Source organism: Mirounga angustirostris, unplaced genomic scaffold (assembly GCF_029215605.1).
Source record: "Mirounga angustirostris isolate CCGP_5_RB_7025 unplaced genomic scaffold, mMirAng1.0.hap1 SCAF_1, whole genome shotgun sequence".
In the NCBI taxonomy this organism is placed as follows: Eukaryota; Metazoa; Chordata; class Mammalia; order Carnivora; family Phocidae; genus Mirounga; species Mirounga angustirostris.
The window spans coordinates 114504080-114576168 of record NW_026991709.1 but is presented as its reverse complement, the minus strand read 5'-3'; the positions used below and the strand labels follow the sequence as shown (position 1 = coordinate 114576168).

The 72089-nt window shown below is 36.7% G+C and overlaps 1 protein-coding gene and 1 non-coding gene across 4 annotated transcripts; both read right to left on the bottom strand.

Moving 5' to 3' along the window:
• Window positions 1-25599: 25599 nt before the first annotated feature.
• On the bottom strand, window positions 25600-55279 carry PLSCR1 (phospholipid scramblase 1). 3 transcript variants are annotated; one of them, XM_045903613.3, is made up of 9 exons: window positions 54988-55276; window positions 51284-51309; window positions 48339-48419; window positions 43134-43420; window positions 41679-41721; window positions 38557-38777; window positions 36962-37123; window positions 28686-28847; window positions 25600-26163 (listed from the first exon to the last, which is right to left on the bottom strand). In XM_045903613.3, exons 2-9 carry the CDS (start codon window positions 51294-51296, stop codon window positions 26125-26127), a joined length of 1008 nt encoding a protein of 335 aa, XP_045759569.1. In that variant the 5' UTR covers window positions 51297-51309; window positions 54988-55276; the 3' UTR covers window positions 25600-26124. The 3 variants fall into 3 exon arrangements, with proteins under 3 accessions (XP_045759569.1, XP_064442746.1, XP_045759570.1); XM_064586676.1 differs by lacking the exon at window positions 51284-51309 and having other exon boundaries at window positions 54988-55279; XM_045903614.3 differs by lacking the exon at window positions 36962-37123.
• A 1695-nt stretch (window positions 55280-56974) lies between these two features.
• On the bottom strand, window positions 56975-57081 carry LOC123834956 (U6 spliceosomal RNA). Its single transcript, XR_006788531.1, has one exon. It is a non-coding gene; the product is annotated as a U6 spliceosomal RNA (small nuclear RNA).
• Between the last annotated feature and the right edge of the window lie 15008 nt (window positions 57082-72089).

Below are 72089 nucleotides of genomic sequence, written 5' to 3'. Positions count from 1 at the left end.
ATTGCTGGATCATATGGTAGTCCTATTTTTAATTTCTTGAGGAACTTCCATAATGTTTTTCATACTTTTTGCACAAATTTACCTTCCCATCAAGAGTACACAAATGTTCTTTTCTCCACATCCTCTCCAGCACTTGTTATCTTTTGTTTATTTCAAAATAGCTATTTTAACAGGTGTGAGGTGGTATCTCATTTTGGTTTTGATTTGCATTTCCCTGATGATTAATAATGTTGAGCACCTTTTCATGTACCTGTTGGCCATTTGTATTTCTTCTTTGGAAAAAAAAAAATCTATTCAATTCCTCTGCCCTTTTTAAAATGGGATTTTCTTTCCTGATAAAGAGTTGTATGAGTTTGTTATATATTTTTGTTATTAACCTTTATCAGATGTGTGATTTTCAAATATTGTCTATTTTCTATCATTCAGTAGGTTGCCTTTTCATTTTGTTGATGATTTCCTGTGCTGAGCAGAAGCTTTTTAGTTTCATGTAGTCTCACTTGTTGATTTTTTTCTTTTATTGCCTTTGCTTTTGTTGTCAAATCCAAAAAATCATTTCCAAGACCAATGTCAAGAAGCTTAACCCTTTGTTTTCTTTTAGGATTTTATGGTTTCTGGTTTTACATTCAAGTCTTTCATCCATTTTGAGTTGATTTTGTGTATGGTGTAAGATAATGGTCCAGTTTCATTCCTTTGCAGGTGGATACCAGTTTTTTCTGGCACCATTTATTAAAAAGACTGTCATTTCCCATTATATATTCTTGACTTCTTCCTTGAAAATTAATTGACCAAATATGCATATGTGGGTTTATTTCTGGGCTCTCTATTCTGTTCCATCTATGTGTCTGTTTTTATTCAATATCATACTGTTTTGGTTATGTAGCTTTGTATATAGTTTGAAATCAGAATGCCTCCATTTTTTGTTTCTCTCTTAGGATTGCTTTGACTATTGGGGGTCTTTTGTGGTTCAGTTTGAATTTTAGGATTTTGAAAAATTTGTGAAAAGTTTTTTTGAAGTTTGATAGGTGTTGCATTGAATCTATAGATGGCTTTTGGTATTATGGACATTTAAGAATGTTAATTCGTCTGATCCAAGAACATGGGAGGTATTTCCATTTATTTTGTCTTCAATCTCTTTTGTCAATGTCTTACAGTGTTCAGTGTAAAGGTTTTTCACCTCCTCAGTTAAATTTATTCCTAAGTATTTTGTTGTTCTTGATGTCATTATAAGTGAGATTGCTCTCTTAATTTCTCTTTCAGATAGTTCCTTATTAGTGTATAGAAACAGCACTGATTTCTGTATGTTGATTTTATATTCTGCAACTTTACTGAATTTGTCGATTAGTTCTAACAGTTTTTTATAGGAGTCTGTAAAATCTTCTATATATAGGATTATGTCATCTACAGAGACAGTTTTACTTGTACCCCCCCCCAGTATGAATGCCTTTTATATCTTTTTCTTGCTTAACTACTGTAGTTATTAGTTCAAATATTATGCTGAATAGGACTAGTGAAACTGGGCTCTCCTGTCTTATTCCTGATCTTAGAGGAAAAGCTTTCAACTGTTCACTGTTGAGTGTGATGTTAGCTATGGGCTTGTCATATATGGCTTTTAAAATGTTGAGATGCATTCCTTCTATACCTAATTAGTTGAGAGTTTTTATCATGAAAGTATGTCAGATTTTGTCAAATGCTTTTTCTGCATCTATTGAATGATCATATGATTTTTCATTTTTATTTTACTAATGTGGTATATCACATATATTGATTTGCACATGTTGAAACACCCTTGCATCTCTGAGATGAATTCTATTTGATTATTTTAATATGTTGTTTTATTTGGTTTGCTAATATCTTGTTGAAGATTTTTGCATCTATATTCATTAGAGATGTTGACCCATAATTTTCTTTGTTTGTAGTGTCCTTGGCCTGGTTTTGGTATCAGGATAATGCTGGCCTTATGAAATGAGTTTGGGAGTGTTTCCTGCTCTTCAAATTTTTGAAAGTTTGAGGAGGATTGTCATTAAATTTTTAAACGTTTGGCAGAATTTACCATGAAACCGTCTGATTCTGAGCTTTTCTTTGTTGGAATTTGTTTGATTACTGATTCAATCTCCTTACTAGAAATTGTTTAATTCAAACTTTCTATTTCATCATGATTCAGTCTTGGTAGGGGTTGCATGTTTCTAGGAATTTATCCATTTTAGGTTATCTAACTGATAGCATATCATCATTCCTAGTAGTCTCTTATGATTCTCTGAATTTCTGTGGTATCAATTATAATGTTTCCTTCATTTCTGATTTGATGTATTTGTCTTCACTCTTTTTTTCTTAGTCTAGCTAAAGGTTTGTTGATTTTGTTTATCTATTGAAAAAGCCAGCCCAGTTTTATTGATATTTTCTATTGTTTTTCTGGTTTTATTTCACTTATTTCTTTCTGATCTTTGTTATTTCTTTCCTTCTTCTAATTTGGACTTCATTTTTTTTTTAAATTAATTTGTTTATGTGTATAGTGAGGATATTTATTTGAGAGTTTTCTTTTTTTCTAATGCAGCTGTTTATTGCTATAAACTAGAACTGCTTTTGCTGCATCTCATAAATTTTCATATGCTGTATTTACAATTTCATTTATTTTAAGATATTTTTTGAACTCTTATTTTTTTGGCCCTTTGGTTATATAAAGTGTTTTGCTTAATTTTCATGTATTTGTAAAATTTCCAGTTTTCCTCCTGTTATTGATTTCTATTTTCATACTTTTGTCATCAGAAAAGATATTTGGTATAGTTTCAATCTTCCTAAATTTGCTAAGAATTGTTTGTGACCTGACATATAATCCATCTTGGAGAATGTTCCATGTGTACTTGCAAAGAATATGTATTCAGCTGCTGTTGGATGGAATGCTCTGTATATGTTTGTTAGATCCATTTGATTATAGTTCAAGTTCACTGTTTCTTTTTTGATTTTATATGTGGATGACCTATTAAATGGTGAAAGTGGAGTATTGAAGTCTATTATTATTGTATTTGTCCCTTCAGATTTGTTTGTATTTGTTTGATATATTTAGCTGCTCTGATGTTGGGTTAATATATATTTATAATTGTTTTATCTTCTTCATTAACTGAACCCTTTATCATTATATAATTACCATCTGTCTCTTGTTTATGATCTTTGACTTAAAGTTTATTTTGTTAATATAAGTATTGCTATCTCTGCTCTCTTTTGATTTTCATGGATTTTCTATCCCTTCACTTTGAGTCTAGGTGTATCCTTAAAGTTGAAGTGAGTTATTTATAGGCAGCATATAGTTGAGTTTTGTTTTTGTCCTCTCAGCCACTTGATGCGTTTTGCTTGGACACTTTAATAATTTACATTTATACTAATTATTGATAGGTAAGGAATTTCTAATGCTATCTTATTGTTTTCTGGCTATTTTATACTTCTCCTCTTGCTATCTTCCTTTGTGAATTGATGATGTTTCATAGTGCTATGCTTCGATTCTCTTTTCTTTATCTTTTGTGTATCTACTGTAGGTTTTTGTTTTGTTGTTAGCAGGAAGCTTACATAAAATATCTTATCGCTATACCAGTCCATTTAGAACTGATAAAAACTTAACTTCAATTGCATATAAAAACTCCATACTTTTATTTCCCTCCCTCAAATTTTATGTTTATGAAGTCACAATTTATCTCTTTTTATATAGTTTAGCAAATTATAGTTATTTTTAATCCTTTTGTCTTAACTTTTATACTAAAGTGATTTATACACTATCATATTACAGTATGAAAATATTGTGAATTTGATTATGTACTTACCTTTACCAGTGTGTTTTATATTTTTATAAGTTTTCATGTTACTAATTAGTGTTCTTCCATTTCTTTCATTGAAGAACTCCTTTCAGCATTTCTTGTAAGGCAGACCTACTGGTGATGAACTCCCTTAGCTTTTTTGGGGGAGGACGTCCTTATTTCTCCTTCATTTTTGAAGGACAACTTTTCCAGGTGAAGTATTCCAGGTTGGCAGTTTTTTCTTTCTGTATTTTGAATATATCATCCCACTCTCTCCTGGCTTGCTAAGTTTCTGCTGAAAAAGTTGCTGGTAGCCTTATAGGGGGGTTACCTTGTATGTGAGTTTTATTCCTCCTGTTATTTTTATCATTATCTTAAAAAATTAGACAGTCTTATTGTAGTGTGTCTAGGAGAAAATATTTGGAATTGAAATTTTGGGGGAATCTATGAGCTTTATGAACCTGAAGTCCAAATCTATCCTCGGATTTGAGAAGTTCTTGGCCATTCTTTAAATAAGCACTATGCCCTCTTCTTCCTTTCTTATACTTCTGTCAACCCACTTAGGGATTCTGAGGCTTTCTCAGACCTTTTCTATGGATGTGCCTGCTTCACATTTCTTGTTCCTTCTTGGTGGTAATCCTTAAGGTTGTATGCTTTCTCTTGATGCTACAAAGTCAGGCCATGTGCTGATAGCTTCCTGTTTACTTTCCCTAGGTCAGTGCTGAATGTTCAAGTTTGTGTGATTTTTTTTCTAATTCCACATAGTTGTGCCTGTTTTCTTTGTGCTCGCTAGCTATCTGGAAAAGTTCGCTTTTGCCAGTTTTGGGAGTATGCACGGGGAGATGGTCACCAGGAGGGGATGTGTGTGTGAGACACACGGAGTGTTGGGGGTACCTGTGGGACAGTTGGGAGGCTCTATAGGGGAGGCATCCCCAGTGGGTTGTGAATGGGCTATAGATGGAGTTTGTGACAGAGTTGGTAGGATCCATGTCCTTTGATGCCCTCCTATAGCCCTAGAAGCAGTTCTCCAAGTTGCCTCCTCATTGTTCTACTCAGTATTCAGGATAAGTGAGAAAGAAGTGGGTCTCTTTGGCACATCTGGGGAAGCTGGAAACTCACCTGTTCAACTTTCCCCTGTGCAGAAATCATGAGCCAAAAAGTTCTCTCTTGGTAGTGAGCTCTGCTGCCTTGGGGGAAGGGTGATGTGGGTAAAGTGAAGCTATTTCTCTTACCCTCTTCAGTGTGTCTAATCTCTAATATGTTTTTGCTCCGGAGGTGTGCAGGAGTATGTCTGCTGGACTCCAGGACTTCACAAAGGCACTCACATGTATATGTGAATGTCAGAATCAGTCTTCTTTGGGGAATATGGTAGAAAACTCCAGTTTTGTCACTTAATGATGTTATTCTGCCTCATCCCAGTTTTACAGATAAAAAATATGAGTCTCAAAATGCTTTGTTGTCATTTAAATTTATAAATAGAGGAGCTAGAAAGAGAACCCAGGTATGCTGAAGAGGAGGAATAGCAGGAGTCATTGAGATGGATCAAGGAATGGAGTAGGTAGTATGGTGGGAGAAATTGTATCAGGGCAGAAAAGAAGAGGCTCATGGAGGGTCAGTTATATTTTATATATGTGGCTAATTATAAGTCAGAAATAAGAGATTTGTTTCTCATGAGCTATAATGCTTGTTTTTCCTATTCTCTAGATATAAATATAAATGTCTGCTTCCTACTTTGGATGCTGAAAGCTCAGTGGGATCTCAGAGATTTGTCCTAAACCCAGGAAAACCCAGGCATCCTCTCCAAAAAGGCAGCCAGCTTTTCACTTATATCAGAATAGCAGTAATAACACCTCTGCAAATTTTTAGATCATTTTGCCTAAAGATTATAGTTTTCTAATATAAGTTATAAAATCTCCATTTGATAGGCCACAAAGAGGACCATGGGCATTAAAAAGGGCAGAAGCCATTTATGGTGACTGAGAGTTGGAACACATCAGTCTCTGGAAGCTCCATGTGAAATGGCTACCTGGGAGATGAATTAGAAGAGGCTTGATCCTCTATCTGGCTCACATTCACAGCCTCTCAAAGTTGTTGTGAGGAAGAGATAGGATACCCAAGCAGCTATGGCAAAGAAACATTCCATTCAGAACTTTGAAGTTAATTAGTTCTATGAATACTTCCATGTGTATTAGGATATAAAGCTAATGATTCTCTGGCAGTCCTGGTCCCTCCACTCCCAATATTGGTTTACTTTTTTGCAGCTTGTGCAAGGCAATGTTCTTGAGAAGTCCCCCTTCATAAGCCTTCAACCAGATTAGGACATTGAAAACCTCCCCATTTTCTGGACCAGGAAGGTGCAAATGAGCGATCCCAGAACTGTACCCTGTTGGCCCTAGCAACCTTGCATCATGGGTTGCAGAAAACAGAAATAAATGATTAAAAGGAATATAGAGACATTATGTTTCACTTAAATTCTAGTATTTCCAGAATTTTGAAAGAGATGTTACCTCTTCACAAACCTCTTTATCCAAAGTTGCCCTCTTAATTTCCTTTTCTTTCAGTCATTGAAAACAATAAGCTATGTTTCCTACTTATCCAAAATTATAAGGTATATAGAAACCTCAAAAACCAGAATTGTTAAAGGGTTATATTCATACCATGAGCTATATTTTAACCATCTTAAAAACATTATAGAGTCTCAATTTTCTTACCTATATATACTTTCATGTTTCATCTAGTTATACAATTTTCCAGTTGTGCATATACTCTCAAGTACTCCTTTTTGAACACTAAAGGAAATTCAAGTATTCCTGTTTTGGTATGTAGAAATCAAGCTGAATTAAAATTATGAGTTCACAATTTAAGGTAAAACTTTAAGAAAACTAAAATTTGGAAAACTAAAATTGGAAAATGAAACTATTGAGTGTGTAAGTTGTTTAGTAAATAAATATACACACATATATAATTATTATTAGTTGAATCATAAGTCAAAACCTAAACTTATGTCACAACTATGCATTGTAGTCTAAGAGAGGACTTCTTTCCTCAGTGTGGAAAACACCAGCTATATCCAATGCTAGGAACAGATAAAATTATTCTTAAAAAAAAAAAAATCTCTCAGAGCATTTTCAGCAACGTCTGAAAGTCATAAAAAAATGCTTAGAGTGTAACATCATCTGAGTTGAGAATCGGTGCATTAACAATAAACATTATAGTAATGATAATAAACAATGTTTATTTAATCCTAACAAAAACCTTAAAAAAGGAATTATTAACTTACGGAAATAAGTCAAAGCTTAGAGAGGTTTCATTAAGATTTTTATCCAAAAATCACACAGCTAGAAAATTCAGGAGCTGAAATCAAATCCTGATCATATTTTGATTTGATAAGCAAAATGCTATAGTTTTACCTATTTCTTACCTGCTCATTTGATTGAATTTAATTATCTACCAGTTACTCTTAATTCCTTAAGGCTACATGAAGTTAATTATTTAAGAAACTTCTATTGATAGAGTGGTTCAACTAATTCGCTAAATATCAACTCCCATAAAACTGAAGAGGCATGGAGGTGAATCTGGCACGATTTCTTCAATTGAAAATTAGATCAGTTCCACCCTTCACAGATGGAGATTTGTGACAATCCAATAACACAGAAGAGTACAGAAAAGCAAGCATGAAAAAAAAAAAAAGAGAGAGAGAGAAATAGACTCCTTATTAAATTGGGTTTTACAGATCTTTGTTACTTTAAGACTGAGACTTGAGTCTTGAGTGGTATCACCTGAGCTGGGAGATTGATCTTTTGGCAAAATTCCAGAAGACTTTGTTCCATAATTTGACACCAAGGGAAGACCTAGGTCATTTTTTTTTTTTTTTTTGGTCTTTAGATACTATATACATTAACAAAGAGTGATAAGAATCAACTCTTTTAAGTATGTCGTTTCTGTAATTACGCAATAATCTTTTCAGCAAGATAAGAAAAGGTAATAAAATCAGTTATCAGTTTAAATCTGTTTCTATTGCTGGAAACATCCAGTTTTTCTTACTTCAAATCCTATTTCCCTCCTACATTCATAAAAAACATCATAAATACTGGCCACAAATACGCCAATTATGGTGAAACTACGAGTCAATACCCTGCATATGAGTACCGACTGCCACTTTTAAGCAGCGGGCGGAGCATTGTTTTTCATTGTTATCCTGTGAACATAAGCACAGATTTAAATAAGCAAAACTCATTTAACAAAATACAAGCTGACTATTGTTTCGATTGGCCTTTTTCTTCCTTAAATTATCTATCACTACGATGCAACTAATACTTATTTAAAATTCAACATTGCATAGTTTAAAACACTTCATAATTTTTTTTTTCAAAAGGAATACCACTTTTTGAAAGACAATCCTAGAAAGTCTCATACATACAAACACAAATCACATTTGGAAGCAAAAAAAAGTGTTTTTTATTTGTTGACTTTTTTTTTTTAATTGGAGATGTACCAAGGAAGGGAAAAATGGGCATAAAGGAGGATATTCAGTGTACTTTCTTGCCCTGAATGAACAGTGAAGACCTATCAGATAAGGACAAGTTGATTGGCTAGTCATTTTGAGAAAATAAAAATCCCACGTTTATGAAATAGTATACTTAAACCATTTTTTAAAGATTTTAATTTATTTATTTGACAGAGACAGAGACAGACAAGCAGGGGGAGCGGCAGGCAGAGGGAGAGGGAGAAGCAGGCTCCCCGCTGAGTAGGGAGCCCGATGTGGGGCTCGATCCCAGGATCCTGAGATCATGACCTGAACTGAAGGCAGACGCTTAAATGACAGAGCTACCCAGGTGCCCCGATTTTGATTCATTTTAAATGTTAAGTATGTGTTGTAAAATGGAGGATAACCAATGAAAGAACACCTTTGCTTCAGGTGCCCTGAAATAATATATTTAAAACACATTCTAACAATGGCAACCTAACAATGGTAGAAATGTTAAATAAATGTTGAACATCCTAAATATGTGTACTTGCATGATTCCCTTAAGTCTTACCTTCGGGGCACCTGGGTGGCTCAGTGAAGCGTCTGCCTTTGGCTCAGGTCATGATCCCAGGGTCCCGGGATCTAGCCCCGAATCAGGTTCTCTGCTCAGCATGGAGCCTGCTTCTCTTTCTCCCTCTGCCCCTCCCCCATTCATTCTCTCTCTCTCAAATAAATAAAATATTTTAAAAAATAAGCCTTACCTTTTAACAGCATAGTAAATGATGTTAACAAATTTATATGCCTGTTAATTATATGTGTGTGTGTGTAGTTATGTGTGTACACAGAGAGAAATACATTTGCTGTTTACATTTTCAAATTTCTTTCCCCAAGAAATATTACATTTCATTTGCTAAGGCAATGGTTCTTAAGTCTGGTGCCCAGATGAGGAGCACCAGTATCACCTTAGAAAGTGTTAGAATGCAAATTCTCAGGCAGTATCTGAGATCCACTAGTCAGAAATTCTGAGAATGGGCCCAGCAATTTGTATTTCATCAAACTTTCTCAGTAATTTTTATGCATGCTAATGTTTGACAATCACTGTGCCATAAGATCCTTAGCTGATGGGTTAGGTAGAATGGGTATGCTTGTTGCAAAGTGAAGTAGAAATTATATTTTTAAGCACTTTTTTAAAAAGTAAAGCAATTGAATAATTTCAGAAAAATTGAACAATGTGAGTGTGATAAATAATCTCAGATATCAAGCTAAAAATAGTATCTCACTTTAAAAGATAAATAATAATAGGTAACACCATTGTGGTGCTTACTGTCAATGTGCCAGGCATGGTTCTAGGAACTTTTCATATAATAGCTCATTGAATGTGTATTGGTGTGTATTGAGAGTATTTCAAGGTGTAGCCACAAGTGAATGAACCCGTCCCCCACATTACTATGCCCACTGAGACATGTGAGACACTGAGGCATAGAAAGGTTATATGATTTGTCCAAAATACAGAACTGATAGAAGGAAACAAGTCACAGAGCAAACAAGTAGCAGACATGGGGTACTAATCTAACTGGAAATTGCCATATTCTCACTTTTTTTTAAGTAGGCTCCATGCCCAGCATGGAGCCCAATGTGCGGCTTGAACTCAAAACCCTGAGATCAAGACCTGAGCTTTTTTGGTGATGGATATTTATTAATTAATATTTGTTTTCTTTGTTAGTTTCTTTTTTCTGCTTTACTGAGATATAATTGACAACATTGTGAAATTAAAGTTATGCAATGTGATCACTATATGTATATAAACGATTATAACAATATGGTTAGTTAACATATCCATCACCTCACAGTTACCATTTTGTGTGTGCGTGCGTGCATGTGTGTGTGTGTGTGAGTGATAACATTTAAGGTCTACTCTCAGCAAATTTCAGTTAACTAGAGTCACCGTGATGTACGTTGGATCTTCCCCTCCATTCTTTTTTTAAGTATTTACACTAACTGAGACTCCCTGTTCTCCACCCACCAAACCCACAGGTGGCTGGAACTTCTGGTAATTACAGAAGGACAAGGGCAGCAATCTAATTAAAGCCTGCTGTGACTGCTCTTATCACAGTCATCAGGAAATATACACCTATTTCTCCCAGGCCTGGGTTTCCCCCTTTGGTAGAACAGACTAGACAACATGTCCCCATTTATTGGAACAGGCCCAAACAGTCATGCCCTACATGATTTGTTAACTACACTGATTCTGACCTGAGTCAGCAGGGGAAACAAGAGGCTTGAGATGCTTAGAAACCTGTGAGCCTGCAAGCCAAGGCACTTTGCATACTTCAAATACTTTGTCTCTCCCTTAATTTCTGAAGCAATTTTCTCCTAAGACTTTCCCCTAGGAGGATACCAATAAGTCCACATGTGACTACACCTCTAAATGCTTGTGAACTAGTGCACACAGATTTCCCCTATTATAATGCCACTGTTACATGATGTGGTGGGTGCCCCATTGCCAGGGTCAGGGGAGTGAAGCTTATGTAGATTCAGCATGACTGAGACCTTACCCCAGCATGGCCAGATTCCCACTACCTTCTAACACTCCTGCGAGCATTCTTGGTTCTGCCTCCTTTCTCTCCTTGTTCTGCCTCACTCTCTGGCTAATGATTATCTATTCTCATGCATAATGAACTTAATATTAACTTAGTTTAATTAATTTAATCTAACAGTAAGTAAAATAGATAGCTGTCCCTATTTCTATACAATAACAGATTGTATAATCCATATAGTACCATTTGCATTAATAGTATCTCTAAAACATTACTTATTTTAAAAAAATAAAACATTACTTACTTATTTAGGTTCCACTTATATGAGGTGTGAATATAAAATAAAAACTATTCTACAAGTCATAAAAAGCCATCATACATTAGGTCCACACAACATATACTTCAGCCTCAAAACTTCTACTTTCCATCATTTTTTTCTAATAAGAAGCTTCAATATCCAATGATTTAAAAATTTGCACTGTGTATCCTAAAATATTTTACATAAAATTGATGTTGGAGTAGGTAACCTACTTAAATGACAAAATTTGACAAACTTCTGAAGTTTATTTTGACTACCATATTTCTTTCTTACCATGATTTAACTTGCTTGCTTCCAAAGTAAAACCAAGAAAAACTAAGATAAATAATAGATACCTGGTAAACTACTAGAGACTAATTCATTTTAACAAGACATTAAATATCCTGCTGTGGCATGCTCTTCCCCATTGTCTGCTCTATGGTCCATGGTTAAAAGGCAGATATTTAAAGGGACCAAATCAAAATAATATTCAAGAGAAAATACACTGTCAAGGAAATTTGAAGGGAATTACTGATATAAAAATATTGAGCATTTTTTCACACATATATGGATCAGGAGAGGAGGACAAGGAACAGAAAAAAATCTATGAAAGTTGATTCTGGTAAAGGAAAGTATCAGAAACCAGGGAAAAGATAACAATTTATTGATATTGGAGTACTTATTTATGTAAAATAAAATTAGGTATCCCTCACACTATACCCCCCCCCAAAAAAAAATCAGTTCCAAGTGGATTAATGTCCTATGAAATGCAAACCTGCAAAATAAAACAAACACCTCAAAAATGCAAACCATGAAAACAATAAACAAATATGTCTATTTAAATTTCTGCCCAGGGGTGCCTGGGTGCCCTCAGTTGGTTAAATGTCTGCCTTTAGCTCAGGTCATGATCTCAGGGTCCTGGGATCAAGCCCTGCTCCAGGTTCTCTGCTCAGCGGGGAGTCTGCTTCTCCCTCTCCCATTCCCCCCCTCCCCAGCTCTCTCTCTTTCTCTCAAACATATAAATAAAATCCTTAAAAAAATAAATTTCTGCACAAAAAAGACATCACAAATAATGTGAAAGAAAAGCCACAATCTGGGAGAAAATATTTGCAATGCATATAACTTATAAAAGATTAGTAATCTGAAAAAGAACTGCAAATCCATAGGAAAATAATTAGCAAACCAACAGAAAAAAAAGATCCAAGTATGTAAAAAGGTAATTCATATTAGAGGAAATACGAACATCCAACAAACAAATGAAAATATGTTCAAACTCCTAGAAATCTCAGAAATGCAAATTAAAACAATGAGATTTCTTTTAAAAATATCAGTTGACAAAAACCGAAAATATCAAGATGTGGTAGGTATGTAAAGCAATAGCAATGCTCATATGCTACTGTTGAAACAATAAATTAGCATAACTGATTTGGAGAGCAATGTTAACAATATCTCATAATAATGAAGATGCTCATACTTCTAGAACTACCAATTCCGATAATAGGAATAGCTCTAGAGAGCCTCTTCCATATGCATATAAGGAAACATGTATAGAAATATTCTGTAAGATTGATAATAGAGAAAAGTTAGTGTATTCGGATTCTCTAGAAAAACAGAATGAGGGAGAGGGATGGCAGAAGGGGAAGGTGAGAGGAGGGGAAGAGAGATTTTAAGGAAATTCATTCACATGATTGTAGAGGATGGCAAGTCCAAAATCTGTAGCATAGGCCAACAGATTGGAGACCCAGGGAAGAGATGATGCTGCAGTCTGAGTCCAAAAGGAGTATTTGGCAGAATTCTCTTTTCTTTGAGGGAGGTCAATCATTTTTAGTTAAGGTCTTCAACTGATAAGATGTGGCCCACCAATGTTATGGAGGGTAATGGCTTTAGTCAAAGTCTACTTTAAATGGTAATCTCGTCTTAAAACTTAAACTTAAAACTTTCACAGAATCACGTAGAATGTTTGACCAAATATCTGGATACCTAGGCCTACCCAAATTAACATAATATTAACTATCATAGTTAGCAACAACCAAAATGCCCATCCAGAACAGAATAGGTAAATACATGGTATTATAGTCATAAAACAGAATACTATATATAACCATAAAAGTGTACAAACCAGAGATACAAATATCAACATGGGCAAGGTACAAAAGAAAAAACAGTGAATGAAAAATTTCAATTGCAGAAGGTATGTATAGTAAGATGCCATTTATATCTTTTTAAAGCCCATGAAAAGTAATATTATATGTTATTTATGGATATTTCTATGGAAATATGTATATATAAATATATATATTTATATTTATAATATAATAATATATAATATTTATAATAATATAATTTATAATATATGAATACATATATTCACATGTATAATAAATATCCACATACACAATGGAAAGAATAATGGCCCCACAAAAATATCCATATTCTAAACCCTGCATTATGTTACATAGCAAGGGTGAATTAAGTTGCAGATAGAATTAAAGCTGCTAATCAAGTAACCTTAAAATAGGGACATTATCCCTGATTATCCAGCATGGCCCAATGTTATCCCCAGGGTCCTTTAAATGTGGGAGAGAATGCAGAATTGGAGTCAGAGATAGAAATGCTACAATGGAAGCATTTGCTAGTTTTAGAGATGGAAAGAAGCTATAAGCCAAGGAATATAGGTGGCCTATGAAGATGGAAAAGGCAAGGAAAAGGATTGTACCCTAGTGCCTCCAGGAAGAATGAAACTCTTTCAATATCTTGATTTTAATTTGGTATATTAGTCTGCTTAGGGTACCATAAGATGATATCACAGACTGTAAGGCTTAAAAACAGAAATTTGTTTTCTTACAGTCCTCAAGGTTGGAAGATCCAGGCCCCAGCATGATTGGTTTCAGATGAGAGCTCCCTTCCTGACTTGTAGATGTCCCTTTTGTATGTTCTCACAAGGCCTTGCTTGGTTTGTGTGCATGAAGAGAAGACACTAATCCTGTAAGATCAGGGCCACATCCTTTATGCTCATTTAAACTTAATTAGTTCCTTAGAGTGATTAAGTTACCATTGGTGTTAGGGATTCAACATATGAATTTTGTGGAAACACATTCAATTAATGATGTCTAGTAAGACTCGTTTCATACTTTTGGCCTCCAGAAGTTTAAGATAGTAAATTTGTATTGTTTAAAGCCACTAAGTTTGTAGTAGTTTGTTATAGCAGCAATAGTAGACTGATACAGATTTTGGGATCTGGAAGTGGGGTGCTACTGCAACAAATACCTAAAAATGTAGAAGTAGTTTTGGGATTTGGGAATGGGTGGAAGCTGGAAGAATTTTGAGAAGCATGATAGAAAAAGCCAAGATTGCCTTAAGCAGACTGTTCATAGAAATATGGATATAAGTGACTCTGCTCTCAGTACTCAGAAGGAACTGAGGAACATGGTAGAGAAAATACGTACTATTTTAGAGAACACATACCTCATCATGAATAGATTGATAGTAGAAATATGGATTTAAAGGCACCAAAGGCGCGGGCTCAGATGTAAATGAATTGGAAACTAGAGGAAAGGGGATATTTGTTAGATAATATCAGAAAGCTTAGCTGAACTGTATTCTGCAGTAACAGAATCTTACTATCTTACTCTTTTTAAATTAATAGGTTATCTTACAGGCAGCAACTTTGAGACAGTGTACTATAGTGTTATGAATATGGTAATATAGGAGTACCTCAAACTTTTATCACTGATTTTAGCAACCATTAGTGTTTTCTTGCTGGAATCAAATTATGATGATAATTGCAAGTGGTGATTTTCTAATTCCATCATTTCTTCTACATTTTTTTTTTTTAGTTGGCTTCCACTGCAAATAATAACTCTCCTTCCTTCCTTCTCACTTTCCTTCCTTTCTTTTCTTTTTTTGGAGGAGAAAAGTTCTTGGGGAGCCTTGAATCATACTTAAAAAGTGCCTTATTACTCTAGCTACTGGAGTAATGGTGATTATTGTTTTCATTGTCACAAAGTAATTAATTATCAAAGGGAATCAAGATAAACACACTAATTGAAATTGACTTACTAGGATGACATTCCTTATTCTCTCTGTTTCTAACTGGAATCATTAGTTTTGTCTACTCATTATCTTTTTTTTTTTTTAAGATTTTATTTATTTATTTGATAGAGAGAGATAGCGAGAGCAGGAACACAAGCAGGGGGAGTGGGAGAGGGAGAAGCAGGCCTCCTGCCGAGCAGGGAGCCCAATGTGGGACTCGATCCCGGGACCCTGGGATCATGACCTGAACCAAAAGCGGACGCTTAACGACTGAGCCACCCAGGCGCCCTCGTTGAGTATCTTTTGACTGAAAGATGTTATCAACCCTCCTCCCTGACACCCCATCACCCATCAACTCCCCTCCCATAAATACACCCAGACACAGCTCTGAGATTTCTAGCCAGTCCTAGGCCCTCTGTGAATGCCTGCTGCATGATGACATGATTAAAGAGATAAACTGGCCAAGTCCCTACAGTCTCGGACTTCAGACTACATTGAATTAGGGTATGGCCTCACAAGATTTACAGTGTTTGCTTAAGACTGCCACTTAAACTGAACATTAGAGAACACTCTGTCCCCCATTCCCCACTCCCAGGCTAACAAGCACTGAGTGAAAAGAACAGTGAATTACAGCTGGTAATGCTGCAAGTGACAGATTCTGAGGAGCAGACATTTAGTAAAACCCTCTGGTAAACTAATTCATATCTTGAATACTAAGAGAATTTGAAGCTTGAGGTGCACTGAGAATAACCGTAGCGACAGACTACAAACTAAGCGCATTTCATAACCAGATAAACACAAGTACTGAACAACAGGCATACCACAATGAAAGGTGAGCTCATTGAGCATTAAAAAAATTCCGTGAGCTCTCCCATAGGACAGGACATAGATTCTGTGATGCTGCCTCTTACTGCTTCTGATCAGGTGTTACTCAATTGCACTTTGTCCCATTACTGATGATCACTTCAATCACTTGATTATGGTGGGAGCTGCTAGGCTTTGCCGTAAAATTACTCTTCCCCCCTTAAAATTAAAAGGATTTCGTGGGGTAGTGATTTGATACTATAGGTCTCTTACTTCTCATCAAACTTTTGATTTGCACATTTATTTCTAAGTATATCTGTAGGGATGTGTGGTATCCTATTTGATTCAATAGGTAATAATGCCTCATTATTAATATTTTGATGCTCAAATTGTCTTTAATTTTGCTGGTGGTAGCCCTTTCATGATAGTTCTTTCATCCTTTAGACATGGCCCATCAAGCACCTCCTTGCTTTTCTGTAAGTTGTTTGAGGTTTGTCTTGTTCTTTTCCCTGACACAACTCTGGGATCAACCATTTCTTCAAGGGCCCAGTTCAAGTGGAGAGTGTACTTAGAAGCCAAAATTCAGAAAGTGATGGACAGAATGACAACCTGAGATGTGATGTTTTCCTTTGTTCTCTTCAGGGTAGAAGACAGGCAAAGAGGACTCCTGTTTTGAATGAGTCCATGACACTACATCTCTACAGGTCACATCATTCTGAGGGAAAGAATCTCTGAAATGGTATGGTCTCCACTTTAAAGCAGGCAAAGGAAAATGAGGGGACAAGGCCCCAAGTACCTTTATAGGATTTACTTTTTAGTCCCACATCCTTTTTCCTTTAAATATGCTTGTGATTAAAGAATACTGAATTGATTGAACCCTATTGGTGAAGTAAGAAAAAATGAACCAGACTGGGAATATCATAGAAGCTAAGCCACAGAAACCCTTCTACTACAGCTTAACAATATTTGCCATAGGACAGGTATGTGATAATTGTTTTATGAATAATCATAAATAGGTTATTTTGATTAATTTTGTCTGCTATGTAGTAAATCCATTCACCCAGAGACTACAGTCCATTTTGGTTGCAAATATATTTTCTTATATTTTTAAAGTATTCTCTTGGGCCCATCTGATTTCTGCTTCTGAAATTCCTGTTGTGTATCAATTAAAATTGATATATCTTTTCCTCAGGAATCACCTTTTCTCTCTACCCTTTGAGTTTATCTGACTTCCTGGAGAGTTTCTAAAATCCCTTTTACTTTATTGTGTTATCCTTCTACTTTATGCAATCTACTGTTCCAGTGTCTCCATCAAATTTTTCAACATTAAAATTTTGTCTCACCAGAATGTTCCTTTTTCTCTACTGCCTTTTCCAGAAATAAATATGCAGCATTCCTTCAAATCTCATTGAAATTATAAACTTGTGTACAAATGTCAGGACATTTGTTGCAATTCCTGGTAATTTTCTCATTTAAATTTCTAACTTTTCATATGTGATGATTTTTCTCTTTATAAATATTTCATGATAATATATTTTTCTAGTATTTGAACTTAAATGAGTTCTGCAGTGTATGGTTTCTGCTCAATGCTTCCTTGCACATCCTTGAAGAGGGAAAGAACTGTTTACATCAGTTGTAGTTTTTTTTTTTTCATGCAAAACGTGCCCTCTTTAATATCCATCACCATGCTAACCCATCCTCCAACCCCCCTCCCCTCTAGAACCCTCAGTTTGTTTTTCAGAGTCCATCGTCTCTCATAGTTCGTCTACCCCTCTGATTTCCCCCCCTTCATTCTTCCCCTCCTGCTATCTTCTTCTTTTTTTTCTTAACATATATTGCATTATTTGTTTCAGAGGTACAGATCTATGATTCAACAGTCTTGCACGATTCACAGCACTCACCATAGCACATACCCTCCCCAGTGTCTATCACCCAGTCACACCATCCCTCCCACCCCACCACCCACTCCAGCAACCCTCAGTTTGTTTCCTGAGATTAAGAATCAGTGAGGTCATATGATATGTGTCTTTTTCTGATTGACTTATTTCGCTCAGCATAACACCCTCCAGTTCCATCCACATCATTGAAAATGGCAAGATCTCATTCCTTTTGATGGGTACATAATATTCCATTGTATATATATACCACCTCTTCTTTATCCATTCATCTGTCAATGGACATCTTGGCTCTTTCCACAGTTTGGCTATTGTGGACATTGCTGCTATAAACATCGGGGTGCACGTACCCCTTTAGATCCCTACATTTGTATCTTTGGGGTAAATACCCAGTAGTGCAATTGCTGGATCATATGGTAGCTCTATTTTCAACTTTTTGAGGAACCTCCATACTGTTTTCCAGAGTGGTTGCACCAGCTTGCATTCCCACCAACAGTGTACGAGGGCTCCCCTTTCTCCGCGTCCCCGCCAACATCTGTCATTTCCTGACTTGTTAATTTTAGCCATTCTGACTGGTGTGAGGTGGTATCTCACTGAGGTTTTGATTTGGATTTCCCTGATGCCGAGAGATGTTGAGCACTTTTTCATGTGTCTGTTGGCCATTTGGATGTCTTCTTTGGAAAAATGTCTGTTCATGTCTTCTGCCCATTTCTTGATTGGATCATTTGTTCTTTGGGTGTTGAGTTTGATAAGTTCTTTATAGATTTGGATACTAGCCCTTTATCTGATATGTCATTTGCCAATATCTTCTCCCATTCTGTCAGTTGTCTTTTGGTTTTGTTGACTGTTTCTTTTGCTGTGCAAAAGCTTTTTATCTTGATGAAGTCCCAATAGTTCATTTTTGCCCTTGCTTCCCTTGCCTTTGGTGATGTTTCTAGGAAGAAGTTGCTGTGGCTGAGGTCGAAGAGATTGCTGACTGTGTTCTCCTTTAGGATTTTGATGGACTCCTGTCTCACATTGAGGTCTTTCAACCATTTGGAGTCTATTTTTTGTGTGTGGTGTAAGAAAATGGTTCAGTTTCATTCTTCTGCATGTGGCTGTCCAATTTTCCCAACACCATTTGTTGAAGAGATTGTCTTTTTTCCATTGGACATTCTTTCCTGCTTTGTCAAAGATGAGTTGACCATAGAGTTGAGGGTCCATTTCTCAGCTCTCTATTCTGTTCCATTGATCTATGTGCCTGTTTTTGTGCCAGTACCATATTGTCTTGATGATGACAGCTTTGTAATAGAGCTGGAAGTCCGGAATTGTGATGCTGCCAGCTTTGCTTTTCTTTTTCAACATTCCTCTGCCTATTTGAGGTCTTTTCTGGTTCCATACAAATTTTAGGATTATTTGTTCCATTTCTTTGAAAAAAGTGGATGGTATTTTGATGGGGATTGCATTGAATGTGTAGATTGCTCTAGGTAGCATTGACATCTTCGTAATATTTTTTCTTCCAATCCATGAGCATGGAACGTTTTTCCATTTTTTTGTGTGTCTTCCTCAATTTCTTTCATGAGTGTTCTTTAGTTTTCTGAGTACAGATCCTTTGCCTCTTTGGTTAGGTCTATTCCTAGAGATCTTATGGTTTTGGGTGCAATTGTAAATGGGATCAACTCCTTAATTTCTCTTTCTTCTGTCTTGTTGGTGTATAGGAATGCCACTGATTTCTGTGCATCGATTTTATATCCTGCCACTTTACTGAATTCCTGTATGAGTTCTAGCAGTTTTGGGGAGGAGTCTTTTGGGTTTTCCACATAAAGTATCATATCATCTGCAAACAGTGAGAGTTTGACTCCTTCTTTGCCGATTTGGATGCCTTTTATTTCTTTTTGTTGTCTGATTGCTGTGGCTAGGACTTCTAATACTATGTTGAACAGCAGTGGTGATAGTGAACATCCCTGCCGTGTTCCTGGCCTTAGGGGGAAAGCTCTCAGTTTTTCCCCATTGAGAATGGTATTTGCTGTAGGGTTTTCATAGATGGCTTTTATGATGCTGAGGAATATACCCTCTATCCTTATACTCTGAAGAGCTTTGATCAAGAAAGGATGCTGTACTTTGTCAAATGGTTTTTCTGCCTCTATTGAGAGGATCATATGATTCTTGTTCTTTCTTTTGTTAATGTATTGTATCACGTTGATTGATTTGCGGATGTTGAACCAACCTTGCAGCCCAGGGATAAATCCCACTTGGTCGTGATGAATAATCCTTTCAATGTATTGTTGGATCCTATTGGCTAGTATTTTGGTAAGAATTCTTGCATCCATGTTCATCAAGGATATTGGTCTGTAATTCTCCTTTTTGATGGGGTCTTTGTCTGGTTTTGGGATCAAGGTAATGCTGGCCTCATAAAACGAGTTTGGAAGTTTTCCTTCCATTTCTATTTTTTGGAACAGTTTCAGAAGAATAGGTATTAATTCTTCTTGAAATGTTTGGTAGAATTCCCCTGGGAAGCCATCTGGCCCTGGGTTTTTGTTGTTGGGAGATTTTTGATGACTGCTTCAATTTCCTTAGTGGTTATAGGTCTGTGCAGGTTTTATATTTCTTCCTGGTTCAGTTTTGGTAGTTGGTACATCTCTAGGAATGCATCCATTTCTTCCAGATTATCGAATTTGCTGGCATAGAGTTGCTCATAATATGTTCTTATAATTGTTTGTATTTCTTTGGTGTTGGTTGTGATCTCTCCTCTTTCATTCATGATTTTGTTGATTTGGGTCATTTCTCTTTTCTTTTTGATAAATCTGGCCAGGGGTTTATCAATCTTGTTAATTCTTTCAAAGAACCAGCTCCTAGTTTCGTTTGATCTGTTCTACTGTTCTTTTGGTTTCTATTTCATTGATTTCTGTTCTGATCTTTATTATTTCTCTTCTCCTGCTGGGTTTAGGCTTTATTTGCTGTTCTTTCTCCAGCTCCTTTAGGGGTAGGGTTAGGTTGTGTACTTGAGACCTTTCTTGTTTCTTGAGAAAGGCTTGTATTGCTATATACATTCCTCTTAGGACCGCCTTTGCTGCATCCCAAAGATTTTGAACAGTTGTGTTTTCATTTTCATTTGTTTCCATGAATTTTTTTAATTCTTCTTTAATTTCCTGGTTGACCCATTCATTCTTTAGTAGGATGCTCTTTAGCCTCCATGTATTTGAGTTCTTTCCGACTTTCCTTTTGTGATTGAGTTCTAGTTTCAAAGCACTGTGGTCTGAAAATAGGCAGGGAATGGTCCCAATCTTTTGGTACCAGTTGAGATCGGATTTATGACCTGGGATGTGATCGATTCTGGAGAATTTTCCATGGGCACTAGAGAAGAATGTTTATTCCGTTTCTTTGGGATGGAATGTTCTGAATATGTCTGTGAAGTCCATTTGGTCCAGTGTGTCATTTAAAGTCTTTATTTCCTTGTAGATCTTTTGCTTAGGTGATCTGTCCATTTCACTGAGGGGGATGTGATGTTAAAGTCCCCCACTATTATTGTATTGTTGTCAATGTGTTTCTTTGCTTTTGTTATTAATTGCCTTATATAATTGGCTGCTCCCATGTTAGGGGCATAGATATTTACAATTGTTAGATCTTCTTGTTGGATAGACCCTTTAAGTAGGATATAGTGTCCTTCCTCATCTCTTATTACAGTCTTTGGTTTAAAATCTAATTTGTCTGATATAAGGATTGCCACCCCAGCTTTCTTTTGGTGTCCATTAGCATGGTAAATGGTTTTCCACCCCCTCACTTTCAATCTGGGGGTGTCTTTGCATCTAAAATGAGTCTTTTGCAGACAGCATATCGATGGGTCTTGTTTTTTTATCCAATCTGATAGCCTGTGTCTTTTGATTGGGGCATTTAGCCCATTTACATTCAGAGTAACTATTGAAAGATAGGAATTTAGGGCCATTGTACTGCCTGTAAGGTGACTGTTACTGTATATGGTCTGTGTTCCTTTCTGGTCTATGTTGCTTTTAGGCTCTCTCTTTGCTTAGAGGACCCCTTTCAAGATTTCTTGTAGGGCTGGTTTCATGTTTGCAAATTCCTTTAGTTTTTGTTTGTCCTGGAAGCTTTTTATCTCTCCTTCTATTTTCAATGACAGCCTAGCTGGATAGAGTATTCTTGGCTGCATATTTTTCTCATTTAGTGCTCTGAATATATCATGCCAGTCCTTTCTGGCCTGCCAGGTCTCTGTGGATAGGTCTGTTGCCAATCTAATGTTTCTACCATTGTAGTTTACATATCTCTTCTCCCGAGCTGCTTTCAGGATTTTCTCTTTGTCTCTGAGACTCATAAGTTTTACTATTAGATGTCGGGGTGTTGACCTATTTTTATTGATTTTGAGAGGGGTTCTCTGTGCCTCCTGGATTGTGATGCCTGTTTCCTTCCCCAAATTAGGGAAGTTCTCTGTTATAATTTGCTCCAATATACCTTCTGACCCTCTCTTTCTTCTTCTTCTCTGATCCCAATTATTCTAATGTTGTTTCGTCTTATGGTATTGCTTATCTCTCGAATTCTGCCCTTGTGATCCAGTAGTTGTTTATCTTTTTCTCAGCTTCTTTATTTTCCATCATTTGGTCTTCTATATCACTGATTCTCTCCTCTGCCTCATTTATCCTAGGAGTTAGTGCCCCCATTTTTTATTACACCTCATTAATAGCCTTTTTGATTTCGACTTGGTTAGATTTTAGTTCTTTTATTTCTCCAGAAAGGGTTTCTCTAATAACTTCCATGCTTTTTTCAAGCCCAGCTAGTATCTTTAAAGTGATGATTCTGAACTCTAGATCCAACATTGTACTAATGTCCATATTGAGTAGGTCCCTGGCAGTCGGTACTACCTCTTGTTCTTTTTTGTTGAGGTGATTTTTTCTGTCTTGTCATTTTGTCCAGAGGAGAATAGATTAATGAGAGAAAGAATGCTAACAGGGTAACAACATCCCCAGAAAATATACTCTAAACAAATCAGAAAAGACTTGAAGCGGGGGAAAAGAAAGGGAAAGAAAGAAAAAAGAAAATGGAAAAAAAAAAAAAGAAAAGAAAAAGAAAAAGATAGAAACAAACAAAAACAGAACAAAACAAAACAAAACAAACAGAATATGATCAAATATGCTCAGGCTGGTGCATAGATCAGTGCCACACACTAGATTTTGTGTGTATTTTGGTCTGTTAGAAGAAAGTGCCTCCCAAAATTTTAAAGAAAAACTTACATATGTGCAAAAATAAGGGTTGATATGATGAAGGGATGGAATATGACTGTAAAGATGAAAATTATAAAAAATTTTATAAAAGGAATTGATAAGAAGTTGTTTGAAAAAAGAAAGAAGAGGATTTAAGAAAAAAAAAAGAAACAAAAAAAAAAGGCAGAGAATGTGATCAGACAAGAGAGTAGAACAAAACCATACACTAGAAATTTAGGGCATATTTTGATCTGTTAGAAGAAACTATCTCAAAATTTTAAAGAGAGAACAACTTATATATATACATGTATATATATATATATATATATGCCAAAAATAAGGGTAACTACTATGAAGGGATAGAATATGACTCTAAAAATGAAAAATAAAAATGTTTTTAAAAAAAGGGATTGATAAGATGTTGGTTGACAAAGGGAAAAAGAAAAATTCAAAAAAAAAAAAGTTAAAAAAATTAACTTTGAAAGACTAAAGAATCATGGTAAAAAAGCCATGAGATTCTATGTGCATTATTGCCCTAGTGCTGGAGTTCTGCCATTCTCATTGATCGGTAAACTTGGTCTTGGCTGGCTGTTCTCCCTTATCTTCTGTGGGAGGGGCCTGTTGCCATGGTTCCCAAATGTCTTTGCCAGAGGCGGAATTGCCCAGCCCTAGCCAGATTGGGGCTAAGTAATCTGCTTGGGTTTGCTCTCAGGAGCTTTTGTTCCCTGCAAGCTTTCCATACAGCTTTGGACACCGAGAGTGAAAATGGTGGCCTCCCAATCTCCGCCCCAGAGGAGCCAAGAACTTGGGGCCCTGCTCCTCAGTGAGCCCCCAGAGAAAAGCAGTCAGTCACTCCCGTCTCCCCAGTCTCTTGCTGCACTCTGTGTTCACCTGGCCTGTGACCAAGCATTTCTATCTCTGGCACCCGACTCAGTGTGGAGTCTCCAAACCCAGCAGAGCCCTGTGGTGTGCTCCCATGCCGCTCCTTGCGGGGGAGGATGGGGAGTCTCCCCGGATCTGCCGCTTGTTCAGTCCCTGCTGGAGGAGCAGTGGCCCGATTGTGCCACGGATCATGGTTTATGGCAACCCCGAGCTGAGAGTCTACTCCTCGGCTCCGTCTCTGCAGCCGGCTTCCCTGCTCCGATCCCTGGGAGCTCTGCCGCACTCAGGCATCCCCAGTCTTTCTGTGACCCCAAGGGTCCTGAGACCACACTGTCCCACGAGGGTTCCACTCCCTGCTTAGCCACTGGAGCAACGTCCCTCAGCGGAGCAGACTTCTACAAGTTCCGATTTTGTGCTCCACGGCTCTATCACTTGCCAGAAGCGGCTGACTGAGGCCCCGTCCCCCGCTATCCTCCCGAATAACGCCTCGGATTCACTTCTCCGCACATCCTACCTTCCAGAAAGTGGTTGCTTTTCTGTTCAGAGAGTTGTTGCTATTCTTTTCTTTGATCTCCTTTTGAGTTTGTAGGTGTTCAGAATGGTTTGATCCCTATCCAGCTGAATTCCTGAGACCAGACGAAATCCAAGTCTCCTACTCCTCCACCATCTTGCTCCACCCCCCTAGATCAGTTGTAGTTTTATTTTGCTTAACTAGAGTTCCTGAATCTTATGCAAAGAACGGGGAGGAGGAGTAGGAGAGCAGAGGGAAAATGAAAGTAAGATGTAGCCACTAAGAAACAGCAATGAATATACCTTCATTTTATCTGGCATGCTGTCTGTACCAACTGTAAACTCAACACGAGTGTCTCAGTTACACCTCATTATTGGAATCTGGCATGGGGGGCCGGCTGTCTGGGCTAATGAAAGGTTGTCACTTTCCCTGTAGCTCCCCTGCCATCCCAATGTTCTCAACACTAGGAGCTAGTGGTGTTGCTGGAGTTCTGCTAAAGATGAACGGGAGTCTCTCCCCCCAAGTCCTTATTTCCTAAACACACTTTTTCTTTGCATTAGTTAAATTGTGAGTTAGACGTATACTCTTTCCTACAAAATAGAGTATAAAAATTCCTTTAAATTTCTGACAGAAATATTACTTTACAGCACTGGTATGGATTTTAATAAAGATCATCATATGCGTTTGCTACTTTTAAAGGAGATCTGAAAGGGAACAGGTGGTAAATGTGTAATGTTCAGAATACCATCTAAATTGACTATTCACAGTTTATTTAAAAATAAAAATCAAATATGCAAAGAAATGTATGAATAATTTTTAAATCAGTTATTTGATTGTTGGTGTAAATAATCCAGCAGACCATTACTGAAGTTTCTACTCAGATGAATATATATGTTCTATTTAATACCTGAGTGACCTCATAACTATTATGCTCTATGAATGATAAAATGAATACAGGAGCTAACCATTCATTCCATGTGTAAATAATTCCTTCAAAAATTACAACAATGTTCCAGTTTCATAGTGAGTCTTTAAATGTGTTCTTCTTTAGGACATATCTTTTTCATTGGAAATCATTAAAACATCAATAATATTGTCTTGTCAATACAAAAATCTTTTTATAGTAGCAGATTAGCTTATAAAAGAAATTAAATATACTGTAATTTGCTGAACAAAAAAATACACATTTTATGTTCCTTGGTAATATGAATATTAAGTATTATTTTGACATTGTAAAGGAAACTGAAATTATATTGATTTTTAACTTATGTGAATATATGGTATTTGCAAAGTAACAGTTGTTACACATGTGAAGTAAATTGGAACTATATTTAATAAAATGTAACTTTTTATATTAAAATTACTTTGATAAGGCTTTAAATAATTTTCTCTAAAAATTGAAAATAAAAGAGATTACAGTTCAAAACAATTTACCATGGGAAGTTTCATGATTGAATGTAAAAATTCCCATGTCCTTTCTCCAAAATACATAAAGAAAAAGAAGATGTATGACATAAAAGAAATGCATAAAAACGTTTTTTAAGTAAGTGATATAGAAAATAAACTCATAATTTGAAAAGTCATTTTCACATATAATTCACATATGCTATAAGTCATTTCAATAAAGAAAAAAAAAACAGTGAGCTTTTCTTTTACATAGTCCTAATCAATACACAGACTTCAAACTTTCTGAGGAGACTTTCATTAATCCACTACCACACTCCTTTTATTTTCCGTCTCCACCCTTTTCAAAAAACATGAAGTCCTAGATAAAAACAAAAATACAGAAATGAGTTTTCAGCAACAAAGCAGGGAACATCTGGGAAAAGTTGATAGCTTTCAAATATAATAACATGTAAATCCTGTAATTCTATTCACTTACTGATAACCTGCATGAATTTAATTTATTCTCTGGTAATTTTTCTAAATTTCACTTTTTCTCATGCCACTCAGAATATTCCTATTTTTGATCTTTCTTCCTTAACTTTTTGTACTCCTTCTCTAGTAATACAACTTTTCTTAAGACTGGAATTCAATGTACAACTTTCAGATTTTCTCAGGAGAATGACAGCCATCTTAGAGGTAGCATGCATCTTAGATTTTTTTGGCCCAGTTTTATGATTTCTCTCGCAAACTTGTCCACTGTGTTCCCCAACTTGTCTCACTACATCAGTGTCTAATCAGACCCCCTTCCCTATGACTTTCATCAAATCCTATGGATTTTCTCTCACATCTATCATTTTCCTTTATCTTTTCACACAGAAATAATTTAATCCTTATCATCATTCACTTGCAAGTGCACTGTTGTTAATTTTACCTCTCATCAATCCATTTCTTACATAGTCACCAGGATTTATCTTTCTGAGATTTGGATTTATAGCTTTTTATTTATACCTAGTTTAAAACCAACCAATTAACTAAACAATTTTCACTATCTTCCCCACATCTACAAGAAGTTGTCCAATCTTTAAAAGTCCTTTAGAAGAGGCCCAATGTACACCACAGTCATTTCCTAATAACCCCACCACAACTCCCAACCCCATTTCTCATCTATCCAAACACCCCAGACTGTCCTCTCTTCCCTTTATACACCATATCTTCAGTTATTGTGTGTGTACCTCTGGTCAAACAGTTTCCTAAGGTTAAATTTAATTTTACTTTTCACGTGAAATAAACAGTGAAAACACAGATTTTAAACCGAACTGTGGTTATATTTAAAACTTTATACAGAAAACATCGAGCCTATCCCAAATTAGATAGAGTAGCAAAATAAAATCCTAATGGCCACTCACCAAGTTTTAATAATTATTAACATGACCAATCTTGGTTCATTAATTACTCTATCTCCTAAATCCCCCTGCCCTGACCCTCATTATTTAAAAGCAAATCTGTGATATCATACCATTTTATGCTGAAATTCAACTTTAGTGTGTGCCCCTAAAAATTTGGACTCTTGTTTTTATATAAGCTCAATACCATTAGCATATTTTTAAAAAATAATACTCTATTAATATCATCAAATAGCCAATGTTCAAATTTCTCTGAATTCCTTCTAAATGTCTTTTTGTATTCATTTGTTCAAATCAGTATCTAAATACCGTCTATAAATTGCATTAAGTTGAGATTGCTTAAGTTTCTCTCTCTTTTTATATAATTTTTTAAAAAGATTTTATTTTATTTGAGAGAGAGAATGAGAGAGAGAGAGCACATGAGAGGGGGGAGGGTCAGAGGCAGAAGCAGGCTCCCTGCCGAGCAGGGAGCCCGATGCGGGACTCGATCCCGGGACTCCAGGATCATGACCTGAGCCGAAGGCAGTCGCTTAACCAACTGAGCCACCCAGGCGCCCCTCTTTTTATATAATTTTTATCTTTTCATTTTACTGACACTTATTTGTTGAAGTAACTGGATTCTTTTTCTGTATATTTTCTCACTTTTTAGTGTTTTTGGCATTGCATCCCCATGTCAGTGTTTAAGATGTTCATCTAGTGGCTCCAACCTTCCTTGCATATTGGAATCACCTGATGCTCTAAACAGCTTGCAGGCTTGGTCCCACTTCAGGTATTTTGATTTACTATCTGGATGCAGTCTTGACAAAGGGAATGTGATAGCTATCCAGGTGTTTCTACTGAGCAGCTAGGGTTGGATACTCTTGCTCTGTCCCAGGAGTCCTTGATTTTGGCTGCATATGGAGTCACCTGGGGAACTATACAAACTTCTAATTCTGAGCCTCTAATTTAGTTAAACTGGGGTACATCCTGATCCTTGTGGTTTTTTAAAGTTCCCTGGTTGATTAAATGTGAAGATAAGTTCAGAATCACAGCTCTATCCCACATAATTCCTTTCAAATGGCAGTTCTACTTAATGGCTTGATTGGATGTTTACTCTTATTGCAGTTTGCACTCCTGTATTAGATGATTTAATTTAATAATGAATCAGGACAAAATCTTGTTTTACTGAGTCTATTCCATGTAAGCCCAAATTCAAACTCTTTTTCACAGTACTGAGTTCAATTTTTAAATAAAAACCCCAAAGACCAGGGCCCCTCCTTAACACATGAGGTCCTCCTGTTACCAAATGAAACTGCATAGACTCTCCAGAGAAACTAGTCACCTGCAAACCCAGAATACCAGGAGATAATGAAATTTCAGAGCTAGAATTAAAAGGGGCCCCCTTGGAATAAAACCTATAAATTTAACAAGGTCATTTAAAAATGTACAACTTACTAAATCATTTCAGAATGATACTAGAAAAACCATCTAAACCCAAGATTAGCAAGAATAGACTCACAATGAGGAAACATGCACCGAGCATCACAGCTTTCATTTTCACATCAAGGTCTAAAGGGAACTGGATGCCAAAGTTATCAGCATCTGTAAATGCTTCTCTCATGAAACCAGTCCACTGCTTGGAAATCTTTCCAACCACATTTTCTTCATCAAGAGATTTAATCTAAAATGAAAAAAAAAAAAATTCTTAATGAATTCTAGAAAACTAGTAACAAACTAAAAGTTGAAATAAAGTGAAATATCACTCTATCAAAATTATGTGCAATTCTTAACTATGAACATTATATCACTCGTTAAATGCATATAGATTCTTGTATCTACTTTTAGATGCATGAAAAAAGAAACCTGTTTCTTTGTTTCAGAGAACTTAACATGAAAGTAGTTTTGCTTAAATATTTAACATTTTCTATTCTACATTAAGACAGTAATTGATGAATTGAGTTGATCTAAAACAAAATTTAAGCAGAAAAAGATACAAATATAAAACGTTTCTTTGGTGAAATTTCTAGAAGCCATCAGGAAGGTATTAAATTAATCCCCCATGCTGTAAGAGAAGCACAGAGAGTTTACATAAGTTGAGTGTTTAAATGTGATGGGAGTCATTACCACCATCAGTAGGAAAATATGAAATGCAAAGAGCCTGGAAAAGAAGACTGGCAGTTTTGAGTAAAGGAAAATAACCAATAAGTAACTTGATGGGATGCCACAGGTCAAGAGTTGGGGTAAGACTGAACAGTGGGGTGGATAGACAGTGAACAACAAAAAGGACAGATGATAGGGGCGCCTGGGTGGCTCAGTTGGTTAAGCGACTGCTTTCGGCTCAGGTCATGAACCTGGAGTCCCTGGATCGAGTCCCGCATCAGGCTCCCTGCTCGGCAGGGAGTCTGCTTCTCCCTCTGACCCTCCCCCCTCTCATGCTCTCTGTCTCTCATTCTCTCTGTCTCAAATAAATAAATAAAATCTTAAAAAAAAAAAAAAAAAGACAGATAATAAAAAGAGCTCCAAAGTAAAATTTTCTAATTTTACAATTCTGCCTGAGGAAAGCCCAGGGCCATCTTAAGTGTGGGCTATCCCACACTTATCATGGTATGTGCATGCAGAATTATGTCAAACCAGGAAGAGAAGTGTCCTTTTCAAATGTGCACAAGGTACCACAAGTGCTAGCAACACCCACAGAAGCCCTAGCTCAGGTTGAGAACAGCAAAATAAATGTGGGAAAACTAGGGGCACCTGGGTGGCTCAGTTAAGTGTCTGCCTTTGGCTCAGGTCACAATCCCAGAGTCCTGGGATTGAGTCCCACATCGGGCTCCATTCTCAGCGGGAGCCTACTTCTCCCTCTCCCTCTGTTGCTCCCCTTGCTTGTGCTCTCTCTCTCTCTGACAAATAAATAAAATCTTTAAAAAAATGCGGGGAAATTAAAAAGAGCTGACTCATTTTATTTTGGCATGGGTGGATGGGTTCTTTACAAATCTGAAATAAACTTCTAACTTGACTGTGATAGCATAGATTACTGTTCAGCAAATATTCATGCACTACCCTCCCCCACCAATTGAAGGCCCAGTATATGTCCCTGTACACTGATATTTAGGGTTGGCCATATGACTTGCTTGACTAATGGAATGTTAGTAGATGTGACATGAGCAGAGGCCTCAAACATGGTTAAGTAGTTTGGCCTGGCTCTTGCTCTCCAGTGATCAGCCACTAGAAATACATGATCCAGGTAGCTGCATTTGCTACAGCTCCAGAATGAATAACCTGGAGTAGACCTGAGGCCAACTTACAGCCCAAATCAGAGCCATCTAGCTTGTGCCTGGGTATATTCCCTGAGACACAACTGACCTGCATATCCATTAGCATGAGAATAAATACCTGTAGTTTTAAGCCACTGAGCTTTAGGGGTTATTTGTTATGCAACATTATTGTGGCTGAACAGACTAATACAAATTCCTCTTGCATACCTGTGTTTTTTGTTTGTTTGCTTTTAAAGATTTATTTATTTATTTGAAAGAGAGAGCGTAAGTGGGAGGGGTAGAAGGAGAGGGAGAGAGAATCTCAAGCAGACTCCACACTGAGCACAGAGCCTGACACGGGGCTGGATCCCAGGACCCTGAGATCATGACCTGAGCTGAAACCAAGAGTCAGATACTTAACCAATTGCACCACCCAGGCGCCCCTGTGTTTTATACATTAATAGCTGTCCTCAGCATTTGAAACTAGTAATAAAATCTTATATTTATTTTTAAATTTAGTCATTTTTAATTTCTGAAGTATTTTTAAAATGAAATATACAAAAGATAATTTATAAGCCACCATAATCCTACCACTAGATTTAACCAATATTGACTTTTCTCCTTTTTATTCCTATAGTAAGAAATTTAAAAATTTACCAAAATTTATGTAAGTAGAACATGTAATTTTTTATGAAAAGGCTCAGAAATGTGAATAATGATTTATAACTGGAAAGTAAATAGGATTAGGTAATTTTTAGCTAAATTCTAGGTATTTAAAAATGGAAAATTTATACAATAAAATGATTGCAACTTCTAGAAATAATAAACTAATATTATATACCTATACATTTATACTGATAATTGATAGTGGTATTCTAAAAATAAATCTATAGGCTCATCTTATAAATATAAATGCAAAAAATTCAAATAGAACATTAGTACATAGAACCTAGGTAAGTATCAGAAGAATATAGTGTAATAAATTGTATAATGCTAGGACATCATGTAATTCAAAACATATTGGTATATCAGATGCTGAAAAAGTATTTTATTTATTAGCTAATTAAGCATTTATATAACATTTAGCATATGTGTAACATATAAATGCTTTATAAGTATCAGGTGATTTTTCCCCCCTCACAGTATCTTTACAAAATATGTACTATTATTAAACACAGTTTTCGTATGGAAAAACTGAGGCAAGTAGAGGTTAAATAATTTGTCTAAGTTCACATTTAAGGAGTCGTGGGGAGGATTTCAAACCCAGGCACTCTGTTCCAGAATCTATAAACATGACCACTCTGATACCCTGCTTTTATTTTTTTTTAAATTTTTTTTAAAGATTTTATTTATTTATTTGAGAGAGAGAATGAGAGACAGAGAGCATGAAAGGGAGGAAGGTCAGAGGGAGAAGCAGACTCCCTGCTGAGCAGGGAGCCCGATGCGGGACTCAATCCCGGGACTCCAGGATCATGACCTGAGCCGAAGGCAGTCGCTTAACCAACTGAGCCACCCAGGCGCCCTGATACCCTGCTTTTAGATACTTAGGTATCAATTCTTAATAAAAATCTAGGTCAGGGGTCAGCAAACAATGATCAGTGGGCCAAATCTAGCTTAGCCACCTTTTTTGTAAAAAAGTCATAATAGGACACAGTTATATGCAGTGTTTATATATTGTCTGTAACTATTTTCATGCTACAATGACAGACTTGAATAGTTGCACACAATGACCATATGACCCATAAAGTCTAAAATGTTTTCTATCTCATCTTTTTTTTTTTTGCTAATTCCTACTCTAGGTAAAATAGGACTAGAAAAACAATATGAAAAATAATAGTCAATGTCTTTTTAAATTGTGAAACATTTCAATTGAAGGCATCAACTTGGCAGGTATTCTCACAATTGGCATTACTATTCAGTTTTGCCACTGAAGTAGACTAGAAAAGAAAATGAGCTAATTGGTAAATAAACATGAGAAGTTAAAATGATTTCACTTTGCTCTGTAATTTTTAACTAGAAAAAACAAGTATAAATAAGCAAAAATGTTTCTTAAGTTAAATACTAGAATCTAGTCAGAAGACTGGATAAAAGGTAAAAAAATAGCCTTTTTCAATATTAAGAATAAGTACCTAATACATCTATATTCCTTCTTAATAGTGATAATGCCTATAAATTACTTAGGAAATTTTTAACAAAAAAGATAGAGGTTCTATATAAAGAAACCCATTTGATCTTATGAAGAATATAAAATTAGATATGAATGAATAAAAAGATATAACATTTCTGGGATGAGACAGATTTAGCATCATAAAAATGCTAATTTTTAAAAAATAGTATACAGATTTAATACAATACTAATAGGATTCTAACTTTTTTTTTTAAAGATTTTATTTATTTATTTGAGAGAGAGAGAATGAGAGACAGCATGAGAGGGAGGAGGGTTAGAGGGAGAAGCAGACTCCCTGCTGAGCAGGGAGCCCGATGTGGGACTCGATCCCGGGACTCCGGGATCATGACCTGAGCCGAAGGCAGTTGCCTAACCAACTGAGCCACCCAGGCGCCCCAGGATTCTAACTTTTGAAAAACTGCCTTAATATTCACAGGAAAGGAAAAATATGATAGTAGCAAAAAATATGATAAAGAAGAATATAAGTGGCTGTTTGGCTATGACCAGATATAGAATACATCATTAAGTTGCCATAATTGAATCATAAGGCACTGTTGTAAGAACAGATAATTAGATCAATGAAACAGAGGAGAATCTAGAAATAGATTCCATTATTTATGGGAATTTAATGTACAGTATTTCAATTCAGCAAGGAATGAATACTTAATAAATTGTGATGACACAGCTGTCTAGCCATCTGAAGGAAAACAATGTTTGATCCTATCTTCTACAAATAAAATTCCTGGTAAGTTAAAGATTTAAATATAAAAAGATTAAAAAAGGAGTAAATAAAATATAAAGTTGGGGATAACTTCATAATAAAGACAGGAGAATGAGAATATATTAAAATAGATATATGCGACCATATATGACACATATTTGTATATAAATATAAAAATATAAATAAATACATATATATAAGTTCCACAAAGAAAGGGTAGATTTGTGGAAACTATTTGCAGATCAGAGGACAGATGCAGGGTCAATGTCTTCAACATACAAATTACATTTATAAATTGACAAGAAAAAAGTAAACAACCCAATAAAAATACAGGCAATAGATATGAATAGACAATTCAAAGAGAGCAAACACAAGTAGCCAGTCAAGTTAGAGTAAAATGTTCATAATCCCTAATGGTCAGGGAATTACATATTAGAGATAACCTTCCCCCCTCCCACTTGCTGATTTTCAATTTCCCTTTTTAGTTTGAAGTTTGCAGTTCAAGTTGTATCTGGGTGTCATTTCTTCTTCTAACTCAAAACTCCTTGTACTTTTTGAATCTGAGAAACCATGGCATTAAGTCTGCATGATTTTATCCATTTATCTCTTTGAATATTATCTTGGCACATTCTCTGTATTCTCTTTTTCTGTGACTTCTCTTTGGCACATGCGAGAGTAGTTTCTTCTAGCTTTCACAATCCTTTAAATTTTTTTGGTCCCTTCAAATTTATCTTTTCCCACCCTCCTATTTATTTTCCTCATATAGATCATCCAGTTCATTAATTCCCTCTTCACCTGTATCTAATTTTCAGCTCAACCCTTCCAATGAGATTTCATCAATGAGTGTTCCTTATTTCTGGAATTTCTATTTGGCTTGTTTTCAGATCCTCCGGTCCTTTTTCAAATAGTCTCATTTTCCCCTTATGACCTTTTTTTGTTTCTTCTTTAGCCTCTTTAATGTTTATTTAGATATTTCTTATATGATTGATTGCAGACTGTTGTATTATATGCAGTTTGTTGGTGGTGAATTAATTCTTAGAACATTATGTAATTTTTGATCTGTTCTTGTGAATATCAGCTTTTTCTATAGGAACAGAGAGTGTTTTGGTAATCAATCTTTGGTGATCTCTTTCTAGTGTGCTTTTGCATTTAATTCTGTCATCTGTCATCACCACTCAGGATCAATTTCTATGTTATGACGTTCCTCATTCATAACAGTGGTATGAATTCAGACTTCAGACTCATAGAGGGGACTATAATGTATTAGCAGTTTCATAGTTGTTTTTTTTTTTCCCCTACCAAAAGTCCTGGAAGGAGACAGATTCCCTTATTGCCTCCATGGGATAAAAAGTCTAGTTGTCTTTCTTCTACTCACCCTTGGGACAATCTCATGGCTTCAACTACCATCTATATGCTGAACATATCCCAAACTTTTTCTCTACATACCAAAAATCCAACATAACTCAAATACAAATTATGAGGTTCTCACAAATCAACTGTTTCTTCTCCAAGTTTGTTAACCTGGCTAATGGCATCATTATCCATTCAGCTTCTTCTTCTTCTTCTTTTTTTTTTTTTTGAGAGAGAGAGAGGGAGGGATTGAGAGAGCAGGGGCAGGGGAGGGGGCAGGGAGAGGGGGAGAGAGAATCTTAAGCAGGCTCCATGCCCAGTATGGAGCCCATTGCAGGGCTCAGTCTCACGACCCTGAGATCATGACCTGAGCAGAAATCAAGAGTTGGATGCTTAACCGACTGAGCCACCCAGGCGCCCCTCATTGAGCTTCTTAAACATCAGATATTAGAACAATATGAATCAGAATCATCTCCAAATTTTCTTTCATGCTCAGCTGACATCAAAGCCATGAATCAGTCCCACTTGGTATACTTATGAAATGTCTCCGAATTATTTCTCCCTTTAGGATGGTTCCTGCTCCTGTTTCGTTCAGGCCATTGTCTCTTTTCTATTCTGTTTCCATACCATGGACACTATGACGGAGTCCATGTTCCATAGTGGCTCCTCGTACTGATAATTCCTGCTTCCAAACTTTTCATTACCTAGCCTACAGAAAATGATTCAAGGGACCACTTTCTCAGCTCCCTCAAAGATGTTACCCAGTTAGCACCATTCTAGATGCACAGGAGAGTAGTTAATTCATTACATACAATGGATGCTTTAAGGCATCCACTGAGAAGGGTTGCTGGGAGATTTCTAAATTCCTTAGCATTAAATATAAAAGTTTCACAATCCAATTTCACTTGTTCCATGAGTATTTTCACTTATTTTCTACAAATAAAGTATATGTCAGCAAAAATTCTATTAATATTCGCTGAAAGAACAATTACCTCTCAGTCCTCTGGCTCTTTCATAGGAATGATAACTCCTACATAGAGAACTTTTATTATACAAAAACTATAAAGTCTTGGGGCACGTGGGTGGCTCAGTCAGTTAAGTGGCTGCCTTCGGCTCAGGTCATGATCCCGGGGTCCTGGGATCGAGCCCCGCATCGGGCTCCCTGCTCGGCGAGAGGCCTGCTTCTCCCTCTCCCTCTGCCTGCCTCTCTGCCTACTTGTGCTCTCTCTCTGTCAAAACAAAACAAAACAAAAACTATAAAGTCTTTATACATGCATAGTATACATCCCCTCAATTCCCCCCTTACACTATGTATATGACTTTGTAAGAGTCTTTATAAAGTCTCTATCACGTGTTTTCTTAGAATTGCCTGTCTCTCTCATTCGACTCTGAAGTCACTGAGGGGAAGGATTCATTTTTATATAACCAGGGTCTAACAGAGGAATTAGAAATCATATGATTAAAGAAGCCAGGCAGATAATACCAAGAATGGAGCTGGACAGTGGAAAACTGTAGGAAGTCAGGGGACAGTGTCAGATTTCACACATCTTATCGTAAGGGGGCAGCCCTGCTCAGTTTTAGATTTTTGCCCCTTTTTGTGGAAATGTTGGTCCAGCTTAACATGTTTTGTGATTTTCCAAGAGAATCATGAGATCAAGATTAAGTTATAAAATCTCCCTATTTTTATACATTTGCAACTAAATAATTTGAGCTACGAGGCTAGGCCATCTATGGAAAAACTGCTATAATGAAATTCCTCCATGTAGTAAATACACAGATAAATTGTGGTTTACAGTGACCAAATTTAACACAAGGATAAAAAGAGGCATAATTGGGAAGTATATCTTACTCTCTTTCTTAAAACTATCTTTGCATAAGTGAGCTTTTTGTAGGAACTCGAAGATGTCAGAACTTCTGAAGAGAATCCAGAGCACTGGCAGCCTGTATTTCAGCCTAGGGAAGGATTCATATGCCTTGGCAATCAGACTTAGATGACGAGGTTCACATTTTATTTAAAATGGTTAATATACAGAGCGTCCATATAGACACCACCATGTTCAAATGTTGGATGTTTTGCTTATATCTATTTATTTGACCACAAGACTCTGCTTCTCTTTTATTCCATTTAGTATAATCAACACTGATGCTTCATCAGAGCATTAATCACCTCTCTGACCAAAGTTAAACATAAAAGCACACTGTCTTCCTCTTGAAATATCAGGACACACAAATTTATTTGTAACATCCTCCCAAATTATATTACCCCTTACGAGGAAAGCAAGACCTGTAAACATCACCACATCTCTTACCTCAAAATCAACATCTGCACAACAGCTGCATAGAAGACATGGAGCAATAATTTTTAGTACATCCTCTCTCCTCTCATTTTGAATTGTAAACCTTGGCATGCATGGATGCCAGATCTGAATAACATAACCTATAGGTACACCAGGAGGAGCATAGATTGCTATCTATAAAAGCAAGAGAATATATATAAATCATAATAATTATAATGTCTAGTAATAACTCATTTATTGAATACTTTTGAAGTGTCAGACACTGTTTTAAGCACCTTAATTCATAACACATCTCTAAAAGGTTGGTACTATTATCCCTATTTATAAAGTAACTGAGGAGCAAAGAAGTGAATTAACTTGTATCAGATTCCCAACTACAAAGAAGAAAAGATGAGGTACAAACCTGGGCAGGCTGCATGCATCGTCTCCACTAAAGCTTTGCTCCACTGGCCTTTGTACATTTTTTAATCTCCATATTTATGAAAAATGTCTAAATTGTTAAGGAACTCTTTTCTTAACTTTTTTTAAAAACAGTGGTTTAGATGTAGGAACACAGCTCTGGTCATGGTGCAGTTACTAAATATGAGTAGCAATGGTGCCAAAATGGAAAGAAAATGAAGCCTGGAATTTTGGCTCTGCCACTTAGCTAGGTGACCTTGAAAGTACCTCAGTGTGCTCATCAGTAAATGACTTCCTAGCTCCGTTTTTTACAATAGTGTAATATATGTTAATGTACACTTTATATTGTAGAGCATATTACATCAAACTCCCAGTTTTTCCTCAGATATTCCTGGATAAATATTACTATATCTAACCTAAATGATATGGAAAATAAATAATTCAGCATGAATAACTTCAGTTAACCTTTTAAAATATGTACAGTATTAGATTTCAAATATTCATGTGCTTGTAACTGTGTCTGTCAGGCTAGCACAGCTCCCTCTGTGGAATGACTGAGTGGCCCCGGCAGGGCTGGTCTCAGGCCAGTGGAGACACAGGCAAAAATCAACTTCCCTATAAACTCTCTGTGCCCCAGCATCTCCCCTGAGATCCACATTCCCTATTAGTGGGCTGCCAAGTAAATGAAATAGACACCTGGTCTTTATGGAGCTAAAGGTACTCACAACTAGTGTATACCTCTTATAGGGGGCTCAAATACATTCATAATTTCTATGGATATATAAAAAAACAGGCACTGAAATTTTTCAGAGAGGGCCCCTCTGCGAGGTTGGCCCAAACTGTGGGATGAACACATGTAGGATATTCTAGGATACTCTCTATGGTGTCACTGCTCTGGCTTTGGCCAGGCTTTTCATGTTCCTTGTAGGTTAGGGACTTGCCCTACCTTCTTAGCTTTCCATAAAGATCAAGAAGCCTCATCCCTGAGATCTCTGATCTCAACTTCACGAGACACACTACTCATGGCCATGGGGCTAACTGTTCATTGTTTTCCACTGCCTTTCTTCTTGGACAATTTACTCTCAAGTATAAACTAAGAGCTTATGGACCAATTTTCCTTTAAATCTCATTTGATTACATAATTCAATGAAAGGATAAAAATCCTTGCTGACCTACTTTACAAATGACCCTGGTAATTGCTCACTGACCTCCTGAAGGCAGCAAGGGAAACAACAGCTGTCACACTTTAGTGGTCTCTCCAGAGTTATAACTTCTTGGCCCATATTATCAAGAATCCTCATGGTAAAAGGCCTAGAAGCCCCACAGCAATTTCGGGTACAGAAATCCGTATCCTCTGCTGCAAAGTAAATCCTCTGTCCAAAGCTGTTCTTAATTTCATATCTGTTATTAGTTTCAAAACCTGTTAAGACTACAAACATAAAAGAGGAAATCATTATGACCATTATGCTAAGAAAATACTGAATCTGTCCTAAGATACTATAATATGTAGTTATGCCACTTTCAGATGATACTTCAAGTAACACAGGGAGAAAGAAAAGGAAAGGTGTTTAGAGATGATCTAGATGGAGGATAAAAGGGAAAGGGAAAGGAGAGGGTGTTAAGGCATAGAGAAATGAAGAGTCCCTATGTGACACATGGAACAGAAAACAACTCATATCTTCCTAATTCCAAAGAAATGTCAGAAAGTCAGACTGCTGCTGAGGGATGGTACAACGGTCTTAGTTGTGCTAGGTGTATGCAGAAAATATCCACTTGCTTGGTATAGTTTTCATATATTCAATTATGTAGGGGATGGTTGCTATGTTTACACTCTTACGAAATATTCTATTAAATACATTTTTTTTTTTATATACCATATTCATGGCTTATGTTTTTGCAATGGAGGGAAGGTAATGATAGGGCTTGCTCCTAATGCACACGTGTAGAAAGGGAGAGGGTGAAAATGGAAGGTGAATTAGAACATCACATTGGACCCAGAATACCCTTGTTTAGCTCAGCAGTAGTTACTCAGAAGTGGGAGATGGGTATTAGACAACGGAAGAGGTGCTTGGCAACCAAGGCTGCAACTCATAGGCTATGTAGACCACTGGCAACCTAAGTAAGCTCTGTACTCTGGAGGGGGCTAATCTCTTCACAGGGATGCTGATGCCCATGTGATATCTTACCAATGGGCTTCCCATACTGAATCACACATTGCAAATCTCTCCTTGCTTAGAGCCAGAAAGGAACAATTAATGGTCCCACTAGTCCATAGTCCTCGTTGACGTGGGTCATGGGATGTCAGAGCCACCAAAATAATGATTAAAAGATATATATGGGACAAAAAACACTCTCTAATGTCTGTGTGGATGCTTTTAGTCAGATAGAGATGTGCTTCATAAATTCTATCATCATGACCTCCCTTAAGTGCCTTTGCTCTGGCTCAGATAGGCTTTGGACTCTTTCTTTAAAAGAACCACGCTTGACCTCAACATCTGACAGTCACATGTTTTGTGAGAAAAAAATTAAGCTGATTCATAACATGAAATCTATTATCTAAGTGTTTCATTAAGTAGTTTAATCTCAAAATTCTTCGGATAGTTTATCTGTAAAATGAGATCAATGGGTTTACACAATCTCTAAGTTACCTTCTTTTTTTTATTATTATTACCAACATTGCTTTTTATTTTTATTTTTTTATTATTATTATGTTAATCTAAGTTACCTTCTAGTTACTCAAAAAATGAGAATAAAACAAAAGATCTCTATGGTTATCATTACTGTCTATAAAGTTTTAACTTGGTAAGTGTGTAAGTGCCTGTCGTACACTCAGATGCTGAAAATAAATGGAGTAATCTTCATCTCTTTATACTATCATAATCTTACAATACACACTTTCATTGAGATGAAAAGAAAACAAGAAAATTAAAAATACCGCTTTTAGAAAACTGCAGAATTAAGAACTACTAAATTTGGAATTTACCTTTCATGATTAATACATACATATTTCATAAATATATATAAAAATCATACATTTAAAAACTATAAATGGAATGCTGTATAATGTACAGTGTCTGTTTTGGTTTGGTTTGATTTTATAATGTCAAAAATAAATTTCTTAAAATATTAAAAAATTCAAAGTACAAATTATCAAACAACAAAGAACACCTTTCCAGAGAAAAGTTAGTATAAACAAACTAACAAAAACAAGAACATTATAAATATCTAACAGTGAACAGGATAAGCAATTTAAATAAAATAGGCAACAACTATACATTCTAACCACATCTATTGCTCTACTCTTATAATTCATGTTACAATTTCTACCAGTGGAAAGGGACTTTGCAGAGAGGTGAAGAAGGACTTAACAGATATATTCTAAAAACTAGATGAATGTTCATTAAACTCTTTATATCTAGAAGAAAGACACCACAGTTCATGAATCTATCCAGGTTCTCTTTTCCCTGGCAAGAATCCTGAAATATCTAGTGGCTTCCTAAGTTTACCTTGCATCTCAGGAGTGACGTATCCAAGGAAATATTTATTGGCCATTCACATGAGCAGGAGTGCTGTTCTAAGAAGCCAGGCCTCCAGGTCTGTTGGTCAGCATCCTCCAACACTGCATTAGCCCTGTACCCAAGGTGATAATCCACAGCCCACAGAACAGAGGTCTTACAGGGTTCATATGAACTCCTAATAAAATTTGTGGGCAAGAGGGGTGCCTGGGTGGCTCACTCGGTTGGGTGTCTGCTTTTGGCTCAGGTCATGATCCCAGAGTCCTGGGATCGAGCCCTGCATCGGGCTCCCTGATCAGCGGGGAGCCTGCTTCTCCCTCTCCTCCCAGCTTGTACTCTTTCACTGTCTCTCCTTCTCTCTCAAATAAATAAAATCTTTAAAAAAAATTGTGGGCAAGAATACAATTTTCCAAAACATACCCATCCAAACTGAAGAAGTTTACTTGCTTTAGAAATGTACTAAGGTATCTGAACTAGTGCATTTGGTTCTGTGTCAATATCAAGATCATCATAGGCTGGGGAGAAAACAGCTGAAATGATTTCTAGAGAGAAGTGGGAGAAAAAGTAAGTTTTGATTGGTTTCCTTGTAAGTTAGGGTCTGTAGCATGAGAACAGATGCTCAGAAAAATAGTATTTTACCAGTTGACTTCTAATTTCCAGAAATGAGCTACTGATAATTACCATCATTTCATTATCATGAAGAGAGACATTTATAAATAATCAGTGAAAGTGTTACATTTGTGGTTGCTGATATGCCTTTATCTGTAAAAACATCTTCTCTTTCTAGAAATATGATCAATACAATGAATACATACCTTCCAGAAGCTCAATTTGCTGATGAATCAGTATCTGATCTATCTATTACAGTAAAAAAAAAAAAAAAATTAAGCTATAAGTATATTTCCATGCTTTCTACACCAACCAAATTAATATTAGTGCTTTTATATTTTAAGGAATGCATCTAATCAATTATCAATATTTATCAATATTTAATAATAGCATATCTTACTTCTAAACTTTTATACCTAAAAAAGTATAAAATTAAAGTTACTATATCTTTAACTGAAAAACAATCTATTGAATGTGTTCACTATTAATGTGGGCAAATTCAGGTCAAATAAAATTGATTTACACTGGAATCCCTCTAATTTTTTTTTTTTAAAGTTCCTTCTTGAAAAGACTTAAGAAATATTAATACTCTTTATCCATTTGAAGAGATTCTTTCCAAATCTAAAAAAAAAAATTTGAAGTATGCTTGATATCATCTTTAGGAGCAGGTAATAACTTCCCCGATACATTCTGTAAGGCCTTGATTTTAAAAAGAAAATTGTCGGAGAATATATGAACTATGAAAAGTTCTTACAATACATGCTGCCCAAGTGCACTGTGGGAAATTGAATTAGTACACAGAGTACAAGAGAGCCAATTCATTTACTGAAAACTGGTTGGTTACCACAGGAATATATTTATTTGTTTATTGATCAGACAAATAGAATTTCATATTCCTACTCTACCTATCAGATTTCCAACACTGGGCAATACTAACACTCACATTGCGAGGATATGGTATCATGCAGTACACTAAAATCCAGGATTTTTTTTTTTTTCTTACTGGTGGCGTTAATAAAATTGGTTCTTCCAAAGAACAAAGCATCATAAAATGCAGTTCTATTAATTATAATAAAAAGTGTATCATGTTATACACAAAATATTAACTCTTTGTTTTTGGTACCACTTATTGACACTCAACACCAAATTTAGTTTAATGTTACTTTTCACCTTCCAGGAAGTTATTTGGTGTTGGGATTAAAGACAGTGAGATCCAGAACCAAGGTTCTAGAAGTAAGAAGCCATTCCCACTTCCTTAGTGTTTTGGCTCTGAGTCAATTATACAACTTCTCTGGACCTCAGTTTCCTCTTCTGTAAAATGATGATAATATTAGCACCTATATATCATAGCACTTCTAAAAGGATTAAATAAGTTAATACATGTGTTATACTTAGGAACAAAGTCTGGAAAATAGTGCTTAATAAAGATTTGTTATTGGCCATTACCACAGATTATATTCAAAAATCATAGAAAACACAATTTCCTAAGATATTTGTATTTTGCTTTAAAAGTAAACTTCACCTAGAAGTATAGTAATTTGTCAGCATTAAATGTTGTTTAATCATTTCAGACTTTTGTGAATTAGTCATTTGTTGATTTCATTAAGTGAACTATAAGGACAATTTTATTTTTTATGAGTGTTTCATTTATTTGAAATTACCTGACTTAAATATTCCAATCCAGGTGGACAGTCTAATGGAGGTGGTGGTGCTGGCATGCATGGTACCCCTGCAGGTCCACCTGGCAGATTATACCCTGGCTGGTGTTGGACAGGAAAGCCTACTGGGCCAGCACCTGAATAACCAGCTGGTGGAATTGAGTAGCCAGCCTGAGGGCCAGGATAGCCAGCCTGAGGGCCAGGGTAGCCAGCCTGAGGGCCAAGATAGCCAGCCTGAGGGCCAGGATAGCCAACCTGGGGGCCAGGGTAGTCAGTATGTTCTGGAGGTCCTGAAATACAAACAGGTGAAATAATTTGTAACCACACAGAAAATGAAACATGAATTCTTTTGGGATTACTCCTAAAACTCTGCAAACTGAAATTTCAGCTCAGAAATCCTGTTTCTATGAAGCTTAAACATTGTGTTTTTATCTTTCAGCAATTTTTCAATGAAATATCTGTGGTTTCATATCCACTCCTATAGGGCTTGGGGCTGTGAATAGAGTTGGCCCAAGCCTTATCCATTGCTCAAAACTCAGTTGAAAATACTCTTGAAACCTAAGAAAGTGACAGAAAATCAACAATGATCTAGAGTCACCTACATAAAGAGTCTGGAATACTTTAATAGAAAAGAGAGATGTCATTGTGTCAAAGGCCCAAAACAAAGGCTTTGGGTCAGCATTTCTAAAACCAAAGCACTCTATAAAAATATGATAATTCTGGAATGGTAGGAAACAGTACCTCCCTTATGTAAAGAACTATGGGTGGTTTTACCCCCTCAAGAAATATCTGGCAAGGTCTGGAGACATTTTTGGTTGTTTCAGCTGGAACAGAGGATGATACTGGCATCTGGTAGATAGAGGCCCAGTAATGCTGCTAAATATTTCCTGAAATGCCGAACAGTTCCCTGAAAAGAAAGAATTATACATCCCAAAATATCATAGTGCTGCTGTTGAGAAACTCTGGTAGAGAGGTAAAAGCATGTTGTTACTTCCAGTATTGTCCAGGTGCTTATCTGGGTTAACAATTGGCCTGAACTTTTAACCCATGGTACATTCCTGTCCTAAGACATCCTACAAGAAAAAAAAAAAAAAAGCCATTATGATAGTTAGGTTACAAATTTAAATTTCATAATTTACTGCTCTCAGCACTCTGAAAAATACAATTTGAGAACCAAGGAGGGGAAAAAGTTACAATAGGCAAACTTGTCTTAGGTATTTAATAAGCACAGGAGAGGAAGAAATTTAATAGGTGTATATTCTGTATTCCACATGAATCTGTGATTACAATGAAGCTTCATAAGCTTACATGAATAGTGCACAGAGTAGCAATCCCACAGGAATGGAATATAATTTCAAAGGAATGTGTTCCATAATATTTTAACAGGAAAGGCTATGTAAAATTTATTCTTAGATTATATAATTTATAAATACTTTAAAAAAAATCATTGATGGCAAAATGCATACATCATTATAAAAAGATTTAGAAGAGAGACTAAATCTCATACTAATACCTTTTAAATATAGTTTTTATAATTCATTCCTTCTTAGAATAAATAAATATTTACACCAATGTTGTACAATGTGACTGGTTCTGGTCTAGAATCAGAGGACACAGCTATCAACAAGGTAATCTGTCCTCAGGATGCTTATAGGGCAACTTTTGGGAAAAAGTAAATAAATTCTTTTTAAAAGATTTCAGATAGGGATGCCTGGGTGGCTCAGTCAGTTAAGCGGCTGCCTTCAGCTCAGGTCATGATCCCAGTGCTCTGGGATCGAGTCCCGCATCGGGCTCCTTGCTCAGCAGGGAGCCTGCTTCTCCCTCTGCCTGCAGCTACTCCTGCTTGTACTCTCGCTCATTCTCCCTCGCCCACGCTCTCACTTTCTAACAAATAAATAAAATCTTTAAAAAAAAAAAGATTTCAGATTGAACTCATAGAGAAAATGCATGGTGGAGAGGGAAAGGTATCAACTAGTTACTTTAGATAGAAAAAAAAAAAACTCTGTTGAGATCTAGAATATGAGGAAGGAAAAGCTTTGTGTGAAGATCTGGTGAGAAATGTTTAAGAGGAAGGAAAACCAAACGCAAAAATCTTCGACTTTAGGAATGAATTTGGCATGTTTGAGAAAGAAACATCATAAAGGAGAGGAAGAGTAGAAACTGCTATCAGTGAAGAAATAGGAGCAGTTCATCTAGGGAGCCCATTCATAAGGAGTTTAGATTTTATTCCAAGTGTGATTGACAGGCCTTTGAGGATTTTAAGTAGACAAGTGAATTCCATAATCCGATTTATATCTTACAAAGTTTTTAAGAGTGCTGAGCACTGGGATTTAAAATGAGAAATGCAGATGCAATCCCTTCCCTCACTGCCTAATGGGGAAGATAACTTTATATTTATTCTTCACTCTAGGGATCCACAACACCAGTATGATCAGTTGATTAACGAGAGTCGAAGACAAGCTCTTTGAAAGAAGGGACCAGATTTTTATGACTATATATGCCAAAAGAAAGTGTTGGGATGGGGAGAGAGAAAAGGAAGGAGTTGGGACAGCTTCCCTGAGGACCACCTTTCAGCTGAGATCTAAAGGATACAAAGGAGTTGAGTAAACTAGGGTCATAGGGAAAAAGGTTTCACAGAGAAGCCCTGGGACAGCAACACATACAGGGTTTCTACTCATCTGTAAAAAGGCACATCGACTTGAATAGCAGAGAGTCAGGCTTAAGAGACAGTTAAAGAGAATGCAGGGGAGCCCTCAGGTCTGGTGAACCAAATTAAGCATTTTGGCCTTTATCATAAAAGCAACAAAAAAACAATGAAGTACACATTGAATATTGTCTGTAATATGAACAGATAAGCATTTTTAAAGATCACTGGCTACAGTGCAAAGATCAGATCACAGGCAAACCAAATGGGGATATATGAGTTCATAGGTTACATTATTAGCATATTTCCAATCTTCTCAAGACTCTTGGAGAGCGTAGTTGATTATTTCACAAATCAATGAATTAAGCATACAGAATTACCTGAAATTTGGATAATATTTTCATTTGTATAAAGTCCAATTGATTTAATATATTATTAGTATAATAGTCAACAAATATTTGTCACTTATTATTTGTAAATCATTGTACTAGGTGTTTTACATATACTCTCATTCAATCTCCAAACAAAACTGAATTGGAAAATATTAGCCCCATTTTATGGATAAGAACTGAGGCTTTAGGGCACCTGGATGGCTCAGTCGGTTGGGCATCTGCTTTCAGCTCAGGTAGTGATCCCAGGGTCCAGGGATAGGCCCCACATTGGGGGTCCCTGCTCAGCGGGGAGTCTGCTTCTCCCTCCCCCTCCCTCTCCCTCTGCCGCTGCTCATGCTCTCTCTCTCTCACTCTCTCAAATAAATAAATAAAATCTTAAGGGCGCCTGGGTGGCTCAGTTGGTTAAGCGACTGCCTTCGGCTCAGGTCATGATCCTGGAGTCCCTGGATCGAGTCCCGCATCGGGCTCCCTGCTCGGCAGGGAGTCTGCTTCTCCCTCTGACCCTCCCCACTCTCATGTGCTCTCTGTCTCTCATTCTCTCTGTCTCAAATAAATAAATAAAATCTTTAAAAAATAATAATAATAAAATAAATAAAATCTTAAAAAAAAAAAAAAAGAACTGAGGCTTAGAGGTATAGAGCAAGTTTTTTGAACCACCACACAACTATTAAGTATAGAAGCCAGAACTTGAAGCCTGATATATCCTCTCTATGCCTTTTTCCCACCTGCATAATGGGGACAATTAATAGTATTTACCTCATAAGATTGAGAATTAAATGAGTTAATCTACATTATGCACAGTGAGCTCTCAATTTTAAACTATCACTACTGTTAGCATCATTGTCATATTAAGACCTGAACTATATGTGGCCTTGGACTTGAGAAATAAAATTAAGCTATTTTTCTCACAAACTCTCAAGTCTGATTATAACTAAATTTAATTATGTATCAACCATTTTTAATTATCTGTGGGGTGGATTAAATCATTCTCCAAGTGCCTTGGATGAATATTACAGCTTGCTAATAATTCTTCAAACAGTCATCATATAAGAATTCAGAGCAGCGATCCTCAGCCCTGGCAGCACATTAGAATTACCTGGGAAATTAAAAAAATTACTAACCCCTGGGTCCCACTACCTGAGCTTCTGCTTTAATTTTCCTGGGCTAGTGCCCTGGTATAGTGTTTTTAAGAGCTTCCAAGTACTACTTAAGTGCAGGCACTCTTGAGAACTATAACCTTAGAGATTTTCTAGCTCATTCTTCTAACTGCAAACATCTGACTGAGATCCAGGCCCTACTGGGAAGTTTTTGGCTAGACAATTAAACAGGCCAATTAGTTCCCAAGCAGATTTATTTGCTCAGAGGAGAAAACAAACCAGATATACCCTTCTGTCCAAACCTGATTCCTTTTGACCCTAAATCCCCAGGATGGTCTCTCAAGATGGTAGTAGCCAGACTAATTGTAAATCTGGGTGCACCATGAACTTTGCCACTTAGTAAAGTTCTAGTAATTTTGATAACTGCATTTGTCTAAATGAAAATCTCTTAAGTCTTCTATTCATTGGTTCAAAGGGAAAAATGTATTCCCTAGTATGGAGTGATATGATTCAACTGCTTTTCTTAGATGTAAGGCATGATTCAGGATGTATACAAAAGCAAATACAAAATGAAAATGAGAATTATCCCCAGGCAGCTGCATTTTTATTACTTACAGCTTCCAGTTTTAAGCAGTCACCTCTTTTCTGTGACCCTCACTGTACACAATTACCCTCAGCTAATATCTGACTCAAAAATACTCAGGGATAAATCTCCTAAATGTGATTACATGATGACAATTTTCAGAGATGAAGAATCAATTAAATCTTTTACTTAAAATGTGTATTTGGGGGTTTAATTTATGTCAAACTTTATTTGCTAAATGTAAACTCACTACTGTTTTTATTGACTCTACATCTTTATTATCCTGTATAAGTAAAAATTACATTTATGTTATTTATGAGAATACACAGTCAAGCAAAAAAACCAAGAACTAGGCTGCCAATTTCATCATTGCACTTTTAGTCAAAGACACTACTAAAATATACACACACAGACAGGCAGACACATACGCTCTTTGGGGAATATCAATAATTGAAAAATTGGGAGTTTTTATTCTTTAAACAAATGTTTTACCTTGGAATGCTGCTGAAGGATATACAGGGAGATGTCCAGGCGGTAAATTTGTTCCTGGATGAGGAGCATTCATTTGTCCATCTGCAATTCAGGGAGAGGTAAACATATATCTACTTTAATAAAATATATGTCAGAAAGAAAAATACATTAAACAATTTAAATAATTTAAATAATTTAAATTTAAATAATTTTCATTTATATGATCTTGTGCTGTACTAAAATTGGTAAGGTGAATTCTTCACTCAACAAAAGCAATGCTTGCTATCAGACTTAATTTGCAGTAGAATCCTGTTTCAAACAAATTCCGTTTTGGATAAAATGAGACAGCTGAGTGGCTGAAGCTGAATTTCTAGTTTTCAAATATGCCTGATGAATGTTCACTTCCATATTTTGATTCTGTTGGCATTAGGAAAACAGTGGTTTAAAACCACATACAATGAAGAAAGATGTAGGGATCGTTATGGAAAGATTATGGATGATTTCAAAGATATCTATAATTACTGCTGCAAAAATTATTTTAAAAATATGTAAAATAATGCATACACTTCAGTATTTAAATATCCTTTTAATGCTTACTCTGCAACTATCCCAATAAGGTTGAACCATAGGAAATTCCTAATATTTGACTGATTTTGACCTACAAAAATCATAACTGACTGAATTACAAAAAACTAACATATATGTTTTCTAGTCACTTATTTAGTAGCCATCCCAGTCAGACAATAAATATTTGTTGAACACCTCCTATCTTGCCTCTGAGTTGAGCTCTGAGGCTATACTGCCTCTGTCTTCATGCAACTTATGATCTAGTGGACCCTACACTTAAACCATGTTTCATTACGGCTTGCTAACTATAAATTCAAGAGTTTCTTACTGAATGATGAAGGCATGGCATTAATACAGAAGAAAAAGTAAGTCAAACTTTCAATCTGATATATTTTCTATGTACTTCTTTACCATAGGCCTTCAAAGACCACTCAACTCATGTGGTTTCAGTAGGAAAGCTGGATTGTGAGCGACCCTCTTCCTCCATTCAATTGGTCTCATAATACATTCAGCAGAATGGAGTCCATGAAGACTGTGCAAATTCAGGTAACAAAGAATCCTCTACTTCCATCTGGGCTTTTCCCTGAACAGATAGTGCAACATACCCTGATTTATTACAGATCTCTGAATTACCACAGGTCATTCCATCCCAACCATTCCCTTGTTTGTTGGCTTCAAGTGGGTGGCCTACCTCTTTGCTCTCTAGCTCTCAAGGCCCTGTCCACAGCTCCCACTCCCAACCTGAGTGGGATCACACTTACCAGATCTCAAGAAAACACACTGCAAGTCTAACTAACAGATCTACTCTTGAATGATATGTCACATTTTGGCACCTCTTAATAGGTACCATTATTTGAACAATGGTAAAGACATATGCATATCTAGGAGCTGATAGATTCAAGAAATTAGAAGCTCATAATCTCTGCGGTTTTGGCTCCAGAGTGTTTATCCCAGTTTTAGGAATTTCAGCAGAAATTCATATAAAGGGAAAACAAGCAAATGGGGAAGTGGTTAAATAGACCAAAGAGCATATGAATGATGAATGGATTTCTGCATTTGTGAAATGGAACTTAAAATAATTTACAGATATCATAGGAATGTCATGTTATAAAGAAATTTAATTTTTACTTCTCTATATATTTACATACTTATATACATTTTATTCCTATTTATGCATATTTACACACACACACAATTATATATATGAAGATGAAGAGTTAAAAGGTGACTATGACCTTGGCCAAAAGAATGTTTCTAAAGTGATCTGAAGCATCCTAATGCTGCAGCAGACCTAGCAGTGTAATACTGTAACAATGTACATTTAAAAAGTTTTGTAAGTAAAATTAAATTAATATAGCAAACATTAAGAGAAGATCATGAAACTTCATGAAGGAAAGCTGAGGTTTCTAGTCCTACAGAGTATCTAATGTATCTAGCAAGGCTGACATTGTGGTGAGAGATAAATGTCTCTTTGGTATCTAAACAAAAATAAACAGAATATAAATCTTCTCACAAAACAGGATTTTGTTTTTCACACTTTCCCCCATATATATTGTTTTTCTCTTCAGAAGTTTAGATTTTAAAAAAAGACAAAGTCTTTTATCATATGTTTGGTCAATACCCATCTTATTTAGAATTTTCCTTTTTTTTAAGATAGAATTATTTATTTATTTATTATTTATTTATTTATTTATTTATTTATTTATTTATTTATTTATTTATTTATTTATTTTAGAGATAGAACAAGAGAGATAAAAAGAGAGAGAGAGAGAGAAAGGGGAAGAGCAGAGGGAGAGGGAAAGCAGATTCCATGCTAAGCATGGAGCCCAATGAGGGGCTTGATCCCATGATTCTGAGATCATGACCTGAGTTGAAATCCAGAGTTGGCCGCTTAACTGACTGAGCCACCCAGGCACCCCTAGAATTTTCTTGATAGTAAAAAGCCATAACATACGATTGGTATTTATTTAAACCTGTTCACATGTGAATGTTATAAAATATATAGCAAGGATATATCTGAAGATTTTATTACAATGGACTGACATATTAAATTTATTATCTGTTAATTTGAGTTAAATAATGTTTATGTATATAAAGTGCACATTAAAAGGGAAAAACTGATCTAGATGGAATATAGTATAAATTATATAACATATTTCCCAGTAAGACTAAAATTCCTTAGGCTTATCTAAGTTTTTTTTTTATTATTATTTTTAGAGGAAAACTTAGTGGATATATGTGTAGATTGTCTCTACAGTCAAAACAATGAACTAGACTCTGAGTTCTGAAGCATAAACAAAACAAAGGAAATTATATCTTTTCAGAAACTGAGTAAAACACTATGACAAAGAATATATTAACAACAGATTTAACATTATAAAACGAAAGTAAACACTTACTTTGTTTTTCCATGATTTAAAGAGCTCTGAAAAAGAAGACCTGATATTACTACATTGTCTACAAATTTATAGGCCAAATATGACTATTGAAATAAGATATTCTGAAACTATACATACACATAGGATATTCTTCTATTCATTTCATCTACCAGAATGGTCATTTAAACCCTTTGGTCTTGATCCCATTCCCCGTTGATGTGGTTCTGAGTACAACTTAAGAAGTTGTGGGTAACCCAAGGATGGTGGACATTTTCTACAAACCTTTGCGGAGAGAGGGTCCTATGAGGCAGAAAGCCAAAAAGAAAACACTGTGATCTCAAGACTCCACATTGCAACCAAATTAAACTCCAAAACTGGAACCTTCCAATCTATACAAAAGGAGTGTGTGATCCAGCATTCAGCCTTAGGTCTGGGCTCTAGACATGGTTCACCAGGACAGACGGTTTAGCTATCGGATCACACTACTGCAAATACCTGTGGATTCCAAGTTCTGTGGATATGTTCTGCCCAACTTGAACAGTAAATCTGAAAAGGCCTGACCCTTTGTTCTATGTTTCAAGACACACTTTAGCCAGAGAGCCCACTCTCAGGGGTTGTCATAGCTGCAGCATCATGACAATTGGACTACAAGTTTGTGTTTGGCTATTTCTACAGAAAATAATAACAATAACAACAACAACAACAATAATAAAAACATTGCATTCAGTGCTTCGACCTTCCAGTTCGTTGAACCCTTTTCCCCTGATCTCTCCACTTAAAATCCCAACCCCCTTTCTGCCTACTAATTACAATTAACACATAAGGCAAAACCTCTTGTACAGAGATCCAAGGAAAGGAAACTAAACAGACTAAAGCAGAGCTTATTTGTCCGTATTTGTTCTTTTCTTTCCTATTTGGTTACATTATTTTGAGTCTTAAATTACAGAGTTGTGAGAATAAATCCCTGATGGCAAAACTACTACAAAACAAAATCTGGGTCCTCATTGTGCTGTAGGTTTTAGAATTTTTGCAATTACACAGTATCTCAAGCATGAAAAATGGTATAAGTTCAGGTATAAAATGTTAAGTGACAGTTGTACCTGTATGTGTGCCAAGTAAAATAAAGCACTTGTGGAGTGAGGATGATACTCACCATGTCACCCTGTCCACTCTTGTTTGCTGTTTTAAAGATCTTTTGATTTTCTCAAACTTAAGGGTCTATTAACAAGAGGTAATGTCTCTCAGTTTTGGAAATGACTAGGCTGAGTCCTGGGTGAATTAATTAATTAATTAATTAACACAGTAACTTTTAAATAATGCCCCCACTACTCTTACTAAGAAACAAATCCTAGAAAAACTTCCAAGAAAGAGAACATCATATTTATCCTCTACTAAAAGAAAAAAAGTCTCTAAGGAAGTCAAACATATTGTACCACTGGAATCTTAATTACCTCAGGACAAATACATAACTTCAAATTATAATCTGATTACCACACACTTCTTCCTAATTCTGTTAAATGAGAGCTTCTGAGGAGATTAGTGCATCATATACTATATTCATTTATGTGTATCTCTGGTAAAATTATTCTATCGGACACCATAGGCCCATTGTTGCTCTGGGCTATTTGAAAATTATAAACCTCTTCCATCAGGGAAGAGAAATATTGCAAGTGACATCAGTCATGGCTCCACAACTCATATTACAGTGAAATCCTAGACCCATCTCTTGGGGACCTGAAATTTCTATCTTATTGCTTTAAAAAATATTAATGTACAATCTGGAACCCAAAGGAAGCATCCCTAATTTTGGAAGATCCTAAGACTACTATGCCTATAAACTAGGCACAAACTAGATTTGAATTATTTATCCACATTTACTTCTTAATTGTTTAAGAACAAACCAGTTAACATTTTTCTGAGTCCCAAGATGTGGATATATGTTCTGAATTATTTTAGCAAAATGTTACTGCTCTAAAGACAATGACAGAATTCTATGTCCCTAACTTCCACTGAATCTGAGAGCCAAAGGAAGTCTAAAATCAGCCAGGCCATGGGTGGGGGTTGGGGAAGTGAGGAATTATAGACAGAGGAAACAGGTAGAAGGCCTGTGGCTAGAGGGAGCTTGACTCACTTAAGGAAACGAGAGGTTTGTGGATTACAGAAAAAAAAGAAGGAGAGATCAACAGACATGAGGATAGAGAAGTGTACAGGGACAGTTCTTACTCATTTAATGTCTCTCTACCTGCATTCTATGATCTTAAGGGCCAGAATATGGCCTGTCTTGTCCAGGACAAGGCACTTAATGGGTGCTTGTTGACTGAACAAGATCTGTACAGTATTATTTCACTCCTTTCGGTCACAAGGAACAGCTCCCTTACAAATGTGAAATTGCTTAGTCTCTGATCCAACCACTTATTTTACATGTCACTTTTCTATCCAACTGCAGAAATCCACTCATTTCCCTTTTCATGTATTCTTCATTCCTTGCGTCTATTCAGTGTTCAAAGCCTTGCAGTTGTCATACTTGCGGGCATGATATTAAGAGAAACTTCCGGTGTTAAGAAAGTTCAACGATGAAAAAGGAAATCATGGGGCGCCTGGGTGGCTCAGTCATTAAGCGTCTGCCTTCGGCTCAGGTCATGATCCCAGGGTCCTGGGATCGAGTCCCACATCGGGCTCCCTGCTCAGTGGGGAGCCTGCTTCTCCCTCTCCCACTCCCCTTGCTTGTGTTCCCTCTCTCACTATCTCTCTCTCTGTCAAATAAATAAATAAAATCTTTAAAAAAAAAAAAAAGAAAGAAAAAGGAAATCATGAATCCCTTGACAATTCCCACTAAGTGACACTTGTACTAATGTTTCTCACAATGCTAAACTAGGAGAAACAATGCCTGCCTGTTCTTGGAACTGGGGAGTAGACATTCTAGGACTTCCAGGAATAGTTGTATAAATAAAACCACATGGGAAGCAGATAATAATCTTGGAGAAGCAGGGATTTTACTATTAAAAATATTAAAAGCTAACCTTACTGAGTACTTGGGGCAGTGCTGGACACAGCTCCAATAGCTTTACACTCATATATACCATACTCTAACTCTTGTGACTCCTTTTTGATCTTTACACAATTTCAAAGACGAGGCAAGGAAGACAGATGAAGAAACTGGTTCTGAGTGCACAGAAATTAAGTAGTAGAGGCAGGATTCAAATCAGGCAGGTGGACTCCCAAACTAATGGATTTAGCCTCTAAGCTATAAACCACCTCCATCTTTCCAATTCATCTGGTGCTCCAGAGCGGCTAGCACAGTTTTGGGGTCCACCCATACACCTCATTAATACTTACTGTTAAATGACAGCTAAAAGGGTCTATTAATCATCCCTTCTAATCCCCCCGCCCCAGTAAGCTGGCGGACTCCCACGGATCAGGTTCTTGCCGGGTTCTTCAGCGCGGCCGGAAAGGTGCACAGTACTAAGGGGGCACCGAGCCTGCAAGGAGGTTTCGCGCAGGAAACACCTGCCGGAGCAGAGGGGGCCCCGCGCGAGTCGCCGCTCTGCTTCCGGGGTCGCTCCCTGGGGCTGCCGGGACTCCGGCCGCCACCCTCTACTCACCCACCCAGCGCAAGCACAGCCCGCCGGCCCTCGCGCGCCGCCCCCCGGCCCCCGCCAGTCGCCCCCAGCGCCGCGCCCCCTGCCTGGGAAGCCACGCGGCTCCCGCGCCGCGCGCACACTCACCTGTGGCTGCCGCGGTGCGGATGCGGCCTCGAGGCGAGGACCGGGAACCTCCGAACGACCTCGGCACCGCGAAACTCTCCGGGTTTCGCTTCCCGGTGGCCGCTTGTGGCCGCCGAGCGCCTGCGTCCCTGCTGGAGGGCGCGACTGCTGCGGGCGCCCGGCTGCGGCGGAAATGCCGCCCTTGCCCCCCTTTCTTGCTCCCAGCGGGACTTCAAAGACAGTTCTGTGGCGAAGGGCAACGGTGAACGGGGAGGTCGACGCCAGCTAGAACTTGAAAGTCATTAACGTGGGCGTGGCCGCCGCCGGGGTGGGGTTGTAGGCGCTAAGTTATCGGGGACTTCCGTTTTTCTGTCCTTAATCTACACACCTTAGATTTCTGTTGCTTTCAAAGTTTGAGGGCAGTGGCGGTTCAGAGTACAAACGAGGAGGGGTCAAGCTTGTTTTTCTTCATGGTGCTTTTTCTCTTTAGCTCTCTTAGTCTTTGCCGCCCTGTTTCTGTCTCCATCATTCTCTCTCACTCTCTCATTCTCTGTCTTTCCCTCTGTCTCTTCCTCTCCCCCTATCCCTCATTCTCCCCCAAACGCTGCTAACAACTTTTTTTTTTTTTTAAGATTTTATTTATTTTTTTGACAGAGAGAGAGAGAGACACAGCGAGAGAGGGAACACAAGCAGGGGGAGTGGGAGAGGGAGAAGCAGGCTCCCGGCAGAGCAGGGAGCCCGATGCGGGGCTCGACCCCAGGACCCTGGGATCATGACCTGAGCCAAAGGCAGACGCTTAACAACTGAGCCACCCAGACGCCCCAACAACTTCTAAGAGTCAAACTGACTAGATGTGTTTAGAATATTTAATTTTTCTCACATCCACCCTCCCCCCCCGACTGGCAAACCGGCTCAATAAACCAGTATTTGTTAAACTGAACTGAAGGATGCATTGATTTTTTTTTTTCTTTAGAATATCTTATTTACGAAAGTAACACAGGATCTTCCAAACAATAAAGCTGAATATGGAGAAAAGCAAAACGTACTTTCTGCACCTTCCCTCCCCTTTTCTTCCCATGATTCAGGCGACAGACACTTGAAGATTTAGTAAGAGAAGAAATACGTGGGAGGAAGGAAGAGGGGGTGAGAAGGGAGGAGACTAGGAAATGAAATTTGAGAAAAGAAGTACAAAGGAAGAAACCAGCCACTTAGGTTTGAATCCCTTCTCATCTCTGCGACTTTGTGCAAATTACAATCTCTGTGCCTCTTTTTTAATCTGTCAAATGAGGGTATGTTAGTAGTATCTATCTCATAAATTTTTTCTGAGGATTAAAGAAGTTAAAATATGCGAAAAGTTTAGAGTGATATACACTGTACATAGTGTTTCTTTCCATAAAGAGGATTGTTTCATGCAGACTGTTCTCTGGTGCATTTTTTTTCTCCTTTAGGATGCATCTTAGAAATCTCCTTGCCTCTAATACAGAATGGTCTCATTGATCTAATCATCTGCGTGTAGTTTATTTCCTTTTTTATAATTAGAAATTATGCTGTAGTCATCATCCTTGCACATATCCTTGTGTATACACTATAGAAAACCCATCATTCTGTTCTTCTGCCAATAAAGTATGAAAATGCTTGTTTTACCACATTTCTCCGCTTCTTGAATATCAATTCTAAATGTTTGCTATTCTGATTGGTAAGTATGACCTTATTATTGTTTTTGTTAATTCTAATTGTTAGTGACATTGAGTAATCTTTCATAGGATTTCTGAACATTTTACCATTTTGTTCTATGATATGGCTGATATTTAATACAGAATTTTCTGTTGGATTGGGATATTTTTCCACTTTCTGATTTGTTGTGCTCTTTATGTTTGGGGATTGAATCCCTCATTTGTTAAAACAAGGGATTTTTTTTGCCTAGTGGGTCTCTGGATTATATCTTATTTACAGTTGCTTTCACAACCCTTTCGTTTTAATCATCTTTTACTGTATTTTTCACTTTTTAAAAAATATGGAACGCTTCACGAATTTGTTTGTCATCCTTGTGCAGCGGCCATGCTAATCTTCTCTGTATCATTCCAATTTTAGTTTATATGTCGCCAAAGCAAGCACCTGGGTTTTTCACTTTTGACCTCTGGGTTTTGTATCTTATTTTAGAAAGCCTACTGTATATCAGGACATCCAATATGATTCCATCTTGATATCTACTTATTCCTAATTGTGAAGAAGTTAGAGTTTTCTAGTTATCTTCTTGTTATTTATAGTGTATTGTGGTCTAAGAACATGCTGTGAATGGTTTCAACCATTTGAAATTTTTTGAGACTTGCATTATGGCCCTTTTGCACACAGCCATTTTTTGTACATATTTTATATATACTTGAAAAATAAGTGTACTCTTCAATTGTTGAATATGATATTGTGTTTTTTGTATTAGGTCAATTTCTTAATTATGCTGTTACTTTAGCTGGTACTTTGCTTATTCTACTAATTATTCAGAGGAATATCGGTATCTCCCAGTATAATGATAGATTTGTCTATTTCTTCTTTTTTTTAATGATTTTATTTATTTACTTCAGACAGAGAGAGAGAGAGCACAAATGATGGGGAGGGGCAGAGGGAGAGGGAGAAGCAGGCTCCCCGCTGAGCAGGGAGCCTGATGTGTGGGGCTTGATCCCAGGACCCCGGAATTGTGACCTGAGCTGAAGGCAGAGGCTTAACCAACTGGGCCACCCAGGTGCCCCTGTCTATTTCTTCTTGTTTTGACTTTTTTCCTTATACTTTGTGGTTACATAATTAGGCAAAAACTAAAAGTAGTTATATTATCCTGGTGAATTGAACCTTTATAAATAATGAGGTTTCTCTTTATTTCTAGTAATGCTTTTCCTTCAAAGTCCATTTTGTCTGAAATCATGCTGTTATTGATAACTTAAAGATTTTACATTGACAGATACATCCATCTTTCTAATATCGGGCACCAAGGTCAAGATAGTAAGTTTTCTCTGTGCTCTTCCTTCCTACATGGTGGGGTTTACTTCTCTTTCATGTTACAAGGTAGTAATTCAATGAACCCAGCTTTTAGTGGGGGTCTTCTCTTAGTTTTTCCTTCTTGGTGGGCCTGAAACTTATCTTTGGTTTTAACACTTTTATGGTAGTCAGAGTAGATGCCCAGAGTCTTCAGTGCTTGCAGAAGCTTCTGTTTACGGTTTAGCTTCCTGACTGCTGAACTTCTGCTGTAGGTGGGGCAGTAAAACTGTAGAGATCCAATAGATTCCATTTCCAATGTTATTTTTCAACCTTTCTGCCTTGATGAATATTGTTCTTGAGTCCCTAGATATTTCCATTCTGTTTTAAACAGAAGTCTTCTACACCTTGCTTAGGGTGGTACATACCATTTCCATATTCTCTCAATGGGGTAGTGAATGAAGACGGGTGAATAGGCTTCTGAATATAGGCTTTCAAGCATTCCTCACTTTAATTTATAATTTTCAACTTTATCCTCCCCTTTATTTGGCATCACTAAGTGCTCAGTCTCTCTGGGATTCTGTGGAGGTAAATTGAATCTCCTTATTCTTACATCCTTCTTTACACATTTTATAACTTCCTATATCTTACAAAATAGTTAGTACATCTGACTCTTATTTCCATTTTCTCAAATTTGTTGAAATCTTATTTCCTCTGTGGAAAGAGCTCAAGAACTTGATGACACTGATGACCTGCAGCACTGATCCTGGACTTATATAGTTCCAGATGACTTATTCTGTGAAGGTTGGCTTGTGGTTATGGACACGCCAAGGATATTTATTTTTGTTTTCTACCAGTTTTGTACTCTAAATAAGCAAGCTTCTTTATTGCTGTCCTCTTCTGCATGGTGGTGTGTAGGATTTTTCAATTTTACACCTCGGTTGTAGCTCTTTGTGATTCAGGCTTTTTACTTAAGCTATTTAAGGATATTTTTAGTCAGAAGCATTGTACCACTGAGGATCTTAAATGTATTCTTTCTAAAATTCTCCACATTGCTCTTAGCTCTGTTTTCTTGTCTAGGCTAAGTGCTATAGACATTAGCTCCATGAGTCCCACAGCCCCAAGGACAATTGATACAGTGGAAGCAGCAAGAGAAGGTCCTGACATCTGGGTGCTTCAAGTTTATTTGTATTAGGACAAAACTTTCTGTGTTGAAATATTAACCTGAGCAAAGATTTTTAATTTTCCAGTTAGATTACCAAGCACAAATTCTTTAGTTGTCAACATTGAGCCATATTATTTGGGATAATGCTGGTGGCATTATCAACCTCCACCTCCAAACTTCAATGACACAACCAAAAGCTTTTTTTTTTTTTTTTTTTTTCTTTTTACATGATGGACCAACCAAATGGAAGTGTTCCCCTTTGGTGGGGTGGGGGCTCTGCTTTACAGCATGACTGAAGGACCCAGGCTAATGGCAGCACTGGCATCTTTAGGATATGCAGTCAAATGCTCTACCACTGAGCTATATCCCCAGCATCTTTAGGATATGGCTTCCAAGCTTCTCCTGGGCTTTGACATTGAGTCTGCAGAGAGAAGAAAGGAGAAGTTGGTCGTACATGGGAAGTTTTTATGGGCCAGGCCTGGAATTGACACACTGTCTCTCTCTCTGTGTCAAATAAATAAATAAAATCTTTAAAAAAAAAATAAAATAAATTAAATAAATAAATAAATAAATAAATAAATAAATAAATAAATAAATAAATAAAAAAGAGAGATTCCAAACCGTTCCTTCATTGAGTATTGAATTTCTATTTCATTCATTCTTTAGACTTATAGGGTTAATGCGCATTGAAGCATTAAGCAGTTAGGTTTAATCTGGGGTGTGTAGGTGAGTAATTCAAACCATCTAGGATAGATGCTATATTTTTTAAAGCTAATATTGGCAGAAAATCTTTTAAATGGAGTTAAATATTCATTTATCCCTTTTTTTCTTTTGAATCATTTTATGAGGCTAAATTACCAGGTAAATTTCAAGATCAACGTGCTTGATCATTTTAATTCTTTTTACATATCTTGCTAAAAAGCTTTCCAAAAGGATTGTACCAAATTTGCTTCCACCCAAACATTTATTTATATTTCTACTTACAGAATGAAGTATTTTTTTTTTTAAAAAGAATAGAATTTCTAAGTTAAAACTGCTATGCATAGAGTTTATTAAGCCTTAAGTTCGATGCAAAAATATAATTTTAATGATATAAAATAGTTTGATAGGGGCACCTGGGTAGCTCAGTTGGTTAAGCATCTGACCCTTGATTTCTGCTCAGGTCATGATCTCGGCTCAGATCATGATATCAGGGTCCTGGGATCCAACCCCACGTTGGGTTCTCTACTCAGCAGTCTGCTTATCCCTCTGCCCCTCCCTCAGTTCATGCTCTCTCTCTCTCAAATAAATAAAATCTTTTAAAAAATAAAGAAAAAAATAGTTTTGATAAATGTAGCCTCTCTATATAATCATTAAAATAATGATTTCCATTTATTTTGGAAAATGAGGAAACCAAAGTGCTAAAAGTTTAATTTGGCAAGTAATATATAGAATTAGTGGCATAGCAAACCAATTCTACAGACTGTTTGCTTTAAAAAAATCAAATTATAAATAATATAGACATTGTATTTATTTTATTTATTTTTTAAAGATTTTATTTATTTATCTGACAGAGAGAGAGAGAGATCACTAGTAGGCAGACAGGCAGGCAGGCAGAGGGAGAGGGAGAAGCAGGCTCCCTGCTGAGCACAGAGCCTGATGCGGGGCTCAATCCCAGGACGCTGGGATCACGACCTGAGCCGAAGGCAGATGCTTAACCGACTGAGCCACCCAGGCGCCCCAATATAGACATTTTATAAAATATATAAAAACATGTAAAAATTACTAATAACAACCATCTATTAATGACCGCTATCATACAATGTATTTGTTTCCAGTCTTCTTTGTATGTGCAAGTATTTTGTACTTATAATAAAATTAGACTGAGTTGATACAATTTAGTATCCTTCTTTCGTTTAATATATAGTAATCCTTTCCTTCAAAAATTTATGGAAGGGTTGCATAATATTTCATGTAACAATTGTGCCATAATTTATTATTTATATACATAATGCTGTGAACAATCTCCTACATTAAACATGTGAGCCTCTAGAATGCTTTGAGTGGGTTACAATCCTAAATATGAAATTATTAGGTGTCAGTGCTATTTGTCCTTGGTAATAAATGTGTGTACAAAATGGGAATGGTCTGCATAGAGAAAAAATATTCAGGCATTTAGTTTTACATTATTTAATTGTAGATACAGTGTAGGAGGAAATATGCACCACCCAACTTTCTGTATTTCAGCAGTTAGTTGGGCGGTAACGCTAGTTTCAGGTAAAACACTACATGGCATAGCCAGGGCTGATAGCTGGCGGTTGATTGCATGCAAGTTGTACTGATAGGTTGGGCATTTGTATTAGATTTTTACTGCTGCTGTAACAAAGAGCCACAAATTTATCAGCTTAAAATAACATAACTTTGTCATCTCACGGTTGTGCAGGTCAGCAGTCTGGGTTGGCTTGTCTGAGTTCTCTGATCTGGGTCTCACAAGGTTGAATCAAAGTCTTTGCCAACTGGGTTCATAACTGGAAGCTCTGGAAATAATCCACTTTCAAATCCATTCAGATTGTTGGAAGAATCCATTATGGTTGTAGACAGATTTTAGTTTTCTTGTTGGCTGTCAGCTGGGGGCCTGCCCACAAGGATCCCATACCTCAGAGCTAGTGACTGTCGGTTGAATTCTCCGTATGCTTGGAATCTGTCTGACCTCCATCTCTGCTGCACCTTCTTACTGCCTCTTCTGTCTTCCTCTTGTGCTTTTTAGGCCTCATGTGATTACATTGAACCCACCCAGATGATCGAGGAGACTATCCCCATTTTAAGGTCAGCTGATCAGTAACCTTAATAAATTTCACAGCAATACCAGACTACTGTTTAATCAAATAACCGGAAGATGAAAGAGAAAAGTGAATTTGGATGTCGCGTTAGGAGAGAACCACAGGTTTACCTTGTTCAAGATGGAAAGATGGAAAAATCTTTATAATTCTATCCACCCCAGGACCTATTCTGATTGCCTGGGTCCCACGCCATTCCAGTATACCTTCGATTTTAATTCCTGAATATAATGCTGATAGCAGTGAGCTATGTCAGAACCTTGGCTGTCAGCCTTATTCCTCTACTCACTATTACTGGTTGAGGGAGCACCAGTTATTCCCCTGCATGACTGTATATTGGGGTCCAAACCCTGCAGTTACAGCTGTTTTATCATGTGGACCAGTCCTGATTTCCCCTTGGCACTCTACCCGGGTTCTGCAAAGCAGACTCCCTTTCCAAGGGGACAGCCTCTCAGGGATAAATCAAGTTAAACTTTACCATCTGTTGTGCCTATAAAAATAGTTTAAGCTTTGAGGTTTGGGGAAAAGCTGCTTGTTTATTTGGTACTTATCCTTGGGCTCATAGATAATAAAAAAACATAGGTCTCTTTAGCTCCAAATGAGACAGCAATAGATCTCAGTATGATGTGCTATGGAAAGACCTATTTTTGATTAGAGTGAAAACTCAGAATCCATTCTTCAGAGAAGTTTGAGTCTTCAGCAATTGTAGAATTGGCTCAGTGGATCTGGGATACAGAGAACTCTCTGAAAATAAGAGGATTCTCCTTCTTTTTCTTCTCCTAATTCTAATTTAATTCTAATTTTTGTTTGTTTGTTTGTTTGTTTTTAGAGAGGGAGAGAAAGAAAGAGAAGGGCAGGGAGAAGGCACAGAGAGAATCTTAAGCAGACTCCTCGCTGAGCGCAGAGCCCAACTCTGGCTCCATCTCACAACACTGAGATCATGACCTGAGCTGAAATCAAGAGTTGGATGCTTAACCCACTTAGACCCCCAGGCACTCCTCTCCATTTATAATTAGAGCTGAACCATTCTTTACAAGTAATACTTCAAGAACTCTCTCACAAATTGTCTCGAATTACCCTTCGCAGAAGAGATGGATCATCTTATTCAAAAAAGAGTACTCATGAGATGTGAAACGGAACACATAGGTTCAGGAAACAGGCTTCAGTTATTTCTGCCCTCTACCCTTCTTCCATTCTTGCAAAAAAACAACTACCCAGATTACTTTCCTCTGGACAAGAGTAGCCTGGTTTTTTCTGTGAGTCCAAAACCAGTTACAAATGTTACTTCTCTTTTTAATGGCCAAGGTACACCCATGTTCCTTTCCTAATAGGATATTCGAATTCACCTTTTTCTCATTTGCATTCTCTCTTTCTTTCTCTTCATCTTCTCTGCCTCTTCTTCCCTATTTTCCTTCTTATTTTTTGTTTGTTAAAATTTCTGAGATTTTTCTCAATTGATCTTTTATACCCTAAGTTAAAATTTTGTTATTGTGTTTTCAACTGCTAACATTCCCCACCCCCCCAAATGTCTTTCCTTATAGTTTTCTATTCTTGTTTTGTAGATTGTTTTTTATGTCTGAGAGGATATTAATTATGGGGTTTGGAGTGAGGGGTTTTTTGGCTATTTTCTTCAGCAATGTATCTGTTTTTTCCAAGTTTTGCTTTTCCTTTTGTTTGTTTTTATCTCTCTTGTTGAGGCCTTCCTCAAGTATCTGGTGATATTTAGATAACCCACTTATAAAGATGCCAGAGGGAGTAAATTAATAAATTTCAGCAGCAGGCCTTGTTGACTGCTTTGCTTCACTGTATGGTAAATGAGTAGAAAGCTGCAATTTTTTTTTCTTTCAGGTGCCCCCCCAATCTAATTTCTTTTTCTTTGACCCTTCAATTACTTTGACCCTTTGACAATTTTGTGACCACCTGCATATTGTGAAACTATTATAGCTTTCTTGCATCCTGGATGAGAAAGAGTAATTAGAAGGTTCAATTTATGTACCATACAAGGGAGAGAGAGTCTGAGAGAGGAAGAAAGAAGGGAAATGAAAGAGAAAAGTGAATTTGGATATCGCGTTCGGAGAGGACCACAGGTTTACCTTGTTCATTAAAAGAAGAAGTAACCATTGCAGCCAGTGAGTTTGGACTCACCGACAGACTAGGCTACCTAATTCGGAGGGTACTAACCTCTTTCTGTAGGCAACAGTTAAATGTGGCTAAAAAGTAACTTCTCTGTAGGTTCTGATCATTGAAATCATGGCCAAACAAAGCCACCAAGGAACACACCCTCAGTCACACAGTGCTTCATCCTGAACGGGCAGCCACAACTGAATGAAATTCTCCCAGTTTCTAAGACAGGTAAGTATCTCCAGTACGAGCCTTTATCAGCCATTTACCAGGTCCAGGGTTATCTAAACATGGAAACAGCCATAGACCCTCTCTCCAACATCTGGCTGGCACAGTAGGATTTTGAGAGAGCTGTCACTCCACAAATACCTTCACTCTGTCCTGCATATTCCCAACAAACTTTACTCTGAGCATAAGCAAAACATATGCTTCTCTTCTCCCTTTAAAAGAACTGCCTCAGACACCAATGCTTAACACAGCTAACTGGAGAGTGAAAGAGATAATGATCCAAATTTGTAGATTTGTGGAAGGGCAACAATTAAACTACTATTTCTATTAAGACTCCTGTTTCGCTGCTGCTATTTTTATTATGACTACTTCCACTACTGCTAACTGGTTTTAATAGGAATCCAGAGGTTCCTTTTTTTTTTTTTTTAAGATTTTATTTATTTGACAGAGAGAGACATAGCGAGAGAGGGAACACAAGCAGGGGGAGGGGGAGAGAGAGAAACAGGCTTCCCGCTGAGCAGGGAGCCCGATGTGGGGCTCGATCCCAGGACCCTGGGATCATGACCTGAGCTGAAGGCAGACGCTTAATGACTGAGCCACCCAGGCACCCCCTTTTTTTTTTTAAGATTTTATTTATTTATTTGACAGAGAGAGAGAGAGTATAAGCAGGGAGAGCAGCAGAGGGAGAGGGAGAAGCAGGCTCCCCCCTGAGCAGGGAGCCCGATGTGGGGCTCAAACAGGACCCTGGGATCATGACCTGAGCTGAAAGCAGACACTTAACTGACTGAACCATCCAGGTGCCCAGGAGTCCACAGGCTCTATCTTAATTACATACAATGAAATTAGAAATGTCATCATTTTATCATATTACTGAGAATAAAAAATTACGGACCAAAGAGCTTCTCATGACAGTCTTGGTCCCTATTCAAATTAAAATCGTTTATCTCAAAATAGATTATGTTGGGGTTATCTGCATTTGGCTTTTTGGCTTTATGGCAATTGTTAGTAGCAAATTGGAGAAAAGTTACCAAAGTGATGTGACTCACTTTACTGAGGACAGTGAAGATAACAAAGATAAGAAAAGTAGGTGAGCTTCCGTTCTTTTCTTTCCTTCTATTATTTACTTGTCAGAATAGGACCCTAGTCATATTACCAGATTTTTTTTTGTTGTCGTTTGGAAATATCATCAAATTAGTGAGTATATATTGATGTGGAAAGACATTAGGGTTTGAAGCCAATGGCCAAGAAAGAATTCTTGAGATTCTTTGGTGCAAAAAGGTGGCTTTATTAAAGCACAGGGATAGGACCTATGGACAGAAAGAGCAACGCTGGGGTCATGAGGAGTGGCCCATTTTATACTTTCAAGTTGGGAGGGGGCTGGGGGATAGAGTAAGCCTCCCATGTATTTTGGAAACAAGGTTTCCAGGATCCTGAGGGGGTTAGCTATTGTGAGGAAAAGGTCATTTATTACTGTTTAGTAAAAACTCAGTCATGAAGCTCTTCAGATGTATATTGGTGGGTCATATGCTTGGATGATGATTGCCAACATGTATTTTGGGGGTAGAGATAAAGAAAGTTTCCGAATGAATTGTTCTATGTTAAAGTAGACTTACAGGATCCTGGGGGTCAGGCTAAGATTTCCTTTTGCCCTTAACAAAGTATTAACACGGATGCAGCTGAGTTCCTAGAGGAATGTCTCTCTGCCTGTTTCAAGGACTTGGCAATGGGCTGTAGGTAGTAAGGAAATTTAATCATTTTTCTTCTACCTTTGTTTCTCACATCACATATCATTTAGTTCTTTCATATGACAGTGTACCAAAAACATATCTGCTAGAGTAGAAACAACATTGAGTAGTTAAAATAGATTTTTTAAAGAAGTGATATATTGAGGTATAATTGAAATACAAAAAGCTGTACATATTTAATGTTTATTTAGCTGGATGAGTTTGGGCATAAGTGTACATCCATGAAACCATCACCACAATCAATGCCATAAACAAGTCTATCTCCTCCAGAAGTTTCCTCCTGCCTTTATTTATCATTATTGTTTATAATAACACATAATGTAAGTTCTACTCCTTTAGCAACTTTTTAGTATACAATATAGTATTGTTAACTATAGGTACTATATTGTACAGTAGATCTTTATTCATCTTGCATAACTGAAACTTGTACCCTTTGACTAATAACTCCCCATTTTCCCCTTTTCAGCCTCTGGCAACCATCATTCTACTTTCTGCTTCTATGAGTTGTACCACTTTAGATTTCTCATATAAGTGGTATTACATAGTATTTATCCATCTGTGTCTGGCCTATTTCACTTACCATAATGCCCTGTAGGTTCATCCACAGTCACTAATAACAGGAATTCCTTCTCTTTAAGGCTGAATAATTTTCCATTGCATGCCTAAGCCACATTTTCTTTATCAATTTCATCCATCAGTGGACATTTAGGTTGCTTCCATGTCTTATCTATTGTGGTAAATGCTGCATTGAACATGGGAGTACGGATACATCTTTGAGATCCTGATTTCAACTCCTTCAGGTATATTTCAGAAATGGGATTGCTGGGTCACATGATTTTTTTTTTTTTTTTTTTCCTGAGGATACTATATACTGTTTTCCAGAGTGGCTGCACCAATTTACATTCCCACCAACAATGTAAAAGGGTTCTATTGTCTCCACATCCTGGCCAACATTTGCTGTTTTTTGTTTTGTTTTGTTTTTCCTTTTTGATAGTAGCCATCTTGACTGGTATGAGGTGATATCTCTTTGTGGTTTTGATTTGCATCTCCCTGATGATGAGTGACTGAACATCTTTTCATGTATATGTTGGCCATTTGTATGTCTTCTTTGGAGAAATGTCTATTTAGTTTCTCTACTCATTTTTAAATTGGATTTTTTTTCCTTCTGGTTGTATGTGTTCTTTATATATTTTGGATATCAACCTCTTATCAGATATATGTTTTGCAAATATTTTCTTCTATTCTATAGGCTGCCTTTTCATTTTGTTGATAGTTTCCTTTGCTGTACAGAAGCATTGTCCCACTTATATATTTTTGCTTTTGTTTCCTCTGATTTTGATGCCATATCTAAGAAATCATTCCTAAGACTAACCTCAGGAAGATTTTCCACTATGTTTTCCTCTAGCAGGTTTGTGGTTTCAGGTCTTATGTTTAACTCTTTAATCAATTTTGACTTGATTTTTGTATATGGTACAAGAAAAAGGTCCAACTTCATTGTTTTGCATATAGCTGTTTAGTTTTCCCAACTTTACTTACTAAAAATAATTTAAGGCTGAATAATTTTCCATTGCATGCATAAGTCACATTTTCTTTATCAATGTCATCCATCAATGGACATTTAGGTTGCTTCCTATCTTATCCCTTGGTGTCAGCATCCACGGCTAGGCCTAAAATATCTTAAGATATTTTTAAGTCACACTTAAAACTCACATTTAATATTGTCCAATCTCATTTTATGTTTATCATGTGTTATATTAGTTTATATGTTCTAAAATTCTAAAACCAGAGTTTAAATATTTTTCTATTGAAATAAAAATTTTTTTGAAAAAATAAAGCTTGTTCCTAGCCCCTGACATTCTTAAAGCCAAGTAAGGAAAATTATTTTTACTGAAAGTCTCTTAAATATCAGAAATTTGTGCTACCTTATAAAATCAAAAGTAATCTACATAATATTTTTTCCTACAGATTTCAAAAATATTTAGATAGGTCATCCTAAGTTTAACATTTCTAATAAGCATAATATCTGATAGCTTCTCATAGATGTTCTTTGGTGAATGCTGAGCCATTTACCTTATTCATAGTATTTCTTCGATAATAAGAGATTTAATGGTGAGGCTTTCTCTCTGGAACACTGGAAGAATTGAGACTGTTCAAGGATATTTGAGTACTGATATTGGTCAACTCCACCACCCCAGATACGGCCTTGCTAGTATTGAATTTGGTCCAAAAATTAGGAGAGCTTGATGTAGAGGGTCTCTTAAATATAAAAACCTAACATATTAAAATGAGTTCTTTCTCAATGGCAACGTAAGCCCAAGTGTAAAAAGTAGTGGTAGAGCATGAATTTGCTATCCTTCTTAACTCTGCCATGATTCTATGTGAATGGAGAACCTTAAGCAAGTAAATGCTGGGAACCAGGACTGGGGAAGAGACATTAAAAATCATGTGTCTCTATTACCTAGAAACGTCTTTTTCAATTCTAAACATTTTTTCTAACTTTTTGTTAGAGTATTCCCATCCCCCACCCCCCGTTTTTATGTTATGTTCAGTATGAAATTAGTCTTTAAAATATTTGTCCAAAGATTCATTCTCTTTGTTATAATTTGGTGAATATTTCATGTGCGCTTCAAAACAATATTTATTCTTTTTTTCTTTGCACTTGGGCAGCAGTTCTCAAAATGTGATCAAAACTGTTTCCTCCATCACAAAGATGTTATTTGCCTCTTCCACTCCCATATGATTATACAGTGGAAATTTCCAGAGGTTTATGATATGTGGTGATAACATCAACACTCTGACAGCTAATGGAATGTGAACTTGTATTTTTTTTTTCTTTAACAGTTTCTGTTTTAAGTTCTAATTCTGGTAAATGTCACTAGATAAAACCCATGTAATCAGGAGCTCTTTGAGATCTTCAATGAATCTGGCTTCTACTGTTACGTTTTTCAGAGGCCTTAAATAGCTGCTCTATGTCCAATCCAGGTTTTATAGCGATATTAAATGGGAAAGACGGGATGCATTGTACTTAATCCATATTACCTGGATCTGGAATCTTTGTAGTCTTTTTTAAATTCTATTCTTTTTATGATATACTGCGTATTGTATATGTTCATATATATGAGCATTATGAATCATGCATCATGTAATGTATTTAATCAGGATTAATTACAGGTACAGATATGTTAAATATTTAACATTTGTGAGCAATTATACTTTGATAATCTTTTTTTTAAAACATTTTGCCATATTTACTTCAGACCCTTCAAAAAACAATTATAAACTATTTCAAACATAGGAAAAGTACAGAGAATAATATAACAGATACCTACATATTGAGGTGCCTAAGAGCCTCCATTCCGGATCCAGGCTACCTGGCTCTGTCATGTGACATTAAGGAGGTTACTCAACCTCTCTGTTCCTCTGTGATTTGTCTTTCTATATCTGACTTATTTCACTTACCATAATCCCTTTGAGGTCTGTCCATGTTGCTGTACATGTCAGGGTTTCATTCTTTTTATGGCTGAATAATATTGCCTTGTACATATATATATATATATAGCACAATTTCTTTATCCATTGATTCATTGATTGATTGATTGATTGATGTTTCGTAGAATTTACCAGAGAAGCCATCCTATCCTGGGCTTTTGTTTTTTGGGAGGTTTTGCGTACTGATTCAATCTCCTTACTAGTGATTGGTCCATTTAGATTTCCTATTTCATCATGATTCAATATTGGTAGGTTGTATCTTTCTAGGTATTTATCCATTTCTTCTAGGTTGTTTAACTTGTTGGCATATAATTGTTCACAGTAGTCTCTTATGACCCTTTGTATTTCTGTGCTGTCAGTTGTAATGTCTCATCTTTCATTTCCGATTTTATTTAAGTCCTCTCTCTTTTTTTCTTGGTGAGTTTAGCTAAAGACTTGTCAATTTCGTTTATATTTTCAAAGAACCAGCTCTTAGTTTCATTGATCTTTTCTATTGTTTTTGTAGTTCCTGTTTCATTTATTTCCACACTGATCTTTGTTATTTCTTTCCTTATACTAACAACATTGGGATGAATTTATTTTTCTTTTTCCAGTTCCTTGAGATGTAAACTTAGGTTGTTTGAGTTCTTTCTTATTTCTGAGTGTAGGCATTTGTTGCTATGACATTTCCTCTTTGAACTGTTTTGCTGCAGCCAATAAGTTTTGGTATGTTTTTTCTTTCACGATGTATAAGATCTGTTGTATTTCTATTTTCATTTGTTTCACGTTTTTTTTTTTTTTAATTTCTCTTTTGATTTCTTCTTTAATCCATTGGTTGTTCAGTAGCATATTGTTTAATGTTTACATATTTGTGAATTTTCCAATTTTCTTCTTGTAATTGATTTCTATTTCATGCCACTGTGGTCTGAAAAGATGCTTGGTATGATTTCTGCTTTCTTAAATTCATTAATGGTTGTTTTGTGGTCTAATGTATACTCTGTCCTGGAGAATATTCCACTTGCCCTTGAGAAGAATGTTTATTCTGCTGCTTTTGGATGGAATATTCTGTAAAGGTCTATTAATCTTGTTTAATGTAAAATTTCAGTCCAACATTTCCTCATTGATTTTCTGTCTTGATGGTCTATCCATTGATGAAAGTGGGGTATTGAAGTCCCCCACTATTATTATGTTGTTGTTTTTCCCTTTATGTCTATTAACATTGCTTTCTATATTTAGTTGCTTCTTTGTTGGATGCATAAATATTTCCAAATTTTTTATTTTGTTGGATTGACTCCTTTGTCATTTTATAATAACTTTTTTTTTGTCTCTTATTGCAGTCTTTGTCTTAGAGTCTATTTTGTCTGATGTGGGCATTGGCAAAAACTGGGGTGCCAGACATGTATACAAACTCCTTTCTGCGATGCTGGTGACTTGGAATGAGGCAGAGGGAGAGCCTAAAGAGGTGCCTGCTGCCTGTCTCTGGAAAGTATTGCAGTTTGCCTCTTGATGTGTGTTAAAATAGAAGCCTACTCCTCAGGTCCCAGCTATTATGTTAAACTAATAGTCCTCTTTCATGGAAAGACTGGGCAAGTTTCAGTCTGTTTTTTCTTCATTGTACCCTGGGAGTTAGCCACGGTGAGTCACATGAGCCCTTTAACAACTGTCTCTGAGTTCAGTATAGCCTTGTGTGTCTCATGGCTACAAGCCCTACTGGCTTTTATTTTTATTTTTTTAAAGATTATTTCAGAGAGAAAGAGAAGCAGAGGGAGAGGGAGAGAGAGTCTTAAGCAGACTCTGTGCTGAGCACAGAGCCAGACGCTGGGCTTGACCTCACAACCCTGAGATCATGACCTCAGCTAAAACCAAGACTTGGACGCTTAACTCACTACACCACCTGGAGCCCCTCCTACTGGCTGTTAAAGCTGGATGTTTTGGGAGTCCATCTCTCAGGTAGAAGTATTAAAAGTTTTGGTGCTAGATGTAGGGTCCAAACTCTTCACTCCTCAGGGAAAAGCTGGGAGTTGTGAGTTCTCTCTTGGTTTTTTGTCCCTGCACTAGGAATGGGATTTACGGTAAGATTGTGTCTCAGCCTCTCTTACCTGTTTCAGTGTGTGTGTGTGTGTGTGTGTGTTTCTCATTCACCTCATGTGTAGGAGTCACTCAGTGATCTTCTGGATTCTTATATAGTTGTAGATTTGGCGTTTGTAGGCAGAAGTGAATTTAGGAGCCTCCTATGTGGTCGTCTTGAACCATAACCCCTCAATCTTAATCTTTATAATCATTCTTCTCCAGATGTCCTCCAAATTGCCAGTGTTCTTAAAGTTTGGAAACTGTTAGTATAATGTTTATAGAACCCAGGATAGAGGATTATGACCCACATAATGCCATAGCTACCACTTTTGTTATGGACATTATATTTCTATCAATTCACCTTAATAAAACTTTGGTTTTTTGATAGTTACTTGAGCTTATATTTAAATAAGATCCTTATTATTCTATTATATGAAATGTTAACACAACCTCCACTTTGAATTCTTGAAGATAATTTTTAGTCAATCTGACACGTTACATGTATCTGTTCAAAATTTTCACTTATCCCACAATAAGAAAATATTT

Coding starts and splice junctions, on each gene's coding strand:
- PLSCR1 (XM_045903613.3), bottom strand. Junction 37,124..38,556: donor TCCCTTGCTGCCTTCAGGAG/GTCAGTGAGCAA, acceptor TTGCTTTTATAG/ATAGCAATCTATGCTCCTCC. Junction 26,164..28,685: donor TCGGTGCATGTTTCCTCATT/GTGAGTCTATTC, acceptor GTTTTTATCTAG/GACTTCATGTTTTTTGAAAA.